Source organism: Lasioglossum baleicum, unplaced genomic scaffold (assembly GCF_051020765.1).
Source record: "Lasioglossum baleicum unplaced genomic scaffold, iyLasBale1 scaffold0088, whole genome shotgun sequence".
Taxonomy (NCBI): Eukaryota; Metazoa; Arthropoda; class Insecta; order Hymenoptera; family Halictidae; genus Lasioglossum; species Lasioglossum baleicum.
Genome location: NW_027469148.1, coordinates 447011 through 518044, shown reverse-complemented (window position 1 = coordinate 518044; position 71034 = coordinate 447011). Strand labels below are relative to the sequence as shown.

General features: G+C 50.0%; 5 protein-coding genes and 1 long non-coding RNA gene across 7 annotated transcripts; 5 read left to right on the top strand and 1 right to left on the bottom strand.

Annotated features, from left to right (window-relative positions):
• Window positions 1-31841: 31841 nt before the first annotated feature.
• On the top strand, window positions 31842-34479 carry LOC143219894 (uncharacterized). Its single transcript, XM_076445701.1, has 4 exons — window positions 31842-32125; window positions 32215-32779; window positions 32863-34354; window positions 34403-34479. The coding sequence occupies exons 1-4, from the start codon at window positions 31842-31844 to the stop codon at window positions 34477-34479; spliced, it is 2418 nt and encodes an 805-aa protein (XP_076301816.1).
• A 3041-nt stretch (window positions 34480-37520) lies between these two features.
• Window positions 37521-38856, top strand: LOC143219892 (uncharacterized). Its single transcript, XM_076445699.1, has 2 exons — window positions 37521-38768; window positions 38821-38856. Exons 1-2 carry the CDS (start codon window positions 37521-37523, stop codon window positions 38854-38856), a joined length of 1284 nt encoding a protein of 427 aa, XP_076301814.1.
• Window positions 38857-38876: 20 nt separating this feature from the next.
• On the bottom strand, window positions 38877-39597 carry LOC143219895 (uncharacterized). Of its 2 annotated transcripts, none has more exons than XR_013011498.1 (3): window positions 39456-39597; window positions 39085-39331; window positions 38877-39007 (listed from the first exon to the last, which is right to left on the bottom strand). It is a non-coding gene; the product is annotated as an uncharacterized LOC143219895 (long non-coding RNA). The 2 variants fall into 2 exon arrangements; XR_013011499.1 differs by having other exon boundaries at window positions 39085-39311; window positions 39456-39586.
• LOC143219891 (uncharacterized) lies at window positions 39360-40715 on the top strand. Its single transcript, XM_076445698.1, has one exon. It carries the CDS (start codon window positions 39360-39362, stop codon window positions 40713-40715), a length of 1356 nt encoding a protein of 451 aa, XP_076301813.1.
• Window positions 40716-40798: 83 nt separating this feature from the next.
• LOC143219890 (uncharacterized) lies at window positions 40799-42217 on the top strand. The gene has a single exon (XM_076445697.1). It carries the CDS (start codon window positions 40799-40801, stop codon window positions 42215-42217), a length of 1419 nt encoding a protein of 472 aa, XP_076301812.1.
• A 5378-nt stretch (window positions 42218-47595) lies between these two features.
• On the top strand, window positions 47596-50880 carry LOC143219889 (uncharacterized). Its single transcript, XM_076445696.1, has 3 exons — window positions 47596-49058; window positions 50136-50198; window positions 50742-50880. Exons 1-3 carry the CDS (start codon window positions 47596-47598, stop codon window positions 50878-50880), a joined length of 1665 nt encoding a protein of 554 aa, XP_076301811.1.
• The last annotated feature ends 20154 nt before the right edge of the window (window positions 50881-71034 follow it).

Here is a 71034-nt window from a genome sequence, read left to right as displayed (position 1 = left end):
ATGCATCCTCTCGCACGTGTTTTTACTCGACTAGCCTGCGGGATGTATCCTCTCGCACGTCTTTTTACTAGACTAGCCTGCGGGATGCATCCTCTCGCACGTGTTTTTACTCGACTAGCCTGCGGGATGCATCCTCTCGCACGTGTTTTTACTCGACTAGCCTGCGGGATGCATCCTCTCGCACGTGTTTTTACTCGACTACCCTGCGGGATGCATCCTGTCGCACGTGTTTTTACTCGACTAGACTGCGGGATGCATCCTCTCGCACGTATTTTTGCTCGCCTAGCCTGCGGGATGCATCCTCTCGCACGTGTTTTTACTCGACTAGCCTGCGGCATGCATCCTCTCGCACGTGTTTTTACTCGACTAGCCTGCGGGATGCATCCTCTCGCACGTGTTTTTACTCGACTAGCCTGCGGGATGCATCCTCTCGCACATGTTTTTACTCGACTAGCCTGCGGGATGCATCCTCTCGCACGTGTTTTTACTCGACTAGCCTGCGGGAAGCATCCTCTCGCACGTGTTTTTACTCAACTAGCCTGCGGCATGCATCCTCTCGCACGAGTTTTTACTCGACTAGCCTGCGGGATGCATCCTCTCGCACGTGTTTTTACTCGACTAGCCTACGGGATGTATCCTCTCGCACGTGTTTTTACTCGACTAGCCTGCGGGATGCATCCTCTCGCACGTGTTTTTACTCGACTAGCCTGCGGGATGCATCCTCTCGCTCGTGTTTTTACTCGACTAGCCTGCGGGATGCATCCTCTCGCTCGTGTTTTTACTCGACTAGCCTGCGGGATGCATCCTCACGCACTTGTTTTTACTCGACTAACCTGCGGGATGCATCCTCTCGCACGTGTTTTTACTCGACTAGCCTGCGGGATGCATCCTCTCGCACGTGTTTTTACTCGACTAGCCTGCGGGATGCAGCCTCTCGCACGTGTTTTTACACGACTAGCCTGCGGGATGCATCCTCTCGCACGTGTTTTTACTCGACTAGCCTGCGGGATGCATCCTCTCGCACGTGTTTTTGCTCGACTAGCCTGCGGGATGCATCCTCTCGCACGTGTTTTTGCTCGACTAGCCATGCGCATCCCAAAAAACCTGCGCATGCGCATCCCACAAGACCTCGCCCGTGTTTTTACTCGACTAGCCTGCGGGATGCATCCTCTCGCACGTGTTTTTACTCGACTAGCCTGCGGGATGCATCCTCTCGCACGTGTTTTTGCTCGACTAGCCATGCGCATCCCAAAAAACCGGCGCATGCGCATCCCAAAAAACCGGCGCATGCGCATCCCAAAAAACCTGCGCATGCGCATCCCACAAAACCTGCGCATGCGCATCCCACAAAACCTCGCACGTGTTTTTACTCGACTAGCCTGCAGGATGCATCCTCTCGCACGTGTTTTTGCTCGACTAGCCATGCGCATCCCAAAAAACCGGCGCATGCGCATCCCAAAAAACCTGCGCATGCGCATCCCACAAAACCTGCACATGCGCATCCCACAAAACCTCGCACGTGTTTTTACTCGACTAGCCTGCAGGATGCATCCTCTCGCACGTGTTTTTACTCGACTAGCCTGCGGGATGCATTCTCCCGCACGTGTTTTTACTCGAATAGCCTGCGGGATGCATCCTCACGCACGTGTTTTTGCTCGACTAGCCTGCGGGATGCATCCTCTCGCACGTGTTTTTGCTCGACTAGCCTGCGGGATGCATCCTCTCGCACGTGTTTTTACTCGACTAGCCTGCGGGATGCATCCTCTCGCACGTGTTTTTACTCGACTAGCCTGCGGGATGCATCCTCTCGCACGTGTTTTTGCTCGACTAGCCTGCGGGATGCATCCTCTCGCACGTGTTTTTGCTCGACTTGCCTGCTGGATGCATCCTCTCGCTCGTGTTTTTACTCGACTAGCCTGCGGGATGCATCCTCACGCACGTGTTTTTGCTCGACTAGCCTGCGGGATGCATCCTCTCGCACGTGTTTTTGCTCGACTAGCCTGCGGGATGCATCCTCTCGCACTTGTTTTTACTCGACTAACCTGCGGGATGCATCCTCTCGCACGTGTTTTTACTCGACTAGCCTGCGGGATGCAGCCTCTCGCACGTGTTTTTACACGACTAGCCTGCGGGATGCATCCTCTCGCACGTGTTTTTACTCGACTAGCCTGCAGGATGCATCCTCTCGCACGTGTTTTTGCTCGACTAGCCTGCGGGATGCATCCTCTCGCACGAGTTTTTGCTCGACTAGCCATGCGCATCCCAAAAAACCTGCGCATGCGCATCCCACAAGACCTCGCACGTGTTTTTACTCGACTAGCCTGCGGGATGCATCCTCTCGCACGTGTTTTTACTCGACTAGCCTGCGGGATGCATCCTCTCGCACGTGTTTTTGCTCGACTAGCCATGCGCATCCCAAAAAACCGGCGCATGCGCATCCCAAAAAACCTGCGCATGCGCATCCCACAAAACCTCGCACGTGTTTTTACTCGACTAGCCTGCAGGATGCATCCTCTCGCACGTGTTTTTGCTCGACTAGCCATGCGCATCCCAAAAAACGGGCGCATGCGCATCCCAAAAAACCTGCGCATGCGCATCCCACAAAACCTGCACATGCGCATCCCACAAAACCTCGCACGTGTTTTTACTCGACTAGCCTGCAGGATGCATCCTCTCGCACGTGTTTTTACTCGACTAGCCTGCTGGATGCATCCTCTCGCACGTGTTTTTACTCGACTAGCCTGCGGGATGCATCCTCTCGCAAGTGTTTTTACTCGACTAGCCTGCGGGATGTATCCTCTCGCACGTGTTTTTACTAGACTAGCCTGCGGGATGCATCCTCTCGCACGTGTTTTTACTCGACTAGCCTGCGGGATGCATCCTCTCGCACGTGTTTTTACTAGACTAGCCTGCGGGATGCATCCTCTCGCACGTGTTTTTACTCGACTAGTCTGCGGGATGCATCCTATCGCACGTGTTTTTACTCGACTAGCCTGCAGGATGCATCCTCCCGCACGTGTTTTTACTCGACTAGCCTGCGGGATGCATCCTCTCGCAAGTGTTTTTACGCGACTAGCCTGCGGGATGTATCCTCTCGCACGTGTTTTTACTCGACTAGCCTGCGGGATGCATCCTCTCGCACGTGTTTTTACTCGACTAGCCTGCGGGACGCATCCTCCCGCACGTGTTTTTACTCGACTAGCCTGCGGGACGCATCCTCTCCCACGTGTTTTTACACGACTCGCCTGCGGGATGCATCCTCTCGCACGTGTTTCTGCACGACTAGCCTGCGGGATGCATCCTCTCGCACGTGTTTTTACTCGACTAGCCTGCGGGATGCATCCTCTCGCACGTGTTTTTACTCGACTAGCCTACGGGAAGCATCCTCTCGCACGTGTTTTTTCCTCGACTAGCCTGCGGGATGCATCATCTTGCACGTGTTTTTACTCGACTAGCCTGCGGGATGCATCCTCTCGCACGTGTTTTTACTCGACTAGCCTGCGGGATGCATCCTCTCGCACGTGTTTTTGCTCGACTAGCCTGCGGGATGCATCCTCTCGCACGTGTTTTTGCTCGACTTGCCTGCTGGATGCATCCTCTCGCTCGTGTTTTTACTCGACTAGCCTGCGGGATGCATCCTCACGCACGTGTTTTTGCTCGACTAGCCTGCGGGATGCATCCTCTCGCACGTGTTTTTGCTCGACTAGCCTGCGGGATGCATCCTCTCGCACTTGTTTTTACTCGACTAGCCTGCGGGATGCATCCTCTCGCACGTGTTTTTGCTCGACTAGCCTGCGGGATGCATCCTCTCGCACGAGTTTTTGCTCGACTAGCCATGCGCATCCCAAAAAACCTGCGCATGCGCATCCCACAAGACCTCGCACGTGTTTTTACTCGACTAGCCTGCGGGATGCATCCTCTCGCACGTGTTTTTACTCGACTAGCCTGCGGGATGCATCCTCTCGCACGTGTTTTTGCTCGACTAGCCATGCGCATCCAAAAAAACCGGCGCATGCGCATCCCAAAAAACCTGCGCATGCGCATCCCACAAAACCTCGCACGTGTTCTTACTCGACTAGCCTGCAGGATGCATCCTCTCGCACGTGTTTTTGCTCGACTAGCCATGCGCATCCCAAAAAACGGGCGCATGCGCATCCCAAAAAACCTGCGCATGCGCATCCCACAAAACCTGCACATGCGCATCCCACAAAACCTCGCACGTGTTTTTACTCGACTAGCCTGCAGGATGCATCCTCTCGCACGTGTTTTTACTCGACTAGCCTGCGGGATGCATTCTCCCGCACGTGTTTTTACTCGAATAGCCTGCGGGATGCATCCTCACGCACGTGTTTTTGCTCGACTAGCCTGCGGGATGCATCCTCTCGCACGTGTTTTTGCTCGACTAGCCTGCGGGATGCATCCTCTCGCACTTGTTTTTACTCGACTAGCCTGCGGGATGCATCCTCTCGCACGTGTTTTTACTCGACTAGCCTGCGGGATGCATCCTCTCGCACGTGTTTTTACTCGACTAGCCTGCGGGATACATCCTCTCGCACGTGATTTTACTCGACTAGCCTGCGGGATGCATCCTCTCGCACGTGTTTTTACTCGACTAGCCTGCGGGATACATCCTCTCGCACGTGTTTTTACTCGACTAGCCTGCGGGGTGCATCCTCTCGCACGTGTTTGTACTCGACTAGCCTGCGGGATGCATCCTCTCGCACGTGTTTTTACTCGACTAGCCTGCGGGATGCATCCTCTCGCACGTGTTTTTACTCGAGTAGCCTGCGGGATGCATCCTCTCGCACGTGTTTTTACTCGACTAGCCTGCGGGGTGCATCCTCTCGCACGTGTTTTTACTCGACTAGCCTGCGGGATGCATCCTCTCGCACGTGTTTTTACTCGACTAGCCTGCGGGATGCATCCTCTCGCACGTGTTTTTACTCGACTAGCCTACGGGATGTATCCTCTCGCACGTGTTTTTACTCGACTAGCCTGCGGGATGCATCCTCTCGCACGTGTTTTTACTCGACTAGCCTGCGGGATGCATCCTCTCGCACGTGTTTTTACTCAACTAGCCTGCGGGATGCATCCTCTCGCACGTGTTTTTACTCGACTAGCCTGCGGGATGCATCCTCTCGCACGTGTTTTTGCTCGACTAGCCTGCGGCATGCATCCTCTCGCACGTGTTTTTACACGACTAGCCTGCGGGATGCATCCTCTCGCACGTGTTTTTGCTCGAGTAGCCTGGGGGATGCATCCTCTCGCACGTGTTTTTATTCGACTAGCCTGCGGGATGCATCCTCTCGCAAGTGTTTTTACTCGACTAGCCTGCGGGATGCATCCTCTCGCACGTGTTTTTACTCGACTAGCCTGCGGGAGGCATCCTCTCGCACGTGTTTTTACTCGACTAGCCTGCTGGATGCATCCTCTCGCACGTGTTTTTACTCGACTAGCCTGCGGGATGTATCCTCTCGCACGTGTTTTTACTCGACTAGTCTGCGGGATGCATCCTATCGCACGTGTTTTTACTCGACTAGCCTGCAGGATGCATCCTCCCGCACGTGTTTTTACTCGACTAGCCTGCGGGATGCATCCTCTCGCAAGTGTTTTTACTCGACTAGCCTGCGGGATGTATCCTCTCGCACGTGTTTTTACTCGACTAGCCTGCGGGATGCATCCTCTCGCACGTGTTATTACTCGACTAGCCTGCGGGACGCATCCTCCCGCACGTGTTTTTACTCGACTAGCCTGCGGGACGCATCCTCTCCCACGTGTTTTTACACGACTCGCCTGCGGGATGCATCCTCTCGCACGTGTTTCTGCACGACTAGCCTGCGGGATGCATCCTCTCGCACGTGTTTTTACTCGACTAGCCTGCGGGATGCATCCTCTCGCACGTGTTTTTACTCGACTAGCCTGCGGGATGCATCCTCTCGCACGTGTTTTTACTCGACTACCCTGCGGGATGCATCCTCTCGCACGTGTTTTTACTCGACTAGACTGCGGGATGCATCCTCTCGCACGTATTTTTGCTCGCCTAGCCTGCGGGATGCATCCTCTCGCACGTGTTTTTACTCGACTAGCCTGCGGCATGCATCCTCTCGCACGTGTTTTTACTCGACTAGCCTGCGGGATGCATCCTCTCGCACGTGTTTTTACTCGACTAGCCTGCGGGATGCATCCTCTCGCACATGTTTTTACTCGACTAGCCTGCGGGATGCATCCTCTCGCACGTGTTTTTACTCGACTAGCCTGCGGGAAGCATCCTCTCGCACGTGTTTTTACTCAACTAGCCTGCGGCATGCATCCTCTCGCACGAGTTTTTACTCGACTAGAATGCGGGATGCATCCTCTCGCACGTGTTTTTACTCGACTAGCCTGCGGGATGCATCCTCTCGCACGTGTTTTTACTCGACTAGCCTGCGGGATGCATCCTCTCGCACGTGTTTTTTCTCGACTAGCCTGCGGGATGCATCCTCTCGCACGTGTTTTTACTCGAGTAGCCTGCGGGATGCATCCTCTCGCACGTGTTTTTACTCGACTAGCCTGCGGGGTGCATCCTCTCGCACGTGTTTTTACTCGACTAGCCTGCGGGATGCATCCTCTCGCACGTGTTTTTACTCGACTAGCCTGCGGGGTGCATCCTCTCGCACGTGTTTTTACTCGACTAGCCTGCGGGATGCATCCTCTCGCACGTGTTTTTACTCGACTAGCCTGCGGGATGCATCCTCTCGCACGTGTTTTTACTCGATTAGCCTACGGGATGTATCCTCTCGCACGTGTTTTTACTCGACTAGCCTGCGGGATGCATCCTCTCGCACGTGTTTTTACTCGACTAGCCTGCGGGATGTATCCTCTCGCACGTGTTTTTGCTCGACTAGCCTGCGGGATGCATCCTCTCGCACGTGTTTTTGCTCGACTAGCCTGCGGGATGCATCCTCTCGCACGTGTTTTTGCTCGACTAGCCCGCGGGACGCATCCTCTCGCACGTGTTCTTCACTCGACTAGCCTGCGGGATGCATCCTCTCGCACGTGTTTTTACTCGACTAGCCTGCGGGATGCATCCTCTCGCACGTGTTTTTACTCGACTAGCCTGCGGGATGCATCCTCTCGCACGTGTTTTTACTCGAGTAGCCTGCGGGATGCATCCTCTCGCACGTGTTTTTACTCGACTAGCCTGCGGGGTGCATCCTCTCGCACGTGTTTTTACTCGACTAACCTGCGGGATGCATCCTCTCGCAAGTGTTTTTACTCGACTAGCCTGCGGGATGTATCCTCTCGCACGTGTTTTTACTAGACTAGCCTGCGGGATGCATCCTCTCGCACGTGTTTTTACTCGACTAGCCTGCGGGATGCATCCTCTCGCACGTGTTTTTACTAGACTAGCCTGCGGGATGCATCCTCTCGCACGTGTTTTTACTCGACTAGCCTGCGGGATGCATCCTCTCGCACGTGTTTTTACTCGACTAGCCTGCGGGATGCATCCTCTCGCACGTGTTTTTACTCGACTAGCCTGCGGGATGTATCCTCTCGCACGTGTTTTTACTAGACTAGCCTGCGGGATGCATCCTCTCGCACGTGTTTTTACTCGACTAGCCTGCGGGATGCATCCTCTCGCACGTGTTTTTACTCGACTAGCCTGCGGGATGCATCCTCTCGCACGTGTTTTTACTCGCCTAGCCTGCGGGATGCATCCTCTCGCACGTGTTTTTACTCGACTAGCCTGCGGCATGCATCCTCTCGCACGTGTTTTTACTCGACTAGCCTGCGGGATGCATCCTCTCGCACGTGTTTTTACTCGACTAGCCTGCGGGATGCATCCTCTCGCACATGTTTTTACTCGACTAGCCTGCGGGATGCATCCTCTCGCACGTGTTTTTACTCGACTAGCCTGCGGGAAGCATCCTCTCGCACGTGTTTTTACTCAACTAGCCTGCGGCATGCATCCTCTCGCACGAGTTTTTACTCGACTAGCCTGCGGGATGCATCCTCTCGCACGTGTTTTTACTCGACTAGCCTGCGGGATGCATCCTCTCGCACGTGTTTTTACTCGACTAGCCTGCGGGGTGCATCCTCTCGCACGTGTTTTTACTCGACTAGCCTGCGGGATGCATCCTCTCGCACGTGTTTTTACTCGACTAGCCTGCGGGATGCATCCTCTCGCACGTGTTTTTACTCGATTAGCCTACGGGATGTATCCTCTCGCATGTGTTTTTACTCGACTAGCCTGCGGGATGCATCCTCTCGCACGTGTTTTTACTCGACTAGCCTGCGGGATGCATCCTCTCGCACGTGTTTTTGCTCGACTAGCCTGCGGGATGCATCCTCTCGCACGTGTTTTTGCTCGACTAGCCTGCGGGATGCATCCTCTCGCACGTGTTTTTGCTCGACTAGCCTGCGGGACGCATCCTCTCGCACGTGTTCTTCACTCGACTAGCCTGCGGGATGCATCCTCTCGCACGTGTTTTTACTCGACTAGCCTGCGGGATGCATCCTCTCGCACGTGTTTTTACTCGACTAGCCTGCGGGATGCATCCTCTCGCACGTGTTTTTACTCGAGTAGCCTGCGGGATGCATCCTCTCGCACGTGTTTTTACTCGACTAGCCTGCGGGGTGCATCCTCTCGCACGTGTTTTTACTCGACTAGCCTGCGGGATGCATCCTCTCGCAAGTGTTTTTACTCGACTAGCCTGCGGGATGTATCCTCTCGCACGTGTTTTTACTAGACTAGCCTGCGGGATGCATCCTCTCGCACGTGTTTTTACTCGACTAGCCTGCGGGATGCATCCTCTCGCACGTGTTTTTACTAGACTAGCCTGCGGGATGCATCCTCTCGCACGTGTTTTTACTCGACTAGTCTGCGGGATGCATCCTATCGCACGTGTTTTTACTCGACTAGCCTGCAGGATGCATCCTCCCGCACGTGTTTTTACTCGACTAGCCTGCGGGATGCATCCTCTCGCAAGTGTTTTTACTCGACTAGCCTGCGGGATGTATCCTCTCGCACGTGTTTTTACTCGACTAGCCTGCGGGATGCATCCTCTCGCACGTGTTTTTACTCGACTAGCCTGCGGGACGCATCCTCCCGCACGTGTTTTTACTCGACTAGCCTGCGGGACGCATCCTCTCCCACGTGTTTTTACACGACTCGCCTGCGGGATGCATCCTCTCGCACGTGTTTCTGCACGACTAGCCTGCGGGATGCATCCTCTCGCACGTGTTTTTACTCGACTAGCCTGCGGGATGCATCCTCTCGCACGTGTTTTTACTCGACTAGCCTGCGGGATGCATCCTCTCGCACGTGTTTTTACTCGACTAGCCTGCGGGATGCATCCTCTCGCACGTGTTTTTACTCGACTAGACTGCGGGATGCATCCTCTCGCACGTATTTTTGCTCGCCTAGCCTGCGGGATGCATCCTCTCGCACGTGTTTTTACTCGACTAGCCTGCGGCATGCATCCTCTCGCACGTGTTTTTACTCGACTAGCCTGCGGGATGCATCCTCTCGCACGTGTTTTTACTCGACTAGCCTGCGGGATGCATCCTCTCGCACATGTTTTTACTCGACTAGCCTGCGGGATGCATCCTCTCGCACGTGTTTTTACTCGACTAGCCTGCGGGAAGCATCCTCTCGCACGTGTTTTTACTCAACTAGCCTGCGGCATGCATCCTCTCGCACGTGTTTTTACTCGACTAGCCTGCGGGAAGCATCCTCTCGCACGTGTTTTTACTCGACTAGCCTGCGGGACGCATCCTCCCGCACGTGTTTTTACTCGACTAGCCTGCGGGACGCATCCTCTCCCACGTGTTTTTACACGACTCGCCTGCGGGATGCATCCTCTCGCACGTGTTTCTGCACGACTAGCCTGCGGGACGCATCCTCTCCCACGTGTTTTTACACGACTCGCCTGCGGGATGCATCCTCTCGCACGTGTTTCTGCACGACTAGCCTGCGGGATGCATCCTCTCGCACGTGTTTTTACTCGACTAGCCTGCGGGATGCATCCTCTCGCACGTGTTTTTACTCGACTAGCCTGCGGGATGCATCCTCTCGCACGTGTTTTTACTCGACTAGCCTGCGGGATGCATCCTCTCGCACGTGTTTTTACTCGACTAGACTGCGGGATGCATCCTCTCGCACGTATTTTTGCTCGCCTAGCCTGCGGGATGCATCCTCTCGCACGTGTTTTTACTCGACTAGCCTGCGGCATGCATCCTCTCGCACGTGTTTTTACTCGACTAGCCTGCGGGATGCATCCTCTCGCACGTGTTTTTACTCGACTAGCCTGCGGGATGCATCCTCTCGCACATGTTTTTACTCGACTAGCCTGCGGGATGCATCCTCTCGCACGTGTTTTTACTCGACTAGCCTGCGGGAAGCATCCTCTCGCACGTGTTTTTACTCAACTAGCCTGCGGCATGCATCCTCTCGCACGAGTTTTTACTCGACTAGCCTGCGGGATGCATCCTCTCGCACGTGTTTTTACTCGACTAGCCTGCGGGATGCATCCTCTCGCACGTGTTTTTACTCGACTAGCCTGCGGGATGCATCCTCTCGCACGTGTTTTTTCTCGACTAGCCTGCGGGATGCATCCTCTCGCACGTGTTTTTACTCGAGTAGCCTGCGGGATGCATCCTCTCGCACGTGTTTTTACTCGACTAGCCTGCGGGGTGCATCCTCTCGCACGTGTTTTTACTCGACTAGCCTGCGGGATGCATCCTCTCGCACGTGTTTTTACTCGACTAGCCTGCGGGGTGCATCCTCTCGCACGTGTTTTTACTCGACTAGCCTGCGGGATGCATCCTCTCGCACGTGTTTTTACTCGACTAGCCTGCGGGATGCATCCTCTCGCACGTGTTTTTACTCGATTAGCCTACGGGATGTATCCTCTCGCACGTGTTTTTACTCGACTAGCCTGCGGGATGCATCCTCTCGCACGTGTTTTTACTCGACTAGCCTGCGGGATGCATCCTCTCGCACGTGTTTTTGCTCGACTAGCCTGCGGGATGCATCCTCTCGCACGTGTTTTTGCTCGACTAGCCTGCGGGATGCATCCTCTCGCACGTGTTTTTACTCGACTAGCCTGCGGGATGCATCCTCTCGCACGTGTTTTTTCTCGACTAGCCTGCGGGATGCATCCTCTCGCACGTGTTTTTACTCGAGTAGCCTGCGGGATGCATCCTCTCGCACGTGTTTTTACTCGACTAGCCTGCGGGGTGCATCCTCTCGCACGTGTTTTTACTCGACTAGCCTGCGGGATGCATCCTCTCGCACGTGTTTTTACTCGACTAGCCTGCGGGGTGCATCCTCTCGCACGTGTTTTTACTCGACTAGCCTGCGGGATGCATCCTCTCGCACGTGTTTTTACTCGACTAGCCTGCGGGATGCATCCTCTCGCACGTGTTTTTACTCGACTAGCCTGCGGGATGCATCCTCTCGCACGTGTTTTTATTCGACTAGCCTGCGGGATGCATCCTCTCGCACGTGATTTTACTCGACTAGCCTGCGGGATGCATCCTCTCGCACGTGTTTTTACTCGACTAGCCTGCGGGATGCATCCTCTCGCAAGTGTTTTTACTCGACTAGCCTGCGGGATGTATCCTCTCGCACGTGTTTTTACTAGACTAGCCTGCGGGATGCATCCTCTCGCACGTGTTTTTACTCGACTAGCCTGCGGGATGCATCCTCTCGCACGTGTTTTTACTAGACTAGCCTGCGGGATGCATCCTCTCGCACGTGTTTTTACTCGACTAGCCTGCGGCATGCATCCTCTCGCACGAGTTTTTACTCGACTAGCCTGCGGGATGCATCCTCTCGCACGTGTTTTTACTCGACTAGCCTGCGGGATGCATCCTCTCGCACGTGTTTTTACTCGACTAGCCTGCGGGATGCATCCTCTCGCACGTGTTTTTTCTCGACTAGCCTGCGGGATGCATCCTCTCGCACGTGTTTTTACTCGAGTAGCCTGCGGGATGCATCCTCTCGCACGTGTTTTTACTCGACTAGCCTGCGGGGTGCATCCTCTCGCACGTGTTTTTACTCGACTAGCCTGCGGGATGCATCCTCTCGCACGTGTTTTTACTCGACTAGCCTGCGGGGTGCATCCTCTCGCACGTGTTTTTACTCGACTAGCCTGCGGGATGCATCCTCTCGCACGTGTTTTTGCTCGACTAGCCTGCGGGATGCATCCTCTCGCACGTGTTTTTGCTCGACTAGCCTGCGGGACGCATCCTCTCGCACGTGTTCTTCACTCGACTAGCCTGCGGGATGCATCCTCTCGCACGTGTTTTTACTCGACTAGCCTGCGGGATGCATCCTCTCGCAAGTGTTTTTACTCGACTAGCCTGCGGGATGTATCCTCTCGCACGTGTTTTTACTAGACTAGCCTGCGGGATGCATCCTCTCGCACGTGTTTTTACTCGACTAGCCTGCGGGATGCATATTCTCGCACGTGTTTTTACTAGACTAGCCTGCGGGATGCATCCTCTCGCACGTGTTTTTACTAGACTAGCCTGCGGGATGCATCCTCTCGCACGTGTTTTTACTCGACTAGCCTGCGGGATGCATATTCTCGCACGTGTTTTTACTAGACTAGCCTGCGGGATGCATCCTCTCGCACGTGTTTTTACTCGACTAGCCTGCGGCATGCATCCTCTCGCACGTGTTTTTACTCGACTAGCCTGCGGGATGCATCCTCTCGCACGTGTTTTTACTCGACTAGCCTGCGGGATGCATCCTCTCGCACGTGTTTTTTCTCGACTAGCCTGCGGGATGCATCCTCTCGCACGTGTTTTTACTCGAGTAGCCTGCGGGATGCATCCTCTCGCACGTGTTTTTACTCGACTAGCCTGCGGGGTGCATCCTCTCGCACGTGATTTTACTCGACTAGCCTGCGGGATGCATCCTCTCGCACGTGTTTTTACTCGACTAGCCTGCGGGATGCATCCTCTCGCACGTGTTTTTACTCGACTAGCCTGCGGGATGCATCCTCTCGCACGTGTTTTTACTCGACTAGCCTGCGGGATGCATCCTCTCGCACGTGTTTTTGCTCGACTAGCCTGCGGGATGCATCCTCTCGCACGTGATTTTGCTCGACTAGCCTGCGGGATGCATCCTCTCGCACGTGTTTTTACTCGACTAGCCTGCGGGATGCATCCTCTCGCACGTGTTTTTACTCGACTAGCCTGCGGGATGCATCCTCTCGCACATGTTTTTGCTTGACTAGCCTGCGGGACGCATCCCCTCGCACGTGTTCTTCACTCGACTAGCCTGCGGGATGCATCCTCTCGCACGTGTTTTTACTCGACTAGCCTGCGGGATGCATCCTCTCGCACGTGTTTTTACTCGACTAGCCTGCGGGATGCATCCTCTCGCACGTGTTTTTACTCGAGTAGCCTGCGGGATGCATCCTCTCGCACGTGTTTTTACTCGACTAGCCTGCGGGGTGCATCCTCTCGCACGTGTTTTTACTCGACTAGCCTGCGGGATGCATCCTCTCGCAAGTGTTTTTACTCGACTAGCCTGCGGGATGTATCCTCTCGCACGTGTTTTTACTAGACTAGCCTGCGGGATGCATCCTCTCGCACGTGTTTTTCTCGACTAGCCTGCGGGATGCATCCTCTCGCACGTGTTTTTACTAGACTAGCCTGCGGGACGCATCCTCTCGCACGTGTTTTTGCTCGACTAGCCTGCGGGACGCATCCTCTCGCACGTGTTTTTACACGACTCGCCTGCGGGATGCATCCTCTCGCACGTGTTTCTGCTCGACTAGCCTGCGGGATGCATCCTCTCGCACGTGTTTTTACTCGACTAGCCTGCGGGGTGCATCCTCTCGCACGTGTTTTTACTCGACTAGCCTGCGGGATGCATCCTCTCGCACGTGTTTTTTCTCGACTAGCCTGCGGGATGCATCCTCTCGCACGTGTTTTTACTCGAGTAGCCTGCGGGATGCATCCTCTCGCACGTGTTTTTACTCGACTAGCCTGCGGGGTGCATCCTCTCGCACGTGTTTTTACTCGACTAGCCTGCGGGATGCATCCTCTCGCACGTGTTTTTACTCGACTAGCCTGCGGGGTGCATCCTCTCGCACGTGTTTTTACTCGACTAGCCTGCGGGATGCATCCTCTCGCACGTGTTTTTACTCGAGTAGCCTGCGGGATGCATCCTCTCGCACGTGTTTTTACTCGACTAGCCTGCGGGGTGCATCCTCTCGCACGTGTTTTTACTCGACTAGCCTGCGGGATGCATCCTCTCGCACGTGTTTTTACTCGACTAGCCTGCGGGGTGCATCCTCTCGCACGTGTTTTTACTCGACTAGCCTGCGGGATGCATCCTCTCGCACGTGTTTTTACTCGACTAGCCTGCGGGATGCATCCTCTCGCACGTGATTTTACTCGACTAGCCTGCGGGATGCATCCTCTCGCACGTGTTTTTACTCGACTAGCCTGCGGGATGCATCCTCTCGCACGTGTTTTTACTCGACTAGCCTGCGGGATGCATCCTCTCGCACGTGTTTTTACTCGACTAGCCTGCGGGATGCATCCTCTCGCACGTGTTTTTGCTCGACTAGCCTGCGGGATGCATCCTCTCGCACGTGATTTTGCTCGACTAGCCTGCGGGATGCATCCTCTCGCACGTGTTTTTACTCGACTAGCCTGCGGGATGCATCCTCTCGCACGTGTTTTTACTCGACTAGCCTGCGGGATGCATCCTCTCGCACATGTTTTTGCTTGACTAGCCTGCGGGACGCATCCTCTCGCACGTGTTCTTCACTCGACTAGCCTGCGGGATGCATCCTCTCGCACGTGTTTTTACTCGACTAGCCTGCGGGATGCATCCTCTCGCACGTGTTTTTACTCGACTAGCCTGCGGGATGCATCCTCTCGCACGTGTTTTTACTCGAGTAGCCTGCGGGATGCATCCTCTCGCACGTGTTTTTACTCGACTAGCCTGCGGGGTGCATCCTCTCGCACGTGTTTTTACTCGACTAGCCTGCGGGATGCATCCTCTCGCAAGTGTTTTTACTCGACTAGCCTGCGGGATGTATCCTCTCGCACGTGTTTTTACTAGACTAGCCTGCGGGATGCATCCTCTCGCACGTGTTTTTCTCGACTAGCCTGCGGGATGCATCCTCTCGCACGTGTTTTTACTAGACTAGCCTGCGGGACGCATCCTCTCGCACGTGTTTTTGCTCGACTAGCCTGCCGGACGCATCCTCTCGCACGTGTTTTTACACGACTCGCCTGCGGGATGCATCCTCTCGCACGTGTTTCTGCTCGACTAGCCTGCGGGATGCATCCTCTCGCACGTGTTTTTACTCGACTAGCCTGCGGGGTGCATCCTCTCGCACGTGTTTTTACTCGACTAGCCTGCGGGATGCATCCTCTCGCACGTGTTTTTTCTCGACTAGCCTGCGGGATGCATCCTCTCGCACGTGTTTTTACTCGAGTAGCCTGCGGGATGCATCCTCTCGCACGTGTTTTTACTCGACTAGCCTGCGGGGTGCATCCTCTCGCACGTGTTTTTACTCGACTAGCCTGCGGGATGTATCCTCTCGCACGTGTTTTTACTCGACTAGCCTGCGGGATGCATCCTCTCGCACGTGTTTTTACTCGACTAGCCTGCGGGATGCATCCTCTCGCACGTGTTTTTACTCGACTAGCCTGCGGGATGCATCCTGTCGCACGTGTTTTTACTCGACTAGCCTGCGGGATGCATCCTCTCGCACGTGTTTTTGCTCGACTAGCCTGCGGGATGCATCCTCTCGCACGTGATTTTGCTCGACTAGCCTGCGGGATGCATCCTCTCGCACGTGTTTTTACTCGACTAGCCTGCGGGATGCATCATCTCGCACGTGTTTTTACTCGACTAGCCTGCGGGATGCATCCTCTCGCACGTGTTTTTGCTCGACTAGCCTGCGGGACGCATCCTCTCGCACGTGTTCTTCACTCGACTAGCCTGCGGGATGCATCCTCTCGCACGTGTTTTTACTCGACTAGCCTGCGGGATGCATCCTCTCGCACGTGTTTTTACTCGACTAGCCTGCGGGATGCATCCTCTCGCACGTGTTTTTACTCGAGTAGCCTGCGGGATGCATCCTCTCGCACGTGTTTTTACTCGACTAGCCTGCGGGGTGCATCCTCTCGCACGTGTTTTTACTCGACTAGCCTGCGGGATGCATCCTCTCGCAAGTGTTTTTACTCGACTAGCCTGCGGGATGTATCCTCTCGCACGTGTTTTTACTAGACTAGCCTGCGGGATGCATCCTCTCGCACGTGTTTTTACTCGACTAGCCTGCGGGATGTATCCTCTCGCACGTGTTTTTTACTCGACTAGCCTGCGGGAAGCATCCTCTCGCACGTGTTTTTACTCAACTAGCCTGCGGCATGCATCCTCTCGCACGAGTTTTTACTCGACTAGCCTGCGGGATGCATCCTCTCGCACGTGTTTTTACTCGACTAGCCTGCGGGATGCATCCTCTCGCACGTGTTTTTTCTCGACTAGCCTGCGGAATGCATCCTCTCGCACGTGTTTTTACTCGAGTAGCCTGCGGGATGCATCCTCTCGCACGTGTTTTTACTCGACTAGCCTGCGGGGTGCATCCTCTCGCACGTGTTTTTACTCGACTAGCCTGCGGGATGCATCCTCTCTCACGTGTTTTTACTCGACTAGCCTGCGGGGTGCATCCTCTCGCACGTGTTTTTACTCGACTAGCCTGCGGGATGCATCCTCTCGCACGTGTTTTTACTCGACTAGCCTGCGGGATGCATCCTCTCGCACGTGTTTTTACTCGACTAGCCTGCGGGATGCATCCTCTCGCACGTGTTTTTATTCGACTAGCCTGCGGGATGCATCCTCTCGCACGTGATTTTACTCGACTAGCCTGCGGGATGCATCCTCTCGCACGTGTTTTTACTCGACTAGCCTGCGGGATGCATCCTCGCGCAAGTGTTTTTACTCGACTAGCCTGCGGGATGTATCCTCTCGCACGTGTTTTTACTAGACTAGCCTGCGGGATGCATCCTCTCGCACGTGTTTTTACTCGACTAGCCTGCGGGATGCATCCTCTCGCACGTGTTTTTACTAGACTAGCCTGCGGGATGCATCCTCTCGCACGTGTTTTTACTCGACTAGCCTGCGGGATGCATCCTCTCGCACGTGTTTTTACTAGACTAGCCTGCGGGATGCATCCTCTCGCACGTGTTTTTACTCGACTAGCCTGCGGCATGCATCCTCTCGCACGAGTTTTTACTCGACTAGCCTGCGGGATGCATCCTCTCGCACGTGTTTTTACTCGACTAGCCTGCGGGATGCATCCTCTCGCACGTGTTTTTACTCGACTAGCCTGCGGGATGCATCCTCTCGCACGTGTTTTTTCTCGACTAGCCTGCGGGATGCATCCTCTCGCACGTGTTTTTACTCGAGTAGCCTGCGGGATGCATCCTCTCGCACGTGTTTTTACTCGACTAGCCTGCGGGGTGCATCCTCTCGCACGTGTTTTTACTCGACTAGCCTGCGGGATGCATCCTCTCGCACGTGTTTTTACTCGACTAGCCTGCGGGGTGCATCCTCTCGCACGTGTTTTTACTCGACTAGCCTGCGGGATGCATCCTCTCGCACGTGTTTTTGCTCGACTAGCCTGCGGGATGCATCCTCTCGCACGTGTTTTTGCTCGACTAGCCTGCGGGACGCATCCTCTCGCACGTGTTCTTCACTCGACTAGCCTGCGGGATGCATCCTCTCGCACGTGTTTTTACTCGACTAGCCTGCGGGATGCATCCTCTCGCAAGTGTTTTTACTCGACTAGCCTGCGGGATGTATCCTCTCGCACGTGTTTTTACTAGACTAGCCTGCGGGATGCATCCTCTCGCACGTGTTTTTACTCGACTAGCCTGCGGGATGCATCCTCTCGCACGTGTTTTTACTAGACTAGCCTGCGGGATGCATCCTCTCGCACGTGTTTTTACTCGACTAGCCTGCGGCATGCATCCTCTCGCACGAGTTTTTACTCGACTAGCCTGCGGGATGCATCCTCTCGCACGTGTTTTTACTCGACTAGCCTGCGGGATGCATCCTCTCGCACGTGTTTTTACTCGACTAGCCTGCGGGATGCATCCTCTCGCACGTGTTTTTTCTCGACTAGCCTGCGGGATGCATCCTCTCGCACGTGTTTTTACTCGAGTAGCCTGCGGGATGCATCCTCTCGCACGTGTTTTTACTCGACTAGCCTGCGGGGTGCATCCTCTCGCACGTGTTTTTACTCGACTAGCCTGCGGGATGCATCCTCTCGCACGTGTTTTTACTCGACTAGCCTGCGGGATGCATCCTCTCGCACGTGTTTTTTCTCGACTAGCCTGCGGGATGCATCCTCTCGCACGTGTTTTTACTCGAGTAGCCTGCGGGATGCATCCTCTCGCACGTGTTTTTACTCGACTAGCCTGCGGGGTGCATCCTCTCGCACGTGTTTTTACTCGACTAGCCTGCGGGATGCATCCTCTCGCACGTGTTTTTACTCGACTAGCCTGCGGGGTGCATCCTCTCGCACGTGTTTTTACTCGACTAGCCTGCGGGATGCATCCTCTCGCACGTGTTTTTACTCGACTAGCCTGCGGGATGCATCCTCTCGCACGTGTTTTTACTCGACTAGCCTGCGGGATGCATCCTCTCGCACGTGTTTTTATTCGACTAGCCTGCGGGATGCATCCTCTCGCACGTGATTTTACTCGACCAGCCTGCGGGATGCATCCTCTCGCACGTGTTTTTACTCGACTAGCCTGCGGGATGCATCCTCTCGCAAGTGTTTTTACTCGACTAGCCTGCGGGATGTATCCTCTCGCACGTGTTTTTACTAGACTAGCCTGCGGGATGCATCCTCTCGCACGTGTTTTTACTCGACTAGCCTGCGGGATGCATCCTCTCGCACGTGTTTTTACTAGACTAGCCTGCGGGATGCATCCTCTCGCACGTGTTTTTACTCGACTAGCCTGCGGCATGCATCCTCTCGCACGAGTTTTTACTCGACTAGCCTGCGGGATGCATCCTCTCGCACGTGTTTTTACTCGACTAGCCTGCGGGATGCATCCTCTCGCACGTGTTTTTACTCGACTAGCCTGCGGGATGCATCCTCTCGCACGTGTTTTTACTCGACTAGCCTGCGGGATGCATCCTCTCGCACGTGTTTTTACTCGACTAGCCTGCGGGATGCATCCTCTCGCACGTGTTTTTACTCGACTAGACTGCGGGATGCATCCTCTCGCACGTGTTTTTACTCGACTAGCCTGCGGGATGCATCCTCTCGCACGTGTTTTTATTCGACTAGCCTGCGGGATGCATCCTCTCGCACGTGATTTTACTCGACTAGCCTGCGGGATGCATCCTCTCGCACGTGTTTTTACTCGACTAGCCTGCGGGATGCATCCTCTCGCACGTGTTTTTACTCGACTAGCCTGCGGGGTGCATCCTCTCGCACGTGTTTTTACTCGACTAGCCTGCGGGATGCATCCTCTCGCACGTGTTTTTACTCGACTAGCCTGCGGGATGCATCCTCTCGCACGAGTTTTTACTCGACTAGCCTGCGGGATGCATCCTCTCGCACGTGTTTTTACTCGACTAGCCTGCGGGGTGCATCCTCTCGCACGTGTTTTTACTCGACTAGCCTGCGGGATGCATCCTCTCGCACGTGTTTTTACTCGACTAGCCTGCGGGATGCATCCTCTCGCACGTGTTTTTACTCGATTAGCCTACGGGATGTATCCTCTCGCACGTGTTTTTACTCGACTAGCCTGCGGGATGCATCCTCTCGCACGTGTTTTTACTCGACTAGCCTGCGGGATGCATCCTCTCGCACGTGTTTTTGCTCGACTAGCCTGCGGGATGCATCCTCTCGCACGTGATTTTGCTCGACTAGCCTGCGGGATGCATCCTCTCGCACGTGTTTTTACTCGACTAGCCTGCGGGGTGCATCCTCTCGCACGTGTTTTTACTCGACTAGCCTGCGGGATGCATCCTCTCGCACGTGTTTTTGCTCGACTAGCCTGCGGGATGCATCCTCTCGCACGTGTTTTTGCTCGACTAGCCTGCGGGACGCATCCTCTCGCACGTGTTCTTCACTCGACTAGCCTGCGGGATGCATCCTCTCGCACGTGTTTTTACTCGACTAGCCTGCGGGATGCATCCTCTCGCAAGTGTTTTTACTCGACTAGCCTGCGGGATGTATCCTCTCGCACGTGTTTTTACTAGACTAGCCTGCGGGATGCATCCTCTCGCACGTGTTTTTACTCGACTAGCCTGCGGGATGCATATTCTCGCACGTGTTTTTACTAGACTAGCCTGCGGGATGCATCCTCTCGCACGTGTTTTTACTCGACTAGCCTGCGGCATGCATCCTCTCGCACGAGTTTTTACTCGACTAGCCTGCGGGATGCATCCTCTCGCACGTGTTTTTACTCGACTAGCCTGCGGGATGCATCCTCTCGCACGTGTTTTTACTCGACTAGCCTGCGGGATGCATCCTCTCGCACGTGTTTTTTCTCGACTAGCCTGCGGGATGCATCCTCTCGCACGTGTTTTTACTCGAGTAGCCTGCGGGATGCATCCTCTCGCACGTGTTTTTACTCGACTAGCCTGCGGGGTGCATCCTCTCGCACGTGTTTTTACTCGACTAGCCTGCGGGATGCATCCTCTCGCACGTGTTTTTACTCGACTAGCCTGCGGGGTGCATCCTCTCGCACGTGTTTTTACTCGACTAGCCTGCGGGATGCATCCTCTCGCACGTGTTTTTACTCGACTAGCCTGCGGGATGCATCCTCTCGCACGTGTTTTTACTCGACTAGCCTGCGGGATGCATCCTCTCGCACGTGTTTTTACTCGACTAGCCTGCGGGATGCATCCTCTCGCACGTGATTTTACTCGACTAGCCTGCGGGATGCATCCTCTCGCACGTGTTTTTACTCGACTAGCCTGCGGGATGCATCCTCTCGCACGTGTTTTTACTCGACTAGCCTGCGGGATGCATCCTCTCGCACGTGTTTTTACTCGACTAGCCTGCGGGATGCATCCTCTCGCACGTGTTTTTGCTCGACTAGCCTGCGGGATGCATCCTCTCGCACGTGATTTTGCTCGACTAGCCTGCGGGATGCATCCTCTCGCACGTGTTTTTACTCGACTAGCCTGCGGGATGCATCCTCTCGCACGTGTTTTTACTCGACTAGCCTGCGGGATGCATCCTCTCGCACATGTTTTTGCTTGACTAGCCTGCGGGACGCATCCTCTCGCACGTGTTCTTCACTCGACTAGCGTGCGGGATGCATCCTCTCGCACGTGTTTTTACTCGACTAGCCTGCGGGATGCATCCTCTCGCACGTGTTTTTACTCGACTAGCCTGCGGGATGCATCCTCTCGCACGTGTTTTTACTCGAGTAGCCTGCGGGGTGCATCCTCTCGCACGTGTTTTTACTCGACTAGCCTGCGGGATGCATCCTCTCGCACGTGTTTTTACTCGACTAGCCTGCGGGATGCATCCTCTCGCACGTGTTTTTACTCGAGTAGCCTGCGGGATGCATCCTCTCGCACGTGTTTTTACTCGATTAGCCTACGGGATGTATCCTCTCGCACGTGTTTTTACTCGACTAGCCTGCGGGATGCATCCTCTCGCACGTGTTTTTACTCGACTAGCCTGCGGGATGCATCCTCTCGCACGTGTTTTTGCTCGACTAGCCTGCGGGATGCATCCTCTCGCACGTGATTTTGCTCGACTAGCCTGCGGGATGCATCCTCTCGCACGTGTTTTTACTCGACTAGCCTGCGGGACGCATCCTCTCGCACGTGTTTTTACTCGACTAGCCTGCGGGATGCATCCTCTCGCACATGTTTTTACTCGACTAGCCTGCGGGATGCATCCTCTCGCACGTGTTTTTACTCGACTAGCCTGCGGGATGCATCCTCTCGCACGTGTTTTTACTCGACTAGCCTGCGGGATGCATCCTCTCGCACGTGTTTTTACTCGACTAGCCTGCGGGATGCATCCTCTCGCACGTGTTTTTACTCGAGTAGCCTGCGGGATGCATCCTCTCGCACGTGTTTTTACTCGACTAGCCTGCGGGGTGCATCCTCTCGCACGTGTTTTTACTCGACTAGCCTGCGGGATGCATCCTCTCGCAAGTGTTTTTACTCGACTAGCCTGCGGGATGTATCCTCTCGCACGTGTTTTTACTAGACTAGCCTGCGGGACGCATCCTCTCGCACGTGTTTTTGCTCGACTAGCCTGCGGGACGCATCCTCTCGCACGTGTTTTTACACGACTCGCCTGCGGGATGCATCCTCTCGCACGTGTTTCTGCTCGACTAGCCTGCGGGATGCATCCTCTCGCACGTGTTTTTGCTCGACTAGCCTGCGGGATGCATCCGCTCGCACGTGTTTTTGCTCGACTAGCCTGCGGGATGCATCATCTCGCACGTGTTTTTACTCGACTAGCCTGCGGGATGCATCCTCTCGCACGTGTTTTTGCTCGACTAGCCTGCGGGACGCATCCTCTCGCACGTGTTCTTCACTCGACTAGCCTGCGGGATGCATCCTCTCGCACGTGTTTTTACTCGACTAGCCTGCGGGATGCATCCTCTCGCACGTGTTTTTGCTCGACTAGCCTGCGGGATGCATCCTCTCGCACGTGTTTTTACTCGACTAGCCTGCGGGATGCATCCTCTCGCACGTGTTTTTGCTCGACTAGCCTGCGGGATGCATCCTCTCGCACGTGATTTTGCTCGACTAGCCTGCGGGATGCATCCTCTCGCACGTGTTTTTACTCGACTAGCCTGCGGGATGCATCCTCTCGCACGTGTTTTTACTCGACTAGCCTGCGGGATGCATCCTCTCGCACGTGTTTTTACTCGAGTAGCCTGCGGGATGCATCCTCTCACACGTGTTTTTACTCGACTAGCCTGCGGGGTGCATCCTCTCGCACGTGTTTTTACTCGACTAGCCTGCGGGATGCATCCTCTCGCAAGTGTTTTTACTCGACTAGCCTGCGGGATGTATCCTCTCGCACGTGTTTTTACTCGACTAGCCTGCGGGATGCATCCTCCCGCACGTGTTTTTCTCGACTGGCCTGCGGGATGCATCCTCTCGCACGTGTTTTTACTCGACTAGCCTGCGGGACGCATCCTCTCGCACGTGTTTTTGCTCGACTAGCCTGCGGGACGCATCCTCTCGCACGTGTTTTTACACGACTCGCCTGCGGGATGCATCCTCTCGCACGTGTTCTTCACTCGACTAGCCTGCGGGATGCATCCTCTCGCACGTGTTTTAACTCGACTAGCCTGCGGGATGCATCCTCTCGCACGTGTTTTTACTCGACTAGCCTGTGGGATGCATCCTCTCGCACGTGTTTTTACTCGACTAGCCTGCGGGATGCATCCTCTCGCACGTGTTTCTGCTCGACTAGCCTGCGGGATGCATCCGCTCGCACGTGTTTTTACTCGACTAGTCTGCGGGATGCATCCTCTCGCACGTGTTTTTGCTCGACTAGCCTGCGGGATGCATCCTCTCGCACGTGTTTTTGATCGACTAGCCTGCGGGACGCATCCTCTCGCACGTGTTCTTCACTCGACTAGCCTGCGGGATGCATCCTCTCGCACGTGTTTTTGATCGACTAGCCTGTGGGACGCATCCTCTCGCACGTGTTCTTCACTCGACTAGCCTGCGGGATGCATCCTCTCGCACGTGTTTTAACTCGACTAGCCTGCGGGATGCATCCTCTCGCACGTGTTTTTACTCGACTAGCCTGCGGGATGCATCCTCTCGCACGTGTTTTTACTCGACTAGCCTGCGGGATGCATCCTCTCGCACGTGTTTTTACTCGACTAGCCTGCGGGATGCATCCTCTCACACGTGTTTTTACTCGACTAGCCTGCGGGGTGCATCCTCTCTCACGTGTTTTTACTCGACTAGCCTGCGGGATGCATCCTCTCGCAAGTGTTTTTACTCGACTAGCCTGCGGGATGTATCCTCTCGCACGTGTTTTTACTCGACTAGCCTGCGGGATGCATCCTCCCGCACGTGTTTTTCTCGACTGGCCTGCGGGATGCATCCTCTCGCACGTGTTTTTACTCGACTAGCCTGCGGGACGCATCCTCTCGCACGTGTTTTTGCTCGACTAGCCTGCGGGACGCATCCTCTCGCACGTGTTTTTACACGACTCGCCTGCGGGATGCATCCTCTCGCACGTGTTCTTCACTCGACCAGCCTGCGGGATGCATCCTCTCGCACGTGTTTTAACTCGACTAGCCTGCGGGATGCATCCTCTCGCACGTGTTTTTACTCGACTAGCCTGTGGGATGCATCCTCTCGCACGTGTTTTTACTCGACTAGCCTGCGGGATGCATCCTCTCGCACGTGTTTCTGCTCGACTAGCCTGCGGGATGCATCCTCTCGCACGTGTTTTTACTCGACTAGTCTGCGGGATGCATCCTCTCGCACGTGTTTTTGCTCGACTAGCCTGCGGGATGCATCCTCTCGCACGTGTTTTTGATCGACTAGCCTGCGGGACGCATCCTCTCGCACGTGTTCTTCACTCGACTAGCCTGCGGGATGCATCCTCTCGCACGTGTTTTTGATCGACTAGCCTGCGGGACGCATCCTCTCGCACGTGTTCTTCACTCGACTAGCCTGCGGGATGCATCCTCTCGCACGTGTTTTAACTCGACTAGCCTGCGGGATGCATCCTCTCGCACGTGTTTTTACTCGACTAGCCTGCGGGATGCATCCTCTCGCACGTGTTTTTACTCGACTAGCCTGCGGGATGCATCCTCTCGCACGTGTTTTTACTCGACTAGCCTGCGGGATGTATCCTCTCGCACGTGTTTTTACTCGACTAGTCTGCGGGATGCATCCTATCGCACGTGTTTTTACTCGACTAGCCTGCAGGAAGCATCCTCCCGCACGTGTTTTTACTCGACTAGCCTGCGGGATGCATCCTCTCGCAAGTGTTTTTACTCGACTAGCCTGCGGGATGTATCCTCTCGCACGTGTTTTTACTCGACTAGCCTGCGGGGTGCATCCTCTCGCACGTGTTTTTACTCGACTAGCCTGCGGGATGCATCCTCTCGCACGTGTTTTTACTCGACTAGCCTGCGGGGTGCATCCTCTCGCACGTGTTTTTACTCGACTAGCCTGCGGGATGCATCCTCTCGCACGTGTTTTTACTCGACTAGCCTGCGGGATGCATCCTCTCGCACGTGTTTTTACTCGACTAGCCTGCGGGATGCATACTCTCGTACGTGTTTTTACTCGACTAGCCTGCGGGATGCATCCCCTCGCACGTGTTTTTACTCGACTAGCCTGCGGGATGCATCCTCTCGCACGTGTTTTTTCTCGACTAGCCTGCGGGATGCATCCTCTCGCACGTGTTTTTACTCGACTAGCCTGCGGGGTGCATCCTCTCGCACGTGTTTTTGCTCGACTAGCCTGCGGAATGCATCCTCTCGCACGTGTTTTTACTCGACTAGCCTGCGGGGTGCATCCTCTCGCACGTGTTTTTACTCGACTAGCCTGCGGGATGCATCCTCTCGCACGTGTTTTTACTCGACTAGCCTGCGGGATGCATCCTCTCGCACGTGTTTTTACTCGAGTAGCCTGCGGGATGCATCCTCTCGCACGTGTTTTTACTCGACTAGCCTGCGGGGTGCATCCTCTCGCACGTGTTTTTACTCGACTAGCCTGCGGGATGCATCCTCTCGCACGTGTTTTTACTCGACTAGCCTGCGGGGTGCATCCTCTCGCACGTGTTTTTACTCGACTAGCCTGCGGGATGCATCCTCTCGCACGTGTTTTTACTCGACTAGCCTGCGGGATGCATCCTCTCGCACGTGTTTTTACTTGACTAGCCTACGGGATGTATCCTCTCGCACGTGTTTTTACTCGACTAGCCTGCGGGATGCATCCTCTCGCACGTGTTTTTACTCGACTAGCCTGCGGGATGTATCCTCTCGCACGTGTTTTTACTCAACTAGCCTGCGGGATGCATCCTCTCGCACGTGTTTTTACTCGACTAGCCTGCGGGATGCATCCTCTCGCACGTGTTTTTACTCGACTAGCCTGCGGGATGCATCCTCTCGCACGTGTTTTTGCTCGACTAGCCTGCGGCATGCATCCTCTCGCACGTGTTTTTACACGACTAGCCTGCGGGATGCATCCTCTCGCACGTGTTTTTGCTCGACTAGCCTGGGGGATGCATCCTCTCGCACGTGTTTTTACTCGACTAGCCTGCGGGATGCATCCTCTCGCAAGTGTTTTTACTCGACTAGCCTGCGGGATGCATCCTCTCGCACGTGTTTTTACTCGACTAGCCTGCGGGATGCATCCTCTCGCACGTGTTTTTACTCGTCTAGGCTGCGGGATGCATCCTCTCGCACGTGTTTTTATTCGACTAGCCTGCGGGATGCATCCTCTCGCACGTGTTTTTACTCGACTAGCCTGCGGGGTGCATCCTCTCGCACGTGTTTTTGCTCGACTAGCCTGCGGAATGCATCCTCTCGCACGTGTTTTTACTCGACTAGCCTGCGGGGTGCATCCTCTCGCACGTGTTTTTACTCGACTAGCCTGCGGGATGCATCCTCTCGCACGTGTTTTTACTCGACTAGCCTGCGGGATGCATCCTCTCGCACGTGTTTTTACTCGAGTAGCCTGCGGGATGCATCCTCTCGCACGTGTTTTTACTCGACTAGCCTGCGGGGTGCATCCTCTCGCACGTGTTTTTACTCGACTAGCCTGCGGGATGCATCCTCTCGCACGTGTTTTTACTCGACTAGCCTGCGGGGTGCATCCTCTCGCACGTGTTTTTACTCGACTAGCCTGCGGGATGCATCCTCTCGCACGTGTTTTTACTCGACTAGCCTGCGGGATGCATCCTCTCGCACGTGTTTTTACTTGACTAGCCTACGGGATGTATCCTCTCGCACGTGTTTTTACTCGACTAGCCTGCGGGATGCATCCTCTCGCACGTGTTTTTTCTCGACTAGCCTGCGGGATGCATCCTCTCGCACGTGTTTTTACTCGACTAGCCTGCGGGGTGCATCCTCTCGCACGTGTTTTTGCTCGACTAGCCTGCGGAATGCATCCTCTCGCACGTGTTTTTACTCGACTAGCCTGCGGGGTGCATCCTCTCGCACGTGTTTTTACTCGACTAGCCTGCGGGATGCATCCTCTCGCACGTGTTTTTACTCGACTAGCCTGCGGGATGCATCCTCTCGCACGTGTTTTTACTCGAGTAGCCTGCGGGATGCATCCTCTCGCACGTGTTTTTACTCGACTAGCCTGCGGGGTGCATCCTCTCGCACGTGTTTTTACTCGACTAGCCTGCGGGATGCATCCTCTCGCACGTGTTTTTACTCGACTAGCCTGCGGGGTGCATCCTCTCGCACGTGTTTTTACTCGACTAGCCTGCGGGATGCATCCTCTCGCACGTGTTTTTACTCGACTAGCCTGCGGGATGCATCCTCTCGCACGTGTTTTTACTTGACTAGCCTACGGGATGTATCCTCTCGCACGTGTTTTTACTCGACTAGCCTGCGGGATGCATCCTCTCGCACGTGTTTTTACTCGACTAGCCTGCGGGATGTATCCTCTCGCACGTGTTTTTACTCAACTAGCCTGCGGGATGCATCCTCTCGCACGTGTTTTTACTCGACTAGCCTGCGGGATGCATCCTCTCGCACGTGTTTTTACTCGACTAGCCTGCGGGATGCATCCTCTCGCACGTGTTTTTGCTCGACTAGCCTGCGGCATGCATCCTCTCGCACGTGTTTTTACACGACTAGCCTGCGGGATGCATCCTCTCGCACGTGTTTTTGCTCGACTAGCCTGGGGGATGCATCCTCTCGCACGTGTTTTTACTCGACTAGCCTGCGGGATGCATCCTCTCGCAAGTGTTTTTACTCGACTAGCCTGCGGGATGCATCCTCTCGCACGTGTTTTTACTCGACTAGCCTGCGGGATGCATCCTCTCGCACGTGTTTTTACTCGTCTAGGCTGCGGGATGCATCCTCTCGCACGTGTTTTTATTCGACTAGCCTGCGGGATGCATCCTCTCGCACGTGTTTTTACTCGACTAGCCTGCGGGGTGCATCCTCTCGCACGTGTTTTTGCTCGACTAGCCTGCGGAATGCATCCTCTCGCACGTGTTTTTACTCGACTAGCCTGCGGGGTGCATCCTCTCGCACGTGTTTTTACTCGACTAGCCTGCGGGATGCATCCTCTCGCACGTGTTTTTACTCGACTAGCCTGCGGGATGCATCCTCTCGCACGTGTTTTTACTCGAGTAGCCTGCGGGATGCATCCTCTCGCACGTGTTTTTACTCGACTAGCCTGCGGGGTGCATCCTCTCGCACGTGTTTTTACTCGACTAGCCTGCGGGATGCATCCTCTCGCACGTGTTTTTACTCGACTAGCCTGCGGGGTGCATCCTCTCGCACGTGTTTTTACTCGACTAGCCTGCGGGATGCATCCTCTCGCACGTGTTTTTACTCGACTAGCCTGCGGGATGCATCCTCTCGCACGTGTTTTTACTTGACTAGCCTACGGGATGTATCCTCTCGCACGTGTTTTTACTCGACTAGCCTGCGGGATGCATCCTCTCGCACGTGTTTTTACTCGACTAGCCTGCGGGATGTATCCTCTCGCACGTGTTTTTACTCAACTAGCCTGCGGGATGCATCCTCTCGCACGTGTTTTTGCTCGACTAGCCTGCGGGATGCATCCTCTCGCACGTGTTTTTACTCGACTAGCCTGCGGGATGCATCCTCTCGCACGTGTTTTTACTCGACTAGCCTGCGGGATGCATCCTCTCGCACGTGTTTTTACTCGTCTAGGCTGCGGGATGCATCCTCTCGCACGTGTTTTTACTCGACTAGCCTGCGGGATGCATCCTCTCGCACGTGTTTTTACTCGACTAGCCTGCGGGATGCATCCTCTCGCACGTGTTTTTACTCGACTATCCTGCGGAATGCATCCTCTCGCACGTGTTTTTGCTCGACTAGCCTGCGGGACGCATCCACTCGCACGTGTTTTTACTCGACTAGCCTGCGGGATGCACCCTCTCGCACGTGTTTTTACTCGACTAGCCTGCGGGATGCATCCTCTCGCACGTGTTTTTACTCGAGTAGCCTGCGGGATGCATCCTCTCGCACGTGTTTTTACTCGACTAGCCTGCGGCGTGCATCCTCTCGCACGTGTTTTTACTCGACTAGCCTGCGGGATGCATCCTCTCGCACGTGTTTTTACTCGAATAGCCTGCGGGATGCATCCTCTCGCACGTGTTTTTACTCGACTAGCCTACGGGATGTATCCTCTCGCACGTGTTTTTACTCGACTAGCCTGCGGGATGCATCCTCTCGCACGTGTTTTTACTCGACTAGCCTGCGGGATGTATCCTCTCGCACGTGTTTTTACTCAACTAGCCTGCGGGATGCTTCCTCTCGCACGTGTTTTTACTCGACTAGCCTGCGGGATGCATCCTCTCGCACGTGTTTTTGCTCGACTAGCCTGCGGGACGCATCCTCTCGCACGTGTTCTTCACTCGACTAGCCTGCGGGGTGCATCCTCTCGCACGTGTTTTTACTCGACTAGCCTGCGGGATGCATCCTCTCGCACGTGTTTTTACTCGACTAGCCTGCGGGATGCATCCTCCCGCACGTGTTTTTACTCGACTAGCCTGCGGGATGCATCCTCTCGCAAGTGTTTTGACTCGACTAGCCTGCGTGATGCATCCTCTCGCACGTGTTTTTACTCGACTAGCCTGCGGGGTGCATCCTCTCGCACGTGTTTTTACTCGACTAGCCTGCGGGATGCATCCTCTCGCACGTGTTTTTACTCGAGTAGCCTGCGGGATGCATCCTCTCGCACGTGTTTTTACTCGACTAGCCTGCGGGATGCATCCTCTCGCACGTGTTTTTACTCGACTAGCCTGCGGGATGCATCCTCTCGCACGAGTTTTTACGCGACTAGCCTACGGGATGCATCCTCTCGCACGTGTTTTTACTCGACTAGCCTGCGGGATGCATCCTCTCGCTCGTGTTTTTGCTCGACTAGCCTGCGGGATGCATTCTCTCGCACGTGTTTTTGCTCGACTAGCCATGCGCATCCCAAAAAACCTGCGCATGCGCATCCCAAAAACAAGCTTCTCAGCCTCATGGCTAGGATCAAAGTATCGGTTAGGTTAGTCAAAACACGTGTTAGAAGATGCATTCCGCGGGTTAGTCGAGTGAAAACACGTGCGAGAGGATGCATTCCGCGGGTTAGTAGAGTGAAAACACGTGCGAGAGGATGCATTCCGCGGGTTAGTAGAGTGAAAACACGTGCGAGAGGATGCATTCCGCGGGTTAGTCGAGTGAAAACACGCGTGAGAGGATGCATTCCTGAGGTTAGATCAGTTAAAACACGCGTGAGAGGATGCATTCCTGAGGTTAGGTCAGCGAAAACACGCGTGAGATGATGCATTCCTGAGGTTAGGTCAGTGAAAACACGCGTGAGAGGATGCATTCCTGAGGTTAGGTCAGTGAAAACACGCGTGAGAGGATGCATTCCTTTTTTTTTTTTTTATCGTGTGGAAATGCGTTACGCATACCCGACCCCCCTGGGTGGGAGCCGGGGTTATGTGGGGCTCCCTCGAGGAGGGGGTCGCCGAGCCAACAAGGCTCGCCGATCCCCTCCCCCAGAGTACCCACTAAAACCACACGCCCGCCCTAAGCTACATGGGAAGTGCCTGGATCACGCGAGTATTCAACAGGACACTTCCCAGCTCACGTGCGTCCCGAGGGGAGGGGTTAGCTCCCCCCATGCCTGCTCTAACAGGACCCCGGGCGGAGGGACCCGCCCGGTGTCCCCATCCCTGGAGCCTTCGGATTGGGCTTCCCGAGCCCCAGCTCGGTCCACCCACAGCTGCCGGAGCCTTTCTGCCCTGCTCGAGCGGTGGACCCGAGGGTCCTCGCCCGGCCAAGGCAGGAAGGCGCCGACACCGGTAAGAAAGGGTCGTCGGAGGCGATTCCGGACGCCCCGACCCTCCCCACCCCACCCCCCACGCGCCCTCCACCGGAACTAGCGTCCGGGGGGTGGCCGGCACCCCTCCACTATCGTCTCGGGGTGCCGGGCCAACTCGGGGGGAGATTCACTCCCCCCCGGGGACCGGGGTCAGCTCACGCCCCGGCCCCTCCATCTACCGCTCCCCTACGCGGGGGCACACGACGGCGCGGGGCGCGAACACCCCGCACCGCTAACGGAACCCCAGCCCCCCCGGGAGGGGGAGGCATAAGTTGTCGCGGGGAGGGGAACACTCCCCGCGCCCTCCCCCCAGTCCCCGTCCCCCCACTCGGGGGACCCGCTGCGTCGCGGGGAGACGTCCCCCGCGCCGCTACAACTGACCCCGACGCCCTCCCACCTCTCCCTGAGGGGGCGGACGTCGCATGACGGCGCGGGGGACGTCCCCGCGCCATCCTCCTCCTCGCGGAGCCCGGGTCTCTTTCCCGGGCCCGCTCGGCCTCCTCCTTCTGGGACATTACTGTCTCGCAGAAGGAGGCGACCCCTTTCCACGACCTCTGGCTCCCGGTCAAGTGGTCGAACAAGACCGGGAGCGAGAGGTCCCAGCCTTCCACCGCGGCTCTGAGGACACGGCGCGGTCCGGCCCAAGCCGGGCACTCCTCGAGTGTATGTTGCGCCGTGTCCACCTCCTCGCCGCAGTGGCGGCACTGCGCCGCTGGCTCCCGCCCCATCCTTACCAGATACTCACCGAAACAGCCGTGTCCGGTGAGCACCTGCGTGAGGCGGAAGGTCAACCCCACTCGCCTCCCGCACCATGTATCGAACATGGGCAGGAGGGCCCGAACTGTCGGACGCGTCGAGGACGCAAGCAGGCGTCTCCATCGCTCGAACACGTCCGCACGGGCCTGGCGTCTCCGCACTTCGAACTGCTCCTCCTCCGCGGCCGTCAGCTCCTCCCCAGGGGGGCGGCGGGATTCGCAGGCGATCCGGTATACGATTGCCCGCTCCGCCGCCACCAGATGGAAGGGAGGAACCACGGCCAGGAGTAGAACAAGAAGAGAAAAAAAGGAAATTAGAATTAGAAAAAAAGCTAGGGAAGTTAGAAGAAGGCAAACTCCACCCCCGCCAAGGTCAGAGGCCATCTTGGTCAAAACAACGGAGGGTAGAACTTTCGCTGATCTTTTCAGGGTTTTGAAAAATAACGCGGGGGATAAAATGGCTGGGATAGAGACGGTAAGGAAGTCCAGAGGGGGGGACCTTCTGATTGAGCTGCGCAAGGACACGAAAAGTAGCGACTTTGAGAAAATCGTTAAGGACTCCCTAGGAGATTCACAACAGACTAGGAGACTGGTTAATAGAGTAACTTACGAGATCAAGGATATCGACCCGACCCTTGAAAAAGAAGAGCTAAGGGAGGAATTAGCCGCGAAACTCCAAATAGAGAAAGAAGAAGTGGAAATCAGGAGTAAGAGATTCGGGTTCGGGGGAACGAGCACGATAATAGTTGCTCTGCCGGCTGCAAACGGTGAGAAGCTTCTGGAAGACAAAAAAATTAGGATAGGCTATACATCATGTAGGGTCAAAATAGCGACGAATGTAATCAGGTGTTTCAAATGCCATGATTTTGGGCACATGACGTACACCTGTCCGGAGAAGAACTCGACCAATCATTGCAGAAGATGCGGCTCGGAAGGGCACTCGATTAATGAGTGTCAAAATGAAAGAAAATGCATCCTTTGTGTTAAGCAAGGGGTTCGGCCAGAGGATGCATGTCATGTTGCGGGTGCAGTGAATTGCCCGCAATTCAAAAAGCATATGGCGCTTATGAGCGGTAGAAAGGAGCAAAGTTCAATTTAAAGATTTTGCAGATTAACCTGAATCATGCCAGGCTGGCGCATAATCTGATGCACCAGACGGCGCTCGAATTAGGGGTGGATGTCGTCCTAATCTCGGAACCGCTACGAAACCCGGGTAACTGGATTTACTCCAAGGACGCAAACAGCGCGGCTATCTGGGTAACGGGTTCGAGAGGTCTAAAAAACCAGGAAGATGGGGATATACTTGAAGAGGACTTTGTTCTAATCAGGGTGGGGCAAGTCTCAATTTTTAGTGTATATCTTTCCCCGAACACGTCCCCCGAGAGATATGCGGAGAAATTGGAAAAATTAGAAAGAGTTATCTTAAAGGAAAAAAAGGAGGGAAGAAAGGTGATCGTGGGTGGAGACTTTAATGCAAAGTCACCGGCATGGGGCTCCACGGCACAAAGCTCGAAGGGAACCCTGACGCTCGAGATGTTGTTAGGCCTGAACATTCATCCGGTCACTCCGATGGGGGGGCCTACGTTCGAAAGGAGAGGTGCATCGTCCAATATCGATCTTATGGCTACATCGCCGGACTTGCAAAAGGGTGAAAAATTCGTATGCAAAGTCTTCACTAAGGAATCGGCTTCCGATCACAGGTATATCTACACCGAGCTCGAGACGGACGAGATAAGGTGCCCCGAGGAGGAGAGACCATGCAAATGGAAGGTCACACCGCAGGGCATCCTGAATCTTAGAAGTGTGCTCGACAGACATCTGGAGCATGACGGGCGATCTGGATCAGATTGCTGGAACCCGGAACGAGTAGGAAAAATGGTTCGGAAGTTACCGGAAATCTGCGACGAAGCGTTGGAGAAGACAACGGCCAAAAGATCGAAAAGGGCAAACCCATGGTGTACGAAGGAAATAGAAGAAGCCAAGAACAGTGCACAGAATCTAAGGAGACTTTGTCAGAGGGCCAATAAGAAAAAGGAATTGGACGAGGCGGAAGCCCTGCAGGACCTATATAAGCTCAGAAAGAGAGAGCTAAACAAATTAATTTACAAGGCAAAAGAAAAGAGCTGGTCTGACATGTGTGACGCCATCGACAATGATGTGTGGGGAAGACCGTATAAAGCGGTTATAAGGAGGGTGAAAGGCACTCTACCGCCGCCAGCCCTATCGGAGAGTATGGCTGACTCGATTTTGACCTCTTTATTTCCGCAGGAAATTCTAGACGAAGGCTCCAGCTCTAGTACAGAACCACCACAGAGGCTCGGCGTAGGCAGTGAAAACGGAGGACCGGAAGAGCACTATCAAAGGGTCTCGATTGCGGAAATTCTGAAGGCAGGGAAAGCCCTGAAGACGGGAAAAGCAGCAGGTCCGGACGGAATGCCACCTGAGGCTATCAAGGCAATGATCACCCTGAGACCAGACTTCTTCGTGGCCATGTTCAACGGGATCTTGAAGTACGGCATTATTCCAGATCAATGGAAGAGTGCCAGAACAATACTCCTTCGAAAGCAAGGTAAGGACCCTGCTACTCCCTCAGCTTACCGTCCTATTTGCATTATAGATGCAGCCGCCAAGCTCCTGGAGTATGTCCTCAAGGATAGAATGCTGGAATTTCTGGGCCCCAACCCCTTTAGGTAAGAACAGTATGGCTTCTGCAAAGGCAAATCCACAACACATGCAATGGACTACCTGAAGAAAAAAATGGAGCAGGCTACGAAGCACTTCAGGTATGCAGCAGTTGCAGCACTCGATGTAAGGAACGCTTTTAACACCTTAAGCTGGAAGAAAATATACGAAGAACTGAGGGAAAGGAAAATGCCAGAATACTTGATAAGGCTAACGGAGGACTACTTCAGGGGCAGGGTAGTCACGTATCAGTCAACGGAAGGGCAGGTTAGGATGGTAATGCGGAGGGGGGTTCCGCAGGGTTCTGTTTTAGGTCCCTTGTATTGGAACTTGGTCTACGACGGCTTGCTTAGGAGGAAACTGCCGACGCTGAGCTCGAGAAGAGCCTTCGCTGATGATATTGTCATCATGGTCCAAGACCGCAACCTCCTAAAAATGAAGGAGAAGCTAGAGAAGATCATAGAGGACACGAGGAGGTGGATGAGAACGGCAGGACTGGAGCTAGCAGATCAGAAGACAGAAATCATGATGGCAAATAAGAAAAGACTACCGGAAGGGTTCTGTGTCAGAGTTGGAGCTACGGAAATCCCCCCGACGAAAACCCTGAAGTACCTGGGGGTTACTTTCGACAACCAGAAGATGTTCATTAGGCATATCGAGTCAGTGACGAATAAAGCTATAAAAGTCATGACGGCTCTAGGGTCCTTAATGATGAACAAGATGAAGACCTCGCATAAAGCAAGGAAGCTGTATTATCTGACGATGGAATCCATTGTACTTTACGGTGCTCCGATTTGGAGTGATTCTGCAGGAAGGGTATTCACGACCAACGCGCTGAGGAGGACACAGAGGATGGGTCTCGCAAGGGTTGTCTCGGCTTATAAGACCGTGCCGGTTGATACCCTCTGTGTCCTAGCTGGTGTTCCCCCGTGGGACCTTAAATCCGAGGAAAGGAATATCCTTTTTCAATGGGAAAATTTGATTCTGAATTTCCAGCACGAGACTGAGGAGGACGCCAGAAATCCGGCGGGAAGACTTCAGGAGAATTTCCCGGATCTAGATCTTGAAGGAGAGGGGTGGGAGTTCTCGAGGGAAGAAGAAGGAAGAGTAGTCAGTATGAAAAAGGACCTTAGAAAGTTGGTGAAAGAAAGAACCCTTGAAAAATGGCAGTCTAAGTGGGAAAAGGCGACGGTTGGGAGAATCACGTTCCGATTGATCCCCAGCATCGATGAATGGATTTCCAGAAAACATGGCGATCTGGACTTCTACACAACCCAAGCCCTTACGGGGCACGGGGTGTTTAATTCTTTCAGATGCAGAATTAGAAAAGCAGTCAGCCCGGCCTGCTGGTACCACCCGGATGAGGAAGACGACCCTGAACATACATTTGCCAGATGCGAGCAATGGGGAGAAGAGAGGAGGAAACTGATTGAGAAACTGGGCATCGAGGAAGGAGAGCTGACCTTGAGGAAGATAGTTAAAGAAATGTTAAACTCCGAAGCCAAATGGAAAGCCGCCAAAAGTTTCTTCAGATCAATTCTGATGAAGAAGGAGGAGGAAGAAAGAAGGAGAGAAAAACGTACGAGAGAAGAAGAGGAAAGCGAGACTTTAAGTTAAGTTAAGTAGAATAAGTTATCGATCCATTGTTAGAAAAGCAGAATAGATCAGACGCCGGCCTTGCGTTTCAGGTATCCGAGATGAAGGAGGGAGTGGAGGTGTGCTGAGACGGACGGCTGTTCACGGAAGGATGCGAACCTCCAGACATCCTGTGTAAAAGCTGATAAGCGGGTCCAGGTATGGATGGCGGGAGAGCAGAATTTCCAATGTTGATGCCCGCTCCAGGAGATCAGGAGATAAAAGAGTCACCTCCACCCCCATGGCGCTCCCTCCAGACTCAAGGACTGACAGCCAGATTATAGAAGGCAGGCTGTATGCGACGAAAGATGTAAATAGCTAATAGTAAAATTAGAGAATTAAGGGATAAAGCATTGGTATAGGATAGTGTATGAAAGGAGCTTAGGATAGGAACTAAGTACTAAATAATAAATGCGTCTTCTGCTAATTTGTTAGTTTATTCAGGTACATGTAAATTCAGTAACATAGCGAAACAATAATCGATATTGAATATTAGTAAATTATCGTTAATGGATAAATGAAACAGTATCTTGGCGAATTAAAACTAGGGCTGATTGCTGAAAAAGAAAAGGATGTAGATTAATCCGGGCAAGTATAGTAAGTTGGGCGGGTAGCGATATTTACCTAAAGTTGATTGTCGATGATGCGTGAATAATAACTGAAAGCTGAAATAGATAAACAATTTAAAAAGGGTTCAGTGTAGCTAAATAAGTGGAAAACCTACCTTAAAAATTTATACAGGGTGTTTGGGATTGGCTGAGTGCGTCAGTCGCGTCGGCTCATTCATCTTTTCTCGATCACGCTATTGGCTGCCTTTCGAGTGACAGCGAGATCTAGGATCGATCAGCGTCTCGCGGAGTCATAGGCCAGCGCCGTCGATATCGATTACGTTCGATTATCGACCCGCGCTAGAGTGATTGGCGGATCGTCCGATCGATCCTCCAATCACGCGCTCGGCGGTTTTCGGCTAACGGTCAGCTGATCGACCGAAAATCACTTCGTTTTCGGTGTTTCTAACGATAACACGTAGTCACGAACATCGCTCTCACTCACACTCGAAAGACATCGCGTCTGCTTGACCGGTTTTTCTAGTGTACTTCTATTCGCGCTCTTTATCGCTTCGTAAAGAACCGTACGCTAAAAAACGGCTACCGCTAATTTACAACAAAACTATTTATTGTAAAGGTTCATCCACGTACTTCGGGGTGTATTTACATTTCATTTCGCACAAGTTCGTTTGGGAGTCGACGATCCCCGTTCGGGAAAAATAAAGTGACGTTTTCTGTGAAGTGGTTCGTTCTCCCTTTTCTTGTCCGAAACATTTGGTCCTTCGAGCCGGATTCAGCGCTGCAGCTCCTCTGACAGTTATTATCCGTTTAATATTCAAATCTTCTCGTGCTTCAACCTCGTGCTACACAATGGCTGACCTCATCGAACATCAACATACCCTAGCTAGACGGATATCTCGCGTGGTGTCCAATATCAAGAAGAAGGGAAAGGCCAATATCTACCTGGAACTACTTCAGACTGGCCAAAAAATGCTCGATCAACTGTGGGATGACTATCGCCAGGGTGATACAGAGTTGAGATCTGCCGCTAAAATAGACAAGGAACTATTTGAAAGTCGCTATTTCGTTGAAGACGAATACGAGGAGACTCAAGAAGACTATACTGACCAGTACTCACTGCTACAATCATTGATTTCCCAATTCAAGGAATCTGCAACCGAAAAGGGATCAGAAAATTCAAAGCCAACGGTCGTCGAGACCGTTGCACCGAGGTCACGCGCCGTGTTGCCAAAAATGGGTCTTCCCATCTTTGGAGGTCAATACAAGGACTGGCCATCTTTTCGGGATTTATTTACTTCCCTCATCATCAACGATGTGACTCTTTCTCCTGTCGAACGCCTTCATTATTTGAAAGCCTGTATGAAGGGCAGCGCCGCGTCTCTTCTGAAAAACATCAAGACGACCGCTGATAACTTTAAAGTTGCTTGGGAAAAGTTAATAAGTCGATTCGAGAATCGCCGACTTCTGGTACAGGCTCAAATCAGACTACTTGCTTCACTATCTCCGGTCAAAAGGGAATCATCTATCGAATTGCAGCAGCTCTTTGATCAAACGTTCGACGCCATAGATGCCCTCGATAATCTGGATCGACCTGTCACGAACGCCGTCGACTGGGTAGTCGAATTGACCGTCGAAAGGTTGGATACTCAGTCTCATCGTGAGTGGGAAGATTTAGTGAGGCAATCTAAGGAGCTCCCGACTCTAGAGGATCTCCGAACGTTTATCGAAGGGCGCATACAAACCTGTGAGGCGTTAGAGGCTAAACGAAAGCAGCCTGATGAAGCCTCCCTCAACAAGAAATCCTCTTCCAAGGCCTTCAAGGTGCATCAGATATCGAAGGCGAACACTTCATTGCGGAACTGCAGCATCTGTCAAGGGGCGCACTTCGTCCTATTCTGCCCTCAATATAAGGAGAAGGATGCCGTCGAGCGGAAGGAAACGGCAAGTTCTCTGAAGCTTTGTCTAAACTGCCTGGGAAGGCATTCTATTAGTGACTGCAAGTCTGCCAAAAGATGTCAGAAGTGTGATGGGAAGCATCACACGACCATCCACGATGCCGAGTCAACGGGAGCTGTAGTACAGCACATCTCTACTCACGTGAGTCGACCTTCCTCTGTACTTCTCAGTACCGCTCGCGTGACAGTTTCAGGCTCCTGCGGGCACGGCTTCCAAGCTCGCTCGCTAATAGACCCCGGCAGCGAGGTTTCGCTCATTTCTGAGGCCCTGGCTCAGCGGCTCGGCGTCAAGAGGAGTCAAGCTCGGGTTCCTCTGCTCGGAGTCGGAGGGGCCAAGGCGAAGTTCACGAGAGGAAAATCTACACTGGTCCTCTCCTCTCACTGCGACGGTGACGTCAAATTCCAGATTCCGGTCTACATTATATCTGAGCTCTCTCGCTACAGGCCTCGAAATCTACCTGCTGTCGTCGAGTGGCCGCACGTACAAGGGTTGACCCTTGCTGATCCTGCCTACCATCTTGCTGATCCAGTCGATGTTCTGCTTGGAGTTGATTCTTATAACCTCATACTTCGTGAGGGTGTCAAACGAGGGCCGCCTCATACTCCAGTGGCTCAGGAGACCGCACTTGGCTGGATACTGACGGGAGGAGTCGACTCGGAAGGCGGCGGCGAGGCAGCAGGTAGACTAGAGGTGCCAGTACATCACTGTAATGTAGACCGCGAATTAATGGAAATGTTGAGCAGATTCTGGGAACAGGAGGAGATCGACACTTCGATCCCACACACAGCAGACGACCAACGGGCGGAGGAACACTTCGTTACCACTCACCTTCGTCAACCTGATGGCAGATTCTCGGTGCGACTACCATTCAGCAGCGCACCTGAGCTAGGAGACTCCCGTCGCATAGCATTGCGAACTCTGGAGTCTCTAAACGGCAGGTTTCGGCGATCTGCCGAATTCCAGGCAGCCTACACCGAGTTCCTGAAGGCCTACGAAACGCTGGGGCATATGGCAGCGGCGCAACATCCGATTCCGAGCAACGGGTACTACCTCCCTCATCACGGAGTGTTGCGAGAGGCCAGCGCAACGACTAAGTTGCGAGTTGTCTTCAACGGATCCATGCCCTCTTCCAATGGGAAATCCATTAATGACTTCCTTCTCCGAGGTCCTAACCTGCTCCCAAATCTCGCCGACGTCCTGCTAAGGTGGCGTCGGCACGCTTTTGTGTTTTCAGCCGACATCGAGAAGATGTATCGGCAGATACTTGTCCACCCTGAAGATCGGCAATGGCAGCGGATCTTGTGGCAGCCTGAAAAAAGGGGAGGAGTCATTGATTACGAGCTGAGCACCGTCACTTACGGGCTCGCGTGTGCACCCTACCTTGCAATTCGGTGTTTACACCAGCTGGCCAAGGTGGAGGAGCAGCGGTATCCTCGTGGCTCTCGCATAGTACTACGAGACATCTATATGGACGATGTTCTCGCCGGAGCTGACTCCCTTTCTGAGGCAAGGCGACAACAAACGGAACTTCGAGAGCTTCTCATGGCGGGCGGATTCCCACTTCGCAAGTGGGCCTCCAACTCAAGGGGTCTGTTAGACGGACTCTCCAGCGACGAGCGGAAGGGAATCGTTGAATGGGATTCTCCAACCCATCACAGCGTCCTCGGCATAAAATGGCTACCTTCCGCTGACTGTTTTCAGGTTACCGCTGTGACTTCTCTAAAAAACGCAGGGTTCACTAAACGCTCTGTGCTCAGCGGAACAGCCCAGCTGTTCGACCCTCTCGGATGGCTGGCTCCAGTCACCATCGTCGCCAAGGTCCTAATGCAGTCGTTGTGGCTCCTAAAGGTCGACTGGGATACACCGTTGCCAGAAAAGGAGGAGGTGATGTGGCAGCAGTTCCAGCATCAACTCCCTGCACTGCAGACTATTCGAGTCCCGCGATGGCTCGGAACCAATTCTGCCACGCAGCCTCTCGAAATCCATGGGTTCGCTGATGCATCCGAGCGAGCCTACGCAGCCGTGGTGTATTCCCGGACCATTAACGCTCAAGGAGTCGTGACAGTCTCCAGCGCTTCTCGAATCTAACGCGCCTGTTTCGAGTCCTGGCCTGGTGTCGTCGCTGGGCCCCTAGAAATCGAAAACCAGAATCGGTTATCACTGCTACCGAAATGCAGGAAGTCAAATTGATTCTCCTGCGCTTGGAGCAGTCCGCTTCATTCTCCGAAGACATCGCCACTCTCCGCAGGAATCAACCCGTGGCAGCTAAAAGCAGATTGGCCAAACTCTGCCCATTCCTGGATGAGGACGGAGTCTTAAGAGTCGGAGGCCGCCTACAAGCTGCCAACCTTGCGTACGACCGGACGCATCCAGCTATTCTCCCTGACGAATCCCCTCTGGCTAAGTTGTGGGTCGACGCTGCTCACAAACGATGCCTGCACGGGGGGACACAGCTTACCCTGGCGACGCTACGCCAGGAGTGCTGGATTCTCAGAGGTCGCCCAATGGTAAAACACTGTATCCACCAATGCACCGTTTGTATTCGCTGGAAAGGGCAAACTGCCCAGCCAAAAATGGGAAACCTCCCACCAGCAAGAATAACACCGTGTCGTCCCTTTTTCAGATCTGGTGTCGATTATGCAGGACCAATACACCTTCGGTCTGGTCGGGGTCGTGGTCAGCTCACAGTTAAAGGATACATCGCCGTGTTCATCTGCCTTGTCACCAAGGCCGTGCACCTGGAGGCTGTGTCGGATGGATCGACCGAAACCTTCCTCGCTGCACTACGACGCTTTATCTCACGGCGAGGTCGCTGCCTAGAGCTGTACAGCGACTGCGGACGCAATTTCGTCGGCGCCAATCACGAGCTGCGCTCACTACTCCGAGAATCGACACAACAGGGAGGCGGTCCCTTCGCCGCAGCCTCCAGGGAAGGCATTTCCTGGAAATTCAACCCACCGTCTGCTCCACACTTTGGAGGAATCTGGGAAGCGGCGGTGAAATCCGTTAAGCATCACCTCCGTCGGATCATCGGCGAGCAGCGATTGACCTTTGAGGAGCTGACCACGCTCCTGACTGGCATCGAGGCTTGTTTAAACTCTAGACCTTTACAGCCGTTGTCCGACGACCCTGAGGATCCAGCAGCGCTGACTCCGGGACATTTCCTGATCGGGGAACCGCTCATCGCTCTTCCAGAGCCCAGCCTCGAGGAGCTTCCCGTCTCGCGGTTATCTCGATGGCAGTTGATCCAGCAACTTCAGCAGCACTTCTGGAAACGCTGGTCTCGGGAGTATTTGAACACCTTGCAGACCAGAGGCAAGTGGCGTAAAACCAAAATTTCGATAAAGTCAGGATTTCTCTGCCTAGTTAAAAGTGAAATTCTACCTCCTACGCAATGGCCTCTCGCTCGGGTTGTTCACATACACCCTGGACCAGACGGCTCAGTTCGAGTTGCTACTGTCCGTACCTCAACTTCGCAATTTCTTCGTCCAGTACACAAGCTGATTCCTTTGGTAGCCCCTGACGACGAAGAGACGAGTACGGGGAGGGAACACGAGGCTGGACTCTCGAGCGACTCTCCCGATCAGTAGCTATTTTCACAAGCACAGGAAGCACGTGTTCGTCATACTTCACTTAATCCAGATTTCATTTTCGATTCACTTACCTCTGTACCACTTTCATCTTCACTGTAAATTCTCATTTCGTCATCCATTAGTACACTTCACTTTTACTACGCTTCGTTTTTTTTGGATACTACACTGGATGCCCTACGTTGCTGGCCCATTCAGCTCACCCAGCATCGCCTGACGTCATCGTCCTCCTGATTGGCCACAGTCTCTAGCCTCTCTAGTATTCAGTTTCGTCATTGGCGGACGAGGCGGGCGGAATGTTTGGGATTGGCTGAGTGCGTCAGTCGCGTCGGCTCATTCATCTTTTCTCGATCACGCTATTGGCTGCCTTTCGAGTGACAGCGAGATCTAGGATCGATCAGCGTCTCGCGGAGTCATAGGCCAGCGCCGTCGATATCGATTACGTTCGATTATCGACCCGCGCTAGAGTGATTGGCGGATCGTCCCATCGATCCTCCAATCACGCGCTCGGCGGTTTTCGGCTAACGGTCAGCTGATCGACCGAAAATCACTTCGTTTTCGGTGTTTCTAACGATAACACGTAGTCACGAACATCGCTCTCACTCACACTCGAAAGACATCGCGTCTGCTTGACCGGTTTTTCTAGTGTACTTCTATTCGCGCTCTTTATCGCTTCGTAAAGAACCGTACGCTAAAAAACGGCTACCGCTAATTTACAACAAAACTATTTATTGTAAAGGTTCATCCACGTACTTCGGGGTGTATTTACATTTCATTTCGCACAAGTTCGTTTGGGAGTCGACGATCCCCGTTCGGGAAAAATAAAGTGACGTTTTCTGTGAAGTGGTTCGTTCTCCCTTTTCTTGTCCGAAACACAGGGTGTCCCAAAATTCGTGAAAATCCCGAAAGGGGGTGGTTCCTGAGACCATTCTAAGAGACATTTTCCTTTGCACCAATGTCAACTGCGGCTTTGTTTAGGAGTTATTAACGAAAAACACGGACCAATCAGAGCGCGCCCTGGCCCGGCGCGCCACGCCGCGCCGGCAAGCGAGTGTCGGTGGTGCGCCGTGAACACTCTCCGATTTTGATGAGCTTTGGATATGTTGTCAAGACCATGATTCTGAACAACATTTCTCTTTAGACTTTTTGGCGATCGGCTTTAGTTTACGAGATAAGTAACTTGTAATTGTAAATCGATCGATGTACTATCTGAACTATCTCCTCTCCGATTTCGATGCGCTTTGGATACGTTGTCAAGACCATGATTCTGAACAACATTTCTCTTTAGACTTTTTGGCAATCGGCTTTAGTTTACGAGATAATCGTAAAAAAAGAGAAGAAGCAGAAACTGATTGAATTAAAAACTCACGTATTCAGCCGTAAATCCATTTGCTGCTTCGAAATGTGTGTCACTGGGTCACTCGGTGACGAACTGCACAGATGTCTTCAGGTACACGGCAGTACCGAAAGCCAAGGGACGTACGGCCAGGTCGACGAGCTGCACAGCCGGTGGTAGAAGGCCTAAGGGATGCGCGGTCAAGTCGACGATCCAGAATTTAACTTTCACTTTCGAATCGATAAATAATTCGTATGTTTATTTTACACAGATGCCTTGAAATTTTTCCACACTCACAATCACTGTTCACATTTGTCAACACATAGTTATGCACTAATAATAATTGCCATATCCCTTGTACTGCTGCACAAATCACAACAATCAGGTAATGCAATCACTAGACTGCGGATTTCATGCATTTGTAGCAAATATGAGTAGGTGCATTTTAATACAGTAGAGAGATTAAAATAATTTCAAAGCACCATAGTATTATTTTCAACTTCTTAAAATGATCACAGTAAGAATCAAATATCTGTCTGACTCCCCTGTCCCTTGTAATAGCGGCAGCCAACATTCATTTTGCATAAAGATTCGCAGTCTAGTGATTAGTTTAAATATCACTATCAAAAACACAGCTAATAGCAACCGTTAGCTTTGAATTGACAAGTCTTTGGAGATGTTCTCTCTACCGCGGCTCGAACGACACTGATTTTCCTCAAGATTTTTCTAAAGAATTTAGGAAGGGCATTTAGAGTGCCGAAATTCGAAATGCACGCTGTAGCACGAGAACGACGGGACGGTTAGACAAAAAACAGAATGCGAGAAGGACCGCTGTAAGCTTTGTGGCAAACACATGTTTAGTTTTTCCTGCAGGTTGGTACGTAGAGTCGATGGGTAACTGTTCGAAAACGTCATCCGTCCTTTTACCCAGCAAGGGGTAAAAATGTCAGGTCAGCGTAGCATCCCTATTGTCCTATACCTTCCTTAAGAAACTTTCTAAAAGAAAGACAGACGACGTTTTCGAACGGTTACCCATCGACTCTGCGTACCAATCTACAGGAAAACCTAAACATGTGATTGCCATAAGTCTTAAAGCGGTCCTTCTCGTATCCTGTTTTTCGTCCAACCGTCCCGTCGTTCTCGTGCTACAGCGTGCATTTCGAATTTCGACACTCTAAATGCCCTTCCTAAATTCTTTAGAAAAATCTTGCGGAAAATCAGTGTCGTTCGAGCCGCGGTAGAGAGAACATCTCCAAAGACTTGTCAATTCAAAGCTAACGGTTGCTATTAGCTGTGTTTTTGATAGTGATATTTAAACTAATCACTAGACTGCGAATCTTTATGCAAAATGAATGTTGGCTGCCGCTATTACAAGGGACAGGGGAGCCAGACAGATATTTGATTCTTACTGTGATCATTTTAAGAAGTTGAAAATAATACTATGGTGCTTTGAAATTATTTTAATCTCTCTACTGTATTAAAATGCACCTACTCATATTTGCTACAAATGCATGAAATCCGCAGTCTAGTGATTGCATTACCTGATTGTTGTGATTTGTGCAGCAGTACAAGGGATATGGCAATTATTATTAGTGCATAACTATGTGTTGACAAATGTGAACAGTGATTGTGAGTGTGGAAAAATTTCAAGGCATCTGTGTAAAATAAACATACGAATTATTTATCGATTCGAAAGTGAAAGTTAAATTCTGGATCGTCGACTTGACCGCGCATCCCTTAGGCCTTCTACCACCGGCTGTGCAGCTCGTCGACCTTGCCGTACGTCCCTTGGCTTTCGGTACTGCCGTGTACCTGAAGACATCTGTGCAGTTCGTCACCGAGTGACCCAGTGACACACATTTCGAAGCAGCAAATGGATTTACGGCTGAATACGTGAGTTTTTAATTCAATCAGTTTCTGCTTCTTCTCTTTTTTTACGATTATCTCGTAAACTAAAGCCGATCGCCAAAAAGTCTAAAGAGAAATGTTGTTCAGAATCATGGTCTGGACAACGTATCCAAAGCTCATCGAAATCGGAGAGGATTCACATTATCGAGAAACTCTTGTTCGTTGCGATGTCACGGCGTACCACCGACACTCGCTTGCCGGCGCGGCGCGGCGCGGCGGGCCAGGACGCGCTCTGATTGGTCCGTGTTTTTCGTTAATAACTCCTAAACAAAGCCGCAGTTGACATTGGTGCAAAGGAAAATGTCTCTTAGAATGGTCTCAGGGACCACCCCCTTTCGGGATTTTCACGAATTTTGGGACAATTTTGGGACATATAATGTATGTCAAAGAAGGATGAACAGAATTAGAAATGTATAATATTCAAATGTTCTCGGCGCAACGGTTCGATCAGTTAATAGGAAAAAAGCAAAATTTGCACATTAGTTAGGAACTTTCAACGTTTCGATCTTCATTCAGATCATTTTCAAGAAAGTAGAAAAAACTGCGTCTGAAAAATATATTTTCACAATGTAAAACCAGAAACTTTAAAATATCTGCGTAACCAGAATGTAACAATGTAACAAGATACTGCAATAATTTACTTACATTGCTTTATAAAAATTATAAATACGGAATTGAAATTGTCTTAGCACATGCTGCTTTCATGTCGTCAGACAGGATACTGGATCATAGACCATCAAAGTCATTAGACACAGAACGGAACCGGTCGATCGATCAAAACAAAGTCAATCGTCGATCGATGTTTAGCTGTTATTTCAAACCGTGAAAAACGTCAAAAACCCAAACTTACCACATGTTCGTGACCATATGATGAAAAACTTTTATTAAATATATGATAAAGATGTAATTTATATAACATGTAATAGGAAAATAGTTGTTATTAGGAAGTGATTCATCATAACACACTACTGATTCAGTAGTGTTGCATAATATTCTTGAATCGTAGGAGTTTCATACCTAAGATTCACGCTATGATGTTTAATCATATGAATCGTTTCCAGTAAAATCCTATTGTTCAAATTACTTTCTTTCTCAATTGCCTTAACATTTTCAAAGTCAAAGGCGTGGTCATACTCCATAGAGTGTTTAGTTAGTGCCGTATGTTGTGTTGGGTTCAAAAAAATGTTACGTTTATGTTCTTTTATTCTTGTCTCTAATAACCTAGATGTCTGTCCTATGTAAACCTGACTACATCCCTTACATGGAATTAAATATACCACATTGCAGTTTTTACAAAGTGGTAGTTTATCTTTAATTGGTGGAAAAAATGTTTTAATATACTGAGGTATCTTGTAAATTGTATGCATTCCTATTTTTCTAAAAATCCTCCTTATGTCTTCAGATATGTTCTCAACATAAGGGACGACAACAGTATTCTTCCAGTTTTTTGGACCCGCATTTTTGAATTTTTCCTGTTTTCGTTTATCGACGAGAAGAGGGTGATAAATATCAACAATGCGTTTCTTGATTATACGAGAAGTGAGTTCAACCGGGTAACCGTTTCGCCTTAATACATCCTTAATAATTTTTAAATTATCAGATCTAAATTCTGGATTAGCTAATAGGATAGCACGGTCAATCAACCCTTTTACCAGACCAATTTTATGTTGCAAGGGATGGTGAGAATGAAAGTTGACGTATCTCCCCGACCAACTAGTTTTGTGAAACCAGTTCGTTTTGAGTTTGTTACCGTCTCTCAACACGTTAACGTCAAGGAAGCTCAGACATGAATCGTTCTCAATTTCGTGTGTGAATTGAATTCTATCATGAAAACTGTTGAACGTGTCCAACACAGTTTGCAATTGTTGTGGTTTTAAACATGTAATAACGTCATCGACATATCTCTTATAAAAAACTAATTCAAATGGTAATTTTGAAATAGAAGCCTGTTCTAATTTTTCCATCACAAGGTTTGCAATTACAGGAGAAATGGGCGATCCCATGGCAGTACCAAATACTTGTTTGTAGTATGTACCGTTAAACATAAATACATTTGCCTCCAGAACAAATTTAACCGCTTGAATGAATTCCTCACGTTTAATGGTGGTATGTTCTTTGAGTTCATATTGGTTTAATGAAAGTCACCAATATTGGTAACCTACAAACATCAACTAGAATTAAACTAGTTAACAAAATTTTGAACTACACTACACACTTAAGGTTTACTAACGATGCAACGGTATCAAAAACTGATATCAAGGAAACAAAACATTTTTTGAAAGAAAACCAAAATCTTTTATTGCTTAAATCTGACAAAGGTAATACCACGGTATTGGTGGATAGGGACATGTATAATAATGAAGTAATAAATATGTTAAATGACAATAACACATACAAGGTTAGTAAATTCCAATATACCAGTACTTTTGAAAAGGAAGCCAATTCCATCGTTAACAATTTGGTAAAAAAGAAACAAATTGATGAGAGATTGGGGAAACGTTTAAAAACTTACAATGCGATAGTACCCAGAGCATATGCTTTACCAAAAACACATAAATCTGTTTTGAGTTGGAGGATCATTGTTTCATCTATTGGTGGTCCAACGTACAAACTGTCGAAATTCCTGGCGGGTATTCTTTCTAAAATCATTGGAAAATCCCCTTTTCACACCGTGGATAGTTGGCAATTTGTGAAAGAGATTAGGACAATTGTAATCCCTGAGGATTCCATGCAGCTGGTTTCACTTGACGTGACAGCTTTATTCACCAACGTTCCAATAGGTTTGGCGTTAGAAGTTTTAGATAGCAGGTGGGAAGAACTCAAAGAACATACCACCATTAAACGTGAGGAATTCATTCAAGCGGTTAAATTTGTTCTGGAGGCAAATGTATTTATGTTTAACGGTACATACTACAAACAAGTATTTGGTACTGCCATGGGATCGCCCATTTCTCCTGTAATTGCAAACCTTGTGATGGAAAAATTAGAACAGGCTTCTATTTCAAAATTACCATTTGAATTAGTTTTTTATAAGAGATATGTCGATGACGTTATTACATGTTTAAAACCACAACAATTGCAAACTGTGTTGGACACGTTCAACAGTTTTCATGATAGAATTCAATTCACACACGAAATTGAGAACGATTCATGTCTGAGCTTCCTTGACGTTAACGTGTTGAGAGACGGTAACAAACTCAAAACGAACTGGTTTCACAAAACTAGTTGGTCGGGGAGATACGTCAACTTTCATTCTCACCATCCCTTGCAACATAAAATTGGTCTGGTAAAAGGGTTGATTGACCGTGCTATCCTATTAGCTAATCCAGAATTTAGATCTGATAATTTAAAAATTATTAAGGATGTATTAAGGCGAAACGGTTACCCGGTTGAACTCACTTCTCGTATAATCAAGAAACGCATTGTTGATATTTATCACCCTCTTCTCGTCGATAAACGAAAACAGGAAAAATTCAAAAATGCGGGTCCAAAAAACTGGAAGAATACTGTTGTCGTCCCTTATGTTGAGAACATATCTGAAGACATAAGGAGGATTTTTAGAAAAATAGGAATGCATACAATTTACAAGATACCTCAGTATATTAAAACATTTTTTCCACCAATTAAAGATAAACTACCACTTTGTAAAAACTGCAATGTGGTATATTTAATTCCATGTAAGGGATGTAGTCAGGTTTACATAGGACAGACATCTAGGTTATTAGAGACAAGAATAAAAGAACATAAACGTAACATTTTTTTGAACCCAACACAACATACGGCACTAACTAAACACTCTATGGAGTATGACCACGCCTTTGACTTTGAAAATGTTAAGGCAATTGAGAAAGAAAGTAATTTGAACAATAGGATTTTACTGGAAACGATTCATATGATTAAACATCATAGCGTGAATCTTAGGTATGAAACTCCTACGATTCAAGAATATTATGCAACACTACTGAATCAGTAGTGTGTTATGATGAATCACTTCCTAATAACAACTATTTTCCTATTACATGTTATATAAATTACATCTTTATCATATATTTAATAAAAGTTTTTCATCATATGGTCACGAACATGTGGTAAGTTTGGGTTTTTGACGTTTTTCACGGTTTGAAATAACAGCTAAACATCGATCGACGATTGACTTTGTTTTGATCGATCGACCGGTTCCGTTCTGTGTCTAATGACTTTGATGGTCTATGATCCAGTATCCTGTCTGACGACATGAAAGCAGCATGTGCTAAGACAATTTCAATTCCGTATTTATAATTTTTATAAAGCAATGTAAGTAAATTATTGCAGTATCTTGTTACATTGTTACATTCTGGTTACGCAGATATTTTAAAGTTTCTGGTTTTACATTGTGAAAATATATTTTTCAGACGCAGTTTTTTCTACTTTCTTGAAAATGATCTGAATGAAGATCGAAACGTTGAAAGTTCCTAACTAATGTGCAAATTTTGCTTTTTTCCTATTAACTGATCGAACCGTTGCGCCGAGAACATTTGAATATTATACATTTCATTATCTTGCGATCGATATTTCAAACAACATGAACAGAATTAGCATTGGCTTGCTGAAAGGGTAAAATAGCTGCGATGCGTGATCGGTAAGGTAACTCTCGTTATAAATTACCGACAGTAACATGTAAGAGCGATGACGTAGGGATCGAGACACGACGGTTAGGACGTACAATGTATGCTATGACGGCACGACCAACCAGGAAAAGTAATTTCTGATGAATTAATGCAGTTACAATCTTCGAATGCGACTCACAATGTAAACAGGGGGATTCTTTTACCAGGCGAACATATCGGAACAATAAAACACGGTCAGGAAACTTTTTTCGAAGAGCTTACCTGCTCAGTTTTGTAAAAAATTTTTTATTGTCTTAATAGAAGCTAAACTCCATGCCAAATAGACCTGCGAAATTTCGGCCAGGGAAAGTTATTAATTAAAAAGATACAGAGCAGAATACCAATTCACGAGAAGGATAGCTAGATAGAGAAGGAATAAGCGGAACAAAGATGGAGCGCGGAGCTAAATTATTGTTAGTTTAACACATCTAGAGATTATTTTTTTAGGATAAAGAATAAGTAGGTAACAAAAAATTGAGTCAGGAAACCCGTTTTTCGGAAAATACCTGCCCAAATTTTCAAAAAGTTTTTTATTGATTTAAAACACGCGGAGCAGCTTTATAAATAGTCACTTAAAATTTCAGCCAAATAAGTTAACAAATTAAAGAGTTATAAGGCAAAATACCTCCTCTAGAGAAGGACAGTTAGCTAGAGAACGTACAGGCGAGACAAGGTCGGGCGCCGTGCCGTCTCGGACAAATTTCAATACCCCGGGAGAGACAGGCACGCGTTATACATTTCTAGCTAGGCAGGTGCTCGACGGATTAGATTAGCCAAGCTAAAGTGAAGAAATATAATGGCAAATATAATTTCAGAAAGATTCGCGTAAGCAAAAATTGGTACTCTTTCTTCTTTCTTTTTCTTTTTAATTGGTAGAATAAATTAATGAATTTCTTATAGAATACATTCAGGGTAAAGCAATTTCTAAAATAAATTAAATGGGCATCTGAGGTCCAAATGTTCGCCTGGAAAAGGTAAAAAGAATCCATCCTGTGGAAGCGCAATTAGAGAACGGTTAAGCATTATTTTGACCTTATAACAAGGTAATAATGCTAATAACCGAAAAACAGAAACGTTCTTGGAATAAGGACGACAGGACTGCGATGAAAAAGTATGTTTCGATAAACAGAGCGGGGACAAATAAGACGAGATGAAACGGCAAATTTTGAAAACTGTTATGTTCGCACCAAGGGAGTGCGTAGTGGGGATACCTACCGTGGGGTCTCTCTGCTCCCAGAGGTGAAACGAACAAAGGAAAACGGTTAAAAGATCATCAAAGAGGGGAGGCGGATTTCCAGACAAATCGAATCTTGGGGAGCGAGGAATCCCTCAGTGCGATTTGGGGAGTCAATCGAACAAGTTGTTTTTTGGAAGTATTAGAAAGTTATCTGTGAATTTTGATCTCTGAATCTAGAGCGGACAAAGATACACCAATCGGTAGTAAATTTTAACTCAAGTGTTCGATCGCCTTAATAACTGCAGTGGAATTAAAAAATTAAATTAACTCATTTCTGTTTTTTGATTTTAGTGTATTACGTCGAGATTTTCTCGAAATCAGTTCGGTTCGGGGCAGTCCCCCCTCCTGGGCTCGTAAATTTTCTTGAATTTCGTGAATTTTTCGTGCATTAACTCTGGGGAGTAGTGGAGTGGGGAAATTTCTGCCTTCCCGTGTATTCTAAGTGTTAGCGCAGGTGTTTAGAGTGTAGTAGGGTATTTCGAATAAGTGTTCGCGATTTATTCGCGTATTTTAGGTTCCTGGCTCGGACCGAAAGTCCGTGGACCTTTTACACAGATAGAATACGCAAAAAGTCCAGGGATTTAAGGACTGAGGCTCGGTCCGAAAGTCTTTGGACCGTAAAAAGTGCGAATTCAGAGACGCCCTTCGAGGGCATTATCTCTTAGAAAGGGCCTAGTGTTCTGAGCTAGTATTTAGATAAATTACGGCGTTTGAAAGAATAATCCAAGATATTGTGGTGATATGCGTACAGATACCGCCAAAAGTTCTTGGACTCGCGGAAATTAAAAAAAAAAGCGATCTAGCGAGCGTTCAATAGATTAAAGCAGTGCGTGCGAGTAGGTTTAAGTGCGTGCGATTAAATTTTTGCGTTAAAGTAGGATTTAGTGCGTTTTTAGTGTTTTAGTTAAAGTTTTAGCTAATAGTGCGTTTTTAGGTTACTATTACATTGTGTTGTAAGGGATGTTGGCTTCTACCGAATAAAGAAGGAAATTTTTATTAAAAAAAAAGGTTAGGTTAGGTTAGGTTAGGTTGGGGGCCCAGATGGGCGACGAAGCGGCTAGACGGGGACCTGCTGAGGGCCGTGATTATCGGCTCCGCCTGGCCTCCGGCCAGGGAGCGCGGACCAGAAAAGGGGGCGGCATGGTTCCGGGGCGCGTTGCAGATGATCTGCGACGCAGCGATGCCCCGGGTTAGAGCCTGCCCCCCGCGAAAGTCCGTGTACTGGTGGTCGGGCGAGTTGGCCGAGCTTCGCAGCTTAGCCGGTCAAGCCCGCCGCCGGTACGTCCGTGCTCGGCGCCGCCATTTCCTCGGCGGCGACTCGGAGCCGACGGTGGACGGGCTGTACAGGGAGTACAGATCGTCCGCCGAGGCCCTCAAGCACGCGATTACCGCGGCCAAGGCCAAGGCCTGGAGCGAGCTCTCGCTTACGCTCCGCGACGATCCGTGGGGGCGCCCATATAGAATGGTGCTTGGGAAGCTCCGTCCCAGGGCGCCCCCTGTCGCGGAGACGATGGAACCGGAGTTCTTGGGGCGCGTCGTTGACACCCTCTTCCCCCCCAATAATAATGGTGGTGAGGAGAGTGGTGAGCGCGCCCCGGTGCCGGCCAATGATTGGTCGGACGAACTCCGGGTCTCCGATTGGGAGCTCGACCAGGCCATCCAGGAGCGCCGGGCTAGGGGCAAGAAAGCCCCCGGCCCCGATGGCGTTCCAGGCGGTATAATGGCCTCGGCGCTAAAGGCCCTCGCCCCGGCTTACAGGAGCATCTTGGATGCGTGCCTGAGTCAGGGAGTCTTCCCCAAGTGTTGGAAGGAGGCGATCCTCGTCCTCCTCCACAAGGATGGTAAGCCCGCAGAGTCTCCCTCTGCTTACCGGCCGATATGTTTACTCGACGAGGCGGGCAAGCTGTTCGAAAGAATAATTGCCGCCCGCCTCCGAGAGCACCTTTCGCGGAGTGATTCCGGGTTGAGCGACGCACAGTTTGGGTTCCGGAGGGGGCGCTCAACGATAGATGCGTTGGAGCATCTGCGTCTCCTCCGGGAAAGTGCCGTCCCTCGGGACAGGGTGTTGATCGCCGTGTCATTGGACATCTCCAATGCGTTCAACACCCTGCCCTGGAAGGAGATAGAGGACGCCCTAGAGCATTTTCGGGTTCCCCTCTATCTCCGGGAAGTGCTCCGGGACTACCTCCGCGAGAGGGAGGTGTATATTGCCGGCCGGTATGGGGCGTACCTGAGGGAGATATGCCGCGGGATTCCACAGGGGTCGATCCTCGGACCGCTCCTGTGGATCCTAGCATTCGACGCGGTTCTGCGGGTCTCCCTCCCCCCCGGCACGGGTGTCATATGCTATGCGGACGACACCCTGCCCTACGCCGAGGGGAGGACCTGGGAGGAGGCGGGACGCCTCATCGAGTCCGCCCTGGACTGCGTGGTTGGACGGATCCGGGGGATGGGGCTTGTCGTGGCCGCCGCAAAGACCGAGGCCATATGGTTGTACCAACCATCTCGGACGCGGCGGCCGCCCCAAGGATTCCGGATCCGGGTCGTGGATACCCTCGTCGAGGTCGGGCCCACCATGAAGTATCTGGGCCTGACCATCGACAGTCGCTGGCGTTTCGAAGAGCATTTCGAACTCCTGGCCCCCCGACTCGAAAAGACAGCGACCGCGCTTTCGCGGTTGGAGAGAGTGCGGCGTCGGCTGTCCCTGCGGGCCATACGGGGATACCGCACCGTCTCGACAGAGGTGGCGGGCCTCCTGGCCGTGGTTCCTCCCTTCCATCTGGTGGCGGCGGAGCGGGCGATCGTATACCTGATCGCCTGCGAATCCCGCCGCCCCCCTGGGGAGGAGCTGACGGCCGCGGAGGAGGAGCAGTTCAAAGTGCGGAGACGCCAGGCCCGTGCGGACGTGTTCGAGCGATGGAGACACCTGCTTGCGTCCTCGACGCGTCCGACAGTTCGGGCCCTCCTGCCCATGTTCGATACATGGTGCGGGAGGCGAGTGGGGTTGACCTTCCGCCTCACGCAGGTGCTCACCGGACACGGCTGTTTCGGTGAGTATCTGGTAAGGATGGGGCGGGAGCCAGCGGCGCAGTGCCACCACTGCGGCGAGGAGGTGGACACGGCGCAACATACACTCGAGGAGTGCCCGGCTTGGGCCGGACCGCGCCGTGTCCTCAGAGCCGCGGTGGAAGGGTGGGACCTTGTCCCAGAAGGAGGAGGCCGAGCGGGCCCGGGAAAGAGACCCGGGCTCCGCGAGGAGGAGGATGGCGCGGGGACGTCCCCCGCGCCGTCGTGCGACGTCCGCCCCCTCAAGGAGAGGTGGGAGGGCGTCGGGGTCAGTTGTAGCGGCGCGGGGGACGTCCCCCCCCGACGCAGCGGGTCCCCCGAGTGGGGTGACAGGGACTGGGGGGAGGGCGCGGGGAGTGTTCCCCTCCTCGCGTCAACTTATGCCTCCCCCTCCCGGGGGGGCTGGGGTTCCGTTAGCGGTGCGGGGTGTTCGCGCCCCGCGCTGTCGTGTGCCCCCTCGTAGGGGAGCGGTGAATGGAGGGGCCGGGGGCGTGAGCTGACCCCGGTCCCCGGGGGGGAGTAAATCTCCCCCCGAGTTGGCCCGGCACCCTGAAACGATAGTGGAGGGGTGCCGGCCACCACCCGGACGCTAGTTCCGGTGGAGGGCGCGTGGGGGGTGGGGTGGGGAGGGTCGGGGCGTCCGGATGCGCCTCCGACGACCCTTTCTTACCGGTGTCGGCGCCTTCCTGTCTTGGCCGGGCGAGGACCCTCGGGTCCACGGCTCGAGCAGGGCAGAAAGGCTCCGGGAGCTGTGGGTGGACCGAGCTGGGGCTCGGGAAGCCCAATCCGAAGGCTCCAGGGATGGGGACACCGGGCGGGTCCCTCCGCCCGGGGTCCGGTTAGAGCAGGCATGGGGGGAGCTAACCCCTCCCCTCGTGATGCATGTGAGCTGGGAAGTGTCCTGTTGAATACTCGCGTGATCCAGGCACTTCCCATGTAGCTTAGGGTGGGCGTGTGGTTTTAGTGGGTACTCTGGGGGAGGTGATCGGCGAGCCTTGTTGGCTCGGCGACCCCCTCCTCGAGGGAGCCCCACATAACCCCGGCTCCCCCGCAGGGGGGTCGGGGTATGCGTAACGCATTTCCACACGATAAAAAAAAAAGGTTAGGTTAGGTTAGGTTGGGGTCTGAGGTTGGGGTCTGAGGGATACGGGGTTCTCCAATGATGGCTCGAAATCATTGTAGGATATGACTGCAGTGGCGGTGGTCCGTATCCTAAAATCCTCTCGCTCCACCTCCTCGTGGTGGACCCTGGGACACACTGCGGTGTGTGCTAACGGAGCGAGTGGTCGGTACTGGGTCGCAAGATGTCGGCCCAGGTCCGTAGACCGCAAACCGGAAGGTTCCGGAGCGGGGGGGCTTGCCTTTACCGGCCGGCCCTGTGAGGAGGAGAAACCTCTTTAAAAAGTCCTTAACTCCAAGTTTCGGCATGCGGCGAAGGAGACTACTCCCGGGAACGCGGAGCGCCGGGAGTGGGTCTGGTGGGTGCACCGGACCAATAGCAAGCCACCTCCGGGGTACCTGCTCGCCCCTCGGAGTATACAGGGCTTCCTCAGGTAAGGCGGCTCTGCCTGAGGTGACTGTTATTTCCGACCACACTCGTGGGACTCACATGGAAGCTTACATCACAAAAACAAAAAACGAAAAACAAAAAAACCCCCCTAAAAAAAATAATAATAAAGAAATGGACGAAGAAGTAGAAGAAGGGAACTTATCGAATAAAATAATAGAGATCTCTGACGTTAGTATTCAACTGGGCACTGCTGCTGTTGACATAGATATAGATGTTCTATCGCATACATCTACTCCCTTCAAACATATAGGAGATTGCAACACGGTATTTACGCCTTCTAAGGTCCTATCTAGGAGCCCTACAAGTTCAACTGTAGCAATCCAGATGACAAAGGAAACCGGACGCAACACACAGACTACAGTTAGACAGAGATCACGGTCCGATTCTGACATGATTGAAGTTGTGGAGGAGATGGAGATTCTCGACTTTGATTTCGAGCGCGAAGCACTATCCCCTGAACAACAGAGAAAAAGAAAAAGGACCACAAATAGGGCCGAAATTACGGCTGACTGTGATATAAATACAAACATTAAAACCCTGGCAGATGCTCTAAAAGACCTTTCTGGCTTAGTCAAAGGGCGAGAAAATATCAGGTTAGATATAAAATCAGCAATAACCAGGACGATCAAGATTTTCAGTGGAATGCAGCGAGCCTTCAAGAACTCGTATGCTAGAGATCTCTCTGCCAGCAGGCGAAACGAAGACTCTCATTGTGCCAGAAAACCAAACAGAACCGAGGACCCGCTTAAAATACAGTCAAATCAGGCTGAACTCACCAAGAAGACTCCGGAGACACGCACCATAGGGACACAGACTGGTAACCCTGATGAACTAGACGAAGAAGAGATGGAGACCTGGAAAGGTAAAGAAATCTCATATGAGAATTTCTGCACTTTGCAAGACAGAAACTGGAACAATGCATTATACCAGAGAACGTCAATCAATAATACCAATTTACACAATGTAAGGGATGCGGACATAGCCTGCTTTGTCCCTGTCGATTTTGAAGTGAACAAAGGTATCAGCAAGACTATGAGAGAGCAAGACCCTGCCCTCGGCTCGGTCCTGTACCTAGTTGTGGCCACTTGTCTGCCAGGCAGGAAAGGCAGAACAGGGTCTAGGATCTTGGAAGAAAAATACATTTATCACCTGGTTGACCGAGAACGCGACGAGAGCCCTGTAAATCTGGAGACCGTCTACAAAACCTTAAGAGAACTGAAAGACAGTGCTCAAGAAAGTAACAGACAAAGGATAGCTATTAGCCACGAACGGATCGAGCCGATTGTATTGAGGAAGATGGTCGAGGCCATCTTCTTTAATACAGATATTAAAATTAACATCCATTGTAATCTCTATAGAGGAGAGAACGAAAGGCCCCAAAAAGGCACTGAAACGATCCTAGTCAACAATGGCTCGAGATCGTATGCCGAGACACTTAAAGCTTTGAAAAATAACATTAATATTGACAAGGAGGGTTTCACCATAGCTGGCGTGAAGTCTAACAAAAAGGGCGAAGTGATGGTCTCAATTAAGGGAGACACAACGAAGGCTTCCATCTTCAGCTCTCTTATAAATACCAGGATCGCAGGAGCCAAATCTACGGTTTTCGGCACTACTAAGAAGGTCCTACATCTAAAACAGCTGGACGGTGACGTCACAGCAGAAGACATCAACAAGGCTATTATTGAATACATACCTGGTACATTGGCGGAAGACATCCTAGTTAAGGCACTCCGGCCGGCTTTCGCAGGAAGACAGAATGCGACGGTCATTGTTCCAGCTACAGTAGCCGACAAACTCCTGGCAATCGGTTCCCTTCGTGTGGGCTGGGGACAATGTAGGATTGTCGAACGCGAAGATATAATCCAATGTTACAAATGTAGAGAGTTTGGTCATACCACCAAGACCTGCCAGGGAGAGGACAGATCAAAGCTTTGTCGCCGGTGCGGCGGTGATGATCACCAGGCCCCGCAGTGTAGCAATGCGGAAAAATGCATCCTGTGTCAGGTTGAAGGCCACAGAGACGGGAGTCTGAAATGCCCTATATACCGGAAGGCGTTGGAGACGGCTAGAGCAAATAAAAAAACCAAAGAATCAGTGGCCAATAAAATCCTTCCACCAGTTTCTAACTCACCTACAGGTAAACGTCCTACCACCTAATTTATACACTTATCTACAGTCTATTACATATACTTACTCCTACGTATTTATATTTACACTTACCTCACACGTACCTGTACATATACTTACTCTACGTATTTATATTTACACTTACCTATATACTTACCTGTATAGTCCTACATTTTAGTTACATACTTACCTTATATATGACATCTCAGCCGAATCCCACTGATATTGGTATAGTCAAAGAAAAATTTAAGATCCTCCAGATCAACCTAAATAGGTGTCAGATGGCGCAAGATCTACTAAATCAAACGGTTACACAACTAGGAGTCGACATCGTCATAATTTCGGAGCCGTGGTCCCCACTTTCCCAGTGGCATAATGACGGGTTTAGAGATGCATCGATATGGATCCCCATGCTTTCCATTGGGTCGTTTGCCGGCATTAAAAACATATTTAGCAGTAAAGGAATAGTAGCGGTCAAACTTGGCGACTACACTGTGGTCTCCTGCTATTTTTCTCCTAATTCAACGCCTGAATTTTATAAGGACAGGATTGCAGAACTGGAAAGCTTCTTAGAAACGATCAATACGGATCTGTGTATCGTTGCTGGAGATTTTAATGCCAAATCTCCGGTGTGGGGCTCCGGCTCGCTGGATGACCACGGCGGAATGGTTATGGAGATGGTTAATAACTTCAATCTCATACCTATCTGCAGTCAAGGTACTCATACCTTCGAAAGGAATGGGCATAGATCCGCAATTGATATCATGTTAAGTGGGAAGATCATGGCGGATGGGATCGCCAGTAGTCGGATTCTAGAAGAGTTCACTGCCTCCGATCACCGCTACCTGGTACACGAATTTATAATGACTGAAGGAAGATGTAGCAGAAGGATGAAGAGAAGCAACAAGAAGAAGCTGAATACAAAGGGCTTTAGCGTATTATATACGCAAATAGCCAAGATAGTCGATCCCCTTACCATCTCGACGACTGAGGACATTGATGAATACATACATCTTATCGGTGAAATTTTCGAGTATACCTGTCATGATCTACACCCTGCGTTAACTAAGAAGAAATCGGTCTGGTGGTGGAATCCAGAGATAGAAAATCTCAGAAAAGCCGCCATAACATCTAGACGAACTTTACAAAGAGCGCGGGCCAGGAATAAACCCAATGATAAGATCGAGGAATGCCGCAACACTCATAGAAATGACAAGAGAGTACTGAAACGGGCAATTATGAGAGCAAAACAGGAATCCTGGACGACCCTCATAAATGGGATCGATGCCGATCCTTGGGGTAAACCCTACAAATGGGTTATGAATACCGTTGCCGGAAAACCCCCTCCTGCTGTACTATCGGACGATGAAACCAACGAGGCCATCGCATCTCTATTCCAAACGGCTCCAGAGACGGACACTTGTAATGGGAACCCCTGGACGGGATCTAAGGAAGATGATAGACCCTTCACAGAAACAGAGATCATGGAAGCGGTCAAATCGGTCAAAAAAAAGGCCCCGGGCCTGGATGGCCTACCGTCTGAGGTGGTGAAACTTCTGGGTTCGATTGCCGGGTCACACCTTACGCATTTGATAAACACCTGTTATAATCTGGGGTATTTCCCTAGGGTGTGGAAGAAGGGGAGACTGTTTTTAATCCCCAAAAAACCTGGTCCGGATGGTCGGGTCGGCTGGAGACCGCTTAGTATTCTATCCAATCTGGCAAAAATCTTGGAATACTGCCTTAAAAATAGGCTAATGGAGTATATTAGCTTCGAGAACAACCAATTTGGTTTTCGTCGAGGAAAAAGTACTATACACGCCATCTCGGAGGTGATTAAGAAATGGGATGGAGCAAAAAGAAAAGCACACCATTGTGCCATGATTTCTTTAGACGTACGAAATGCGTTTAACACCATCAGATGGTCAAACCTGATCGAGGCGTTGGCCAAAAGGGATATTCCTAAGAAATTGTTTGACATTTTAAAAAGCTATCTTATGGACAGGTCAATTGTATTCACAGACAACCTAGGACAAAATAAAGAAATTCCAATTTACGCCGGAGTTCCGCAAGGTTCAATTCTTGCTCCCATTTTATGGAACATCCAATATGACGCATTGCTAAAGATTGCATTACCCAGGGGTGCCTGTTTATATGGATACGCTGACGGTCACATCTTCGACTCTAATTGACCTCTCTAGGATTGCCACGGAGGCATTGTGTACAATTAATCGATGGTTCATTGAGAACCATCTAACTTTAGCACAAGAAAAAACAGAGATGCTCCTTCTCACGGGTCGGAAATGCCCCCATGGGATCAAAGTCAGAATTGGTGACACTACCATAAGCTCGCAACGTATGGTCAAATACCTAGGCCTAACTCTAGAATGTAATCAGTTCTATTCGGAACACCTGAACTACATGGTAAATAAGTCTACCAAGGTAGCTGGAGCGTTAATGAGGATAATGCCTAACATTGGTGGAGGCTCGTTCCACTCACGAGTATTATACTACAGGGTTGTAGAATCGGTAATGCTATACGCTGCTCCTATATGGGCGACGATAGCAAGAAGACCGACTAAAGCTAAAATTATAAACAGAGTACAGCGTACGGCACTCGCGAGAGTTATACGTGCATACAGGACCACCTCACTGGACGCTTTATGCGTCCTAGCACGTATTCCTCCTCTGACTCTTGTGGCAGAGGAAAGGCGCCGGATTTTCTTGAGAGCGGAGAATGTGGACAGAACGTATGAAGCGGAATACCAGCTAAGATTGAAGGAGATTAAGGAGGAGGAGAAGACCACTACCATGAGGATGTGGCAAGAGAGTTGGGACCTTGCAGTGCATGGCAAGCATACTCATGCTCTCATTCCCAAAATAGAAGAATGGCTGGGATGGGGCCCAAGAAATTTGGACTTTCATCTCACACAAATTTTAACAGGACACGGATGTTTTTCGGATTATCTGAAGAAAATAGGCAAACATAATGACACAATATGCATGGCTTGTATGCTCATGGCTGACAGCCCTGAACATACTTTAACTGAATGTGTGAGATGGAACGTACAAAGAGAGAAACTAAAGGAGGAGATTGGGGACTTCACTTGGACAGAGTTAAGGAACAATCTAAAGGACGGGAAGAAAGGGTCCAAAATCAAGATATTCATAAATGAAATTATGTCAAGTAAGGAAGAAATTGAGCGACTAATACAGCAAGAGGAACGGAGACGCAGGCGAGAAGAGCAAAGGAGTAGACCTACCAGACCTCAACAGACATCTGGACTCTGAACGTGTACATAGAAGTTGTACATAACTATATTTTGTACATAACTTTGATATTTATTTATTTATTTATTAATTGTATATATCGTAGTCATATAGATTAAAGCCACTTCTTGGCGAAGTAATGCTGAATAGGCGGTTCCGCTGAGAAAGTAGGCCTTAAGACTAGGGATTTAGAGGAGGAGGGGTTTTTAGGGGGTAAACAACAACGGAGTCCTTCACAACATACGGAATGTATTTTCCCCTCCTCGTTAAAAAAAAAAAAGGTTAGGTTAGGTTAGGTTAGGTTAGGTTAGGTTGGGGTCCCAGACTCTGTGGCGTCTACAGTGTAGACTCTGATACACTGTCGGTTCGTACTCTCTATTTGAGGGTTGTCACAGAGTAAACCCTCTCGCTCCACCTCCTCGTGGTGGACCCTGGGACACACTACGATGTGTGCTAACGGAGTAAGGGGTGCACGCGGGGGCATTCCCCCCTCTTTTCCTGCGGGCTTCTCCCGCAGACGGGTAATGCCTCCGCGTGGAATCACGTGTCCTGGACAGCAAGATGTCTTTCCAGGGCCGCAGACCGCAACCCGGAAGGTTCCGGAGCGGGGGGGCTTGCCTTTACCGGCCGGCCCTGCGAGGAGGAGAAACCTCTCTAAAAAAGTCCTTAACTCTAAGTTTTGGCATGCGGCGAAGGAGTCTACTCCCGGGAACGCGGAGCGCCGGGAGTGGGTCTGGTGGGTGCATCGGACCAATAGCATGCCGCCTCCGGGGTAACAGCCCGCCCCCGGAGTATTTTGGGCTTCCCTAGGCAAGGCGGCTCTGCCTAAGGTGACTTATAGTTCCGACCACGCTCGTGGGAATTTCTATGGATTCAAACAATAATAACAAACAAAACTCAAAAAATAAAAAAAAAAGAAACGAAAAGGAGGACTGTGTAGACAAAACGAAGGAAACAGGCGGCCAACCTGAAGGTAGCATTTATGAGATTATGGACTCTATGGAAGAGCACGAACTGGCTATGGATAGGGGCACTTTTCCTAGTACCTCTACTCCATATAAGCTGAGGAGTGAAGACCCTGCGTCGATTTTTACGCCACAAAAGACGCTCAGTAGAAGTCCTAATCAACCCAAGGACAACTTGGAGTCGGAATGGAATGTGCAGAAGCTAGTTGCAGCGAAGAGCGATGTGAGACCTCGGTCTCATTCGGCTTCGGACGCCGGCAAGGTTGAAGAGCGGGAAACTCTATTCTTCGACTTCGAAGAGGACTCTCCGGAGCAGCAGAGGAAGAGGAAGAGACTTCCCAGATCAGAGACCTCCTCTAATACAGACTTAAACGAGAACGTTAGGTTACTCTCAGAAGCCATCAAGCATCTGTCCAACCTTACTAAAGGCCGAGACGATGTGAGGCTGGAGATCAGAACGGCGATTACGAAGACCATTAAAACCTTCAATGACATGCAACGGGCGGTTAAAACCTCCAACAGCCAACGATCTAGAGATCGCTCTCATAGCAGCTGCAGGAAACCCTCTCAGTCCCTGAAAAGCACAACCACGACAGAAATGTCTACGCAAACAGAGAGTACTATACCTATGAGGACAACAGAGACCCGTAGCATCGGCACCCAAACAGGGAATCCAGAAGAGCTTGATGTCATAGAGATGGAAACCTGGAAGTCTAAAGACATAAACTATGTGAATTACCTCTCTGTTAAAGACAGAATATGGAACGACAGGTGTTATCAGAGAACCACGACGACCAGCACGAACATATTGAGTGCAAAAGACGCAGACATAGCCTGCTTCGCCCCGGCCGACTTCAAGGTTGGCAAAGGCCCCAGCAAGGCTATAATCGAGAGACACTATGGTATTGAAGAACTGAAGGCACAAAACCCGGTACCAGGCTCAGTCCTATACCTGGTAGTGGCTACATGTCTACCGGCCAGAAAATCAGGACCCGTTCCAGGCATATTGAAAGAAAAATATGTCCACTATCTGATAGACAGAGCCAAGGAAGAAAGCCAAATGGACCCGGAGGCTATCTTCCATTCCCTTAAGGAGCTACGAGAAGTTTGTACTGACTACAATAGGGAAAACCTATCAATCAGTCATCATGACAAGTTAGACCCGGTTATTATGAGAAAGATGGTAGAAGCAATCTTCTACAATACTAATATAGATGTTACCATCCATGGTGGCTTATATAAGGAGAATGTTAAAAAACCACATAGTGGAGTTGAAACGGTCCTGATAAACAACGGTTCGAGATCATACGCGGAAACTCTGAAAGCTCTAAAAAATAATATAAAAGTAGACAAGGAAGGTTTTACTATCGCAGGGTTAAAATCTAGCAGAAAAGGCGAGGTCTTAGTAAAGATCAAAGGAGACACTGCCAAGGCTTCCAGTTTCAGCACTCTGATTAACAACAGACTAGCGGGGGCTAAGGCATCAGTTGGAGGCTTGTACACCCAGAAAAAGGTGCTTCACCTTAAGCAACTGGATGGGGATGTCACTGCTGATGACATAGGGAAGGCCATTTTGAACCATATACCAGGCTCGTCTGCTGAAATATTACGATAAAGGCTCTACGACCTGCTTTTGCGGGCAGTCAAAATGCGACGGTCATCGCTCCAACCGAAATGGCCCACAAACTCCTGGCTAGCGGTTCCCTCCGAATAGGATGGGGACAATGTAGAATTGTAGAAAGAGAAGACATTATCCAATGTTACAAGTGCAGAGAATTTGGACACACCTCCAAGACATGTCAAGGAGTGGACAGATCGAAGTTATGCCGCCGATGTGGCGGAGATGATCACCAGGCCTCTCAATGTAATAACGCCGAAAAATGTGTATTATGCCAGGTTGAAGGCCATAGAGACGGGAGCCTGAAGTGCCCCCTATACCGGAAGGCACTGGAGACGGCCAGAGAAACAAGAAAAAACAGAGATACAGGGACCAGGAAAGCTCAGCCTCTAATACATAACTCATAAGTAAACGACCGATTTAAATTTATTACATACTTACCTTCGCGTATATTACCGTTTACGTATCCACTTTCCTATACAAACTTTTCTGTATATACTTCTCACTTATACTTACCTAGTATACTTACCTCTTCGTATCCTACGTACCTACATCTATTTATCTCTCTATACTTACCTCTGCGATCCATACTTACCTTTACCTATACATATCTGCTTTCATATACTTACCTCGGCACATATCTATAACTAGTTACTTACCTATACACATTTACTCACATACATACTTACCCGCACCATATACTTACCTTCTCTATACACTTACCTTAATAGCACCCACTTCACACACGATAACGGAAATGAATCATATTACTGGCACTGTAAAGAAAAAATTTAAGATCCTCCAGATTAACCTTAATAGGTGCAAGATGGCACAAGAGCTACTTCAACAATCGGTATCACAAATGGGAGCTGACATAGTCATAATTTCGGAACCGTGGTCACCACCCCAACAGTGGCATAATGACGGATATGGGGATGCATCGATATGGATCCCCATGCTCTCCACAGGCTCTTTTGATGGCATAAAAAACATCTATAGAAGTAAAGGAATTGTAGCAGTCAAGCTCGGCGACTATACCGTGATCTCGTGCTACTTCTCACCGAACGTAACAGCAGAAACCTACAGAGATAGGATCACAGAATTGGAGAGTTTCCTGGAGACGATCAACACGGATCTATGTATAGTCGCTGGAGACTTTAACGCCAAATCCCCGATGTGGGGCTCCGGCTCTCTGGACGACCACGGAGGAGTGGTAATGGAAATGGCCAATAGCTACAACCTCATTCCTATCCGCAGTCAAGGTACCCACACCTTTGAGAGGAACGGACACCGATCACTCATCGATATCTTACTAAATGGGAGAACCATGGCGGATGGCATCACTGGTAGCCGGATTTCGGAAGAATTCACGGCCTCAGATCATCGCTACCTTGTGCACGATTACGTAATGACTGAAGGAAGCTGTGGTACACACAGAAATATTAAGAAGAACCTGAACGTAAAAGGCTTCAGTGCATTGTATAATCGAATAGCCAAGATAGCCGATCCTCTTACCATCGCGACCAAGGAGGATATAGATGGTTACATTCACCTAATTGATGAGATCTTTGAGCACACTTGCCAAGATCTGCATCCAGCATTAACCAAGAAGAAAGCGGTATGGTGGTGGAACCCAGAAATGGAAAGCCTTAGGAAAGTCGCTATAACATCCAGACGCACCCTTCAAAGGACCCGGGCCAGGAATGGATCCGCGGATGCGATTGAAGAATGCCGCACCGCCCACAGAAAGGACAAGAAAGCCCTGAAAAAAGCTATTATGAGGGCAAAACAAAAATCTTGGGCGTCTCTCTTAAATGGGATCGATGCCGACCCGTGGGGTAAACCATACAAGTGGGTTATAAACACTGTGGCCGGAAAACCCCCTCCAGCCGTACTGTCAGACGACGAAACAAATGAGATCGTCGCCTCTCTATTTCAGACAACGCCGGAACCGGATAACGATAACCGAATCTCTTGGACGGGTACCAGGACAAACGATAGACCCTTCTCCAAATTAGAGGTCTTGGAGGCGGTCAAGATGGCAAAGAAAAAGGCCCCGAGACCGGACGGCCTACCATCAGAGGTGGTGAAGCTATTAGGGGCAATCGCCGGATCGCACCTCACACATCTTATAAACATCTGCTATGACCTGGGGTATTTCCCGGAGGATTGGAAGAAAGGGAGACTATTCCTAATCCCTAAAAAACCGGGACCGGATGGCCGGATCGGATGGAGGTCTCTAAGCATCCTCTCGAACCTGGCTAAAGTGTTAGAGTACTGCCTTAAAAACAGGTTAATGGATCACATCTCCTTCGAAGACAACCAATTTGGTTTCCGCCGAGGTAGGAGCACCATACATGCCATATCTGAGGTGATCAAGAAATGGGACGAAGCAAAAAAGAAGGCACACCACTGCACGATGATTTCATTGGACGTTCGTAACGCATTTAACACCGTTAAATGGTCCAACTTGATAGAAGCGTTGGCCAAAAGGGACATCCCGAAGAAGTTGTTTGACATCCTTGTAAACTATCTAAAAGATAGGTTTATAGTCCTCACCGACAACAGAGGACAAAGCAGAGAGATTCCAATCTTCGCCGGAGTTCCCCAAGGCTCAATTTTGGCAACGATACTGTGGAACATCCAGTACGACGCTTTACTGAAGTTAAACCTTCCCAGGGGCGCCTTCTTATTTGGATACGCCGACGATGTCGCGCTGACAATCACATCTTCGACCCTGATCGACTTAACCAGAATAGCCACGGAGGCACTGAGAATAATCCACCTTTGGTTCAGAGAGAACCAGCTTACGCTTGCGGATGAAAAAACGGAAGTACTACTTCTTACGGGAAGGAAATGCCCGCAGGGGATCAACATAAAAATCGGTGACACTTCCGTCAATTCCCAGAAAATGGTTAGATACCTAGGTATGAACTTAGAGTGTAATCAGTTTTACTCAGAACATCTTAACTACATGGTCGATAAGGCCACCAGGATAGCGGGTGTGCTTATGAGAATAATGCCTAACATCGGCGGAGGCTCTTATCTCTCGCGGATACTCTACTACAGGGTAGTAGAATCAGTGATGCTTTACGCTGCCCCCATATGGGCGACAGTAGCTAGTAGGCCGACGAAAGCTAGAAGTTTAAACAGAATTCAACGCTCGGCACTTGCGAGAGTTGTACGGGCGTATCGGACCACCTCCTTGGACGCCCTGTGCGTTTTGGCAGGTATCCCTCCACTGACTCTGGTGGCAGAGGAAAGACGACGGATCTTCCTGAGAGCGGAGGAGGATAGGACTTACGAAGAAGAATACAAACTAAGAATGAAGGAGATCAAAGAAGAAGAGAAGACAACAACCCTGAGACTATGGCAAGAAAAATGGGACAACACCGAACATGGTCGACACACATATGCACTCATCCCCAAGATCAGGGAATGGATAAGCTGGGGCCCAAGAAAGCTTGACTTCCACCTCACACAAATTCTGACGGGACATGGATGCTTTTCCGATTACCTACACAAAATTGGTAAACGCAGAGACGCGGTATGCATCGCTTGTACGGACGCAATAGACAGCCCAGAACACACAATAATTGAGTGCACTAAATGGAATTCACAAAGAGACAACCTCAAAGACGAGATCGGAACCCTGATCTGGACTGACCTAAGGGACAACTTAAAAGACCTGAAAAAAGGAACAAGAATCAAGACGTTTGTAAATGAAATTATGACACAAAAAGAAGAAATAGAAAGACTTCAACAGCAAGAGGAACGTAGATGCAGACGTGAAGAACAGAGGACTTCTAGACCCGGGAGAACGCAACGGAATGCGTGAGATCTCAGAAAAGGTTGAATTGTATATATATGTTATTTATTTATTAACTTCCCGATTTTATAGGGAAGTTATTGTAATGACCCCGAAAATCGAAAATCGATTTTTTAGCAGATCTTCACGTTTCACGGTCATTGCAGTCATTTTAGACTATTTTCAGCAAAATGTTCGTATGTGTGTGTGTGTGTGTGTGTGTGTGTGTGTGTGCGTATGTCTGTTTCTATGGTATCAAATTTTTCGTTAACGTTTTCAGAAAAAGTAGCAACGCGATCAGGATGATGTATGATGCAATCGATGTGCCCCGCTGTAACTTAGAGCTGATTAGATTTTGGTCCATTTTGGTCAAGTAGTTTTTTAGTTTTTTTAGTTTTTTTCGAAAGAAGTTCATTCAACAATGCAATTTATACGAGAGAACGGAAAGTTTCCACCGAAGAAACAAACGTAATTACACAAAAAAATTTTTTTTCGATTTTTTTAAAATTAAAAAAAAAAATTTTTTTTTTAATTTTTTTTTATACCTTACGATGATGTTACCGCTTACAATAATCGAAAAATATCCCACTGCAAGAGTGAGTTAATCATCTCTACTGCCGAGAATACATTTTCGAAGAATATCGATGAAAGTACAAAAAAATTTATATTACAATCTTTAAAAACACAATCAGTTCAAAACGAATTATTAACTGAGATTAAATTGAAAATTAATATAAAATATATGATAATTAATAACATTGATGTTGAAGACGGATTGGTTAATGGAGCATGCGGAATATTAAAATTTATTACTTTTCAAGAAAATACTAAAATTCCGTCTATATTGTGGTTAGATTTTCAATTGCCCAGAGTAGGAGTGAAAGTAAGAACTCGTTATCGTAATTATATGAAAAATGCAAATATTGATCAAAATTTAACACCAATAATAAAAGTATCGAATCAAGTAAATATGTCGAGTGAGGAAAAATATCAAATCACACGTAGTCAATTTCCAGTGGTTCCTGCTGAAGCGATTACAATTCATAAAAGTCAGGGACAAACATACGAGAAAGTATGTTTGGATTTTAAAAAATCAGAAAGGCGAACTTTACAAATGTTGTATGTAGCACTGGGCAGAGTTTCAAAATTGAGCGGTTTATATATTTTGGGACAATTTAAATTAACAGTATCGAAGAAAACCAAGTTCAATACTGCAAACCCGGCTAACGATGAATTGTATCGTTTGCGAAAAACTAAACAATTAAAATTATCATTCAATAATTTGGTCAATGAGAACGGATTAATAGTTATATATCAAAATATTGGTACTTTGACAAGTAAATTAATTCATATAAATAAAGATTCATGGTTTCAGCGAAGCGATATATTAATTTTTAGTGAAACATTAACGAAAACAGATGATGAGTTGAATATTTTAAATTATGACATATTATTCCGATCCGACATTGACAACAACAGCCGCGGATTAATTTGTTATGGAAAAACAGAATTATTAATAGAAAAATTATTTGTTGAACAGGAATTTAGTTCAAATGCGCATGTAGAACTGTTTACTTTTAGAATCAGAAATTATTATATAATAAGTGGTTATAAATCACCAAAAGCTACTAATTCTATGTTTGGTAGCGTTGTACAACGAATAATGAATAAAATTACAATTGAAAGTGAAAAGATTTTGATAGGTGATTTCAATTACAATATATTAAATTGCAAGGATAATGATAATAATTATTTGATTAACCTTTTGAACAAGTACAATTTAAAAACTAAATTACCATCCAATAGTATAACGACCAATTTGAATACGCAAATAGATATCATTTTCTCAAATGTTGATGATATAGATTGCGGTGTTTATGAAACATATTTCAGCTATCATAAGCCCATTTATGCAATCCTCGATAAGAAGGTTGTCAAATATAGAAAAGAAGAGAATGTAGAGATAACAGATGTAACAATCACAAATCAAAAAATGAATCCTGAAAATTTTACAAATTTTGATGAATGTATAATGATCTCGGACCAGCATATCGAGCAAATTAATCATGAATATGCAGTGCCTGCAGAATGTTTCCTCAATGATGGTTATAACTATGCTTTAGAAACAGCCGAATGTAAAGAAGTCATAAAACCTGATTGTTATTTACAAGATAAACATATTAATTTATTTCACGAAATTATGAACAGAAATCTAAACGAGCGTGGAATATACAACTTTGCTCAAGATACTGGTTACGTTCGAGCTTTTTTGAATAATTTACAAGAGATCCCAGAACATGAGACGAATATTCAGATAATATACAGTGGTGAAATTGGAAAAAAGGTAGTAGGACATTGGATTTGCACAAGATCTGATGGTAACGGCAATGTACACATTTATGATAGTTTTAATGCTAATCATTTGAACCATGATGTAATAGATTATTTGAATGCCCTTTACAAATATAATAAGAAATATATATATCACAGAGTACAATATCAAAACAATACGTTTGATTGTGGAGCATTTGCAATTTATTTTGCAACATTACTCTGCTATAACAAGGAACCAAGCGAGCAACGAGCATACGATGTTGGTTTAATGCGACGCCATATAGCAAACATTTTGATAAGTAGAAAACTATTGAATTTCCCTGAAAACGTATAATCTTCTTAAAACGTACACTTAATAATGATAATAATATACTGCAACTAACGAATCGGGAAGTTCTTTGTGTGGCTCGTGGAGAGTCACACACCAAATAAAAAAAAAAACATTAATAGCTATAGGTACTACTAGCCATGCGTAACACTAACCCTTTCGCAAGAGCAGTCCTATCCGCGAGCGAGCAAAGCGAGCGAGCAAAAACAACCCTACTCGCGAGCGAGCGAAGCGAGCGAGCAACAATAACCCTCTAGTTTATTTATTTATTTAATTGTATATACACATTTTTGTACATAGTAACATAGGCGTTGGATTTTATCATAGGATAATTTATTGTTAAATAAACCTCACTCTCGGCGCAGTAATGCCGAATAGGCGGTTCCACCGAGAGTGCAGGAATAAAAGACTAGGGAATTAGAGGAGGAGGGGTTTTTAGGGGGTACACAACACCGGAGTCCCTCACAACGTACGCAAAGTATTTTCCCCTCCTCGTTAAAAAAAAAAAAAAAGGTTAGGTTAGGGAAGGTTAGGTTAGGTTGGGGACCTAGGGATATGGGGCTCTCCAATGGTGACTCTGATCTATTGGAGGGTATGACTA

Coding starts and splice junctions, on each gene's coding strand:
- LOC143219894 (XM_076445701.1), top strand. CDS start 31,842: ATGTATCGAACATGGGCAGGAGGGCCCGAACTGTCGGACGCGTCGAGG. Junction 32,780..32,862: donor TCCTTTGTGTTAAGCAAGGG/GTTCGGCCAGAG, acceptor TATGAGCGGTAG/AAAGGAGCAAAGTTCAATTT. Junction 34,355..34,402: donor AATACTCCTTCGAAAGCAAG/GTAAGGACCCTG, acceptor TTTGCATTATAG/ATGCAGCCGCCAAGCTCCTG.
- LOC143219892 (XM_076445699.1), top strand. CDS start 37,521: ATGGCTGACCTCATCGAACATCAACATACCCTAGCTAGACGGATATCT. Junction 38,769..38,820: donor TACAGCACATCTCTACTCAC/GTGAGTCGACCT, acceptor TGACAGTTTCAG/GCTCCTGCGGGCACGGCTTC.
- LOC143219891 (XM_076445698.1), top strand. CDS start 39,360: ATGTTGAGCAGATTCTGGGAACAGGAGGAGATCGACACTTCGATCCCA.
- LOC143219890 (XM_076445697.1), top strand. CDS start 40,799: ATGCAGGAAGTCAAATTGATTCTCCTGCGCTTGGAGCAGTCCGCTTCA.
- LOC143219889 (XM_076445696.1), top strand. CDS start 47,596: ATGAAAGTCACCAATATTGGTAACCTACAAACATCAACTAGAATTAAA. Junction 49,059..50,135: donor ACAATTTACAAGATACCTCA/GTATATTAAAAC, acceptor GCGATGACGTAG/GGATCGAGACACGACGGTTA. Junction 50,199..50,741: donor GGCACGACCAACCAGGAAAA/GTAATTTCTGAT, acceptor TACCTCCTCTAG/AGAAGGACAGTTAGCTAGAG.